This window comes from Taudactylus pleione, unplaced genomic scaffold (genome assembly GCF_031769625.1).
Source record: "Taudactylus pleione unplaced genomic scaffold, aTauple2 ptg000391l, whole genome shotgun sequence".
Lineage (NCBI taxonomy): Eukaryota > Metazoa > Chordata > Amphibia > Anura > Myobatrachidae > Taudactylus > Taudactylus pleione.
This window is the reverse complement of record NW_028284792.1, coordinates 7,875,012-7,947,100: the sequence shown is the minus strand read 5'-3', so window position 1 is coordinate 7,947,100 and position 72,089 is coordinate 7,875,012. Positions and strand designations below refer to the sequence as shown.

Below are 72,089 nucleotides of genomic sequence, written 5' to 3'. Positions count from 1 at the left end.
CTGCTGTATCTTATCTTATATAGTGTTTTGCCCCTGCTCCTCTACTAACCATTATTGTTTCTGTATCCTTTGTCCCATTTAGAGGATATTCAGTTAATGCCAGGTTTTTCCTGTTGCTGCTAGTTGGTTTTACCCAATGTAACAACAAGACACAACTGGTACCCGTAACTTGACCACAGGTGGCTTAATTAGTACCTTAGTCAATTTGATTTAGCCACCTGTGCTCAAACATGGACATCTCCAAAACCTGAACTGTTGGGGAGCCTTGAGGACTGCGTTTGGAAACCTCTTAATTAGGCAAACAGTTGGCAAAAAGCACATACTGTCTTTATTGTATAAAATGCACACACCAGATTGCTCTTCGAGAAAAAAGTACCAGAGTACTCACTACACACCCTACTGATAATCCTATCATAAAGGAGTTCATAGATGCCATTCTTCTGGATCCAGAATCCAGATGCTGAGCCACATCATTCACTAATCTACTAGCAAGGTAGGGAGTGAACTGTAATCCTAATTTTAGCAGGTGCACACAGTGACAAAGTCTTCAGTTGATTAAAGATCCCAAATGCTGGTGATAATTCATGCCTAGATCAACATGAAACGATCATCCCAAATCAGAGTAGAAAACTTTCTTTCTAGGACATGGCCCTCTTTTATCACTATTATGAATTATGTCGTAATAAGTATGTTATTTTAAGTTATTAAAATATGAAAGTAGAAATGTTCACTCCATCATGAGTGGGTCAATCTAGCTTTGCTGATCCTCTCCAATTTGCTCTCTTTTAGCTGTGATCTGCTGGGCATGTGCCCTATTATAGGATGTTTTCAGAAGCTGTGTTGACTCCAGCCTTAGCCCCAGCTCTCCGAGATAAGAGTTTCTATTGCCCTGTCTTTACAGTAAAGTGAAATGCATGCTCAATCGGATTCAGGTCAGGGCATTGACTTGGCCATTGCATAACATTCCACTTTTTAGCCTTAAAAACTCTGTGGTTGCTTTTGCAGTATGCTTTGGGTCATTGTCCATCTGCACTGTGAAGCGCTGTCCAATGAGTTCTGAAGCACTTGACTAGATATGAGCATATAATATTGCCCGAAACACTTCAGAATTAATTCTGCTGCTTTTGTCAGCAGTCACATCATCAATAAATACAAGGGAACCAGTTCCATTGGCAGCCATACATGCCCACGCCATGACACTACCACCACCATGCTTCACTGATGAGGTGGTATGTTTTGGATCATGAGCAGTTCCTTTCCTTCTCCATACTCTTCTCTTCCCATCACTCTGGTACAAGTTGATCTTTGTCTCATCTGTCCATAGGATGTTGTTCCAGAACTGTAATTGCTTTTTTAGATGTTGTTTGGCAAACTCTAATCTGGTCTTCCTGTTTTTGTGGCTCACCAATGGCTTACATCTATATTCACTCTTGTGAAGTCTTCTCTTGATTGTTGACTTTGACACATATACACCTACCTCCTGGAGAGTGTTCTTGATTTGGCCAACTGTTGTGAAGGGATTTTTCTTCACCAGGGAAATAATTCTTCTGTCATCCACCACAGTTGGTTTCTGTGATCTTCCGGGTCTTTTGGTGTTGCTGAGCTCTCCGTTGCGTTCTTTCTTTTTAAGAATGTTCCAAACAGTTGATTTGGCCACACCTAATGTTTTTGCTATCTCTCTGATGGGTTTGTGTTGATTTTTCAGCCTAACGATGGCTTGCTTCACTGATAGTGACAGCTCTTTGGATCATATTGAGAGTCGACAGCAACTGATTCCAAATGCAAATGTCACACCTAGAATCAACTCCAGACTTTTTACCTGCTTAATTGATAATGAAATAACGAGGGAATAGCCCACACATGTCCATGAAATAGCTTTTCAGTTGATAGTCCCATTACTTTTGGCCCATTAAAAAGTGGGAGGCACATATAGAAACCATTGTAATTCCTACACCGTTCACCTGATTTGGATGTAATTACCCTCAAATTAAATCTGGAAGTCTGCAGTTAAAGCACATCTTGTTTGTTTCATTTCAAAGCCATTGTGGTGGTGAATAGAGTCCAAAATATGAAACTTCTGTCAATGTCCCAATATTTATGCACCAGACTGTACATTACCTAAAACATAACTAAGCTCCAAAGAAAACCATAGTAACCTAATATTTCTGTAATAGATTTATGTTGTGATGAATCATATCTACACATAGGTAAAGTTTTTCTCTGATTTGAAGGTATAATTATTAATCTGTGATATTTATGAGATTTATAGCCCTATAGAATTATTTCTGGTTACTATTGATTTACAGGCAGGAGTCTGTTCCTATTACCACATACACTGCCTTTCTGAGTGACATCAGAAAGGGCAGGGGAAGATGATCATTTAAAACCACCATGAGAGCAAGACAACTTTGTTAATTTTACCTGGATGTCCTCCCGTAAATAAGCCATTTAGTAATTTTGTTGCTTCTATATTTTCTAATTTATTTCAAATATTTGCATAATATTGCTGTATGTCACATTGTCATCTTGTTTGTTTAAACATTAAGCATTATCAGTATAGCAGTATTGTCTCAAACCTCATATAAAAAGGTTCTGTCTATGTTCTTAGAAAATTAATGATGTGCTAGATAGCTTGCTTAGTATAAGCATTACATAACTATAACAGGTTATTATTTGACTGATAATATTGTTGACTAAAGTTTTTAATTGTATTGAAATAAGGCGGAGTTCAAAGGCTTCCTGTAAGAATCCAGCTTTTGAAGTACACCTGGTGATGTAATTTTAGAAGTAATAATAAGCTGTGATGCAAACAAGGAATATTAATCATTATTGACATACTAGGTAGGTTTGCTGTGATTAACCAACACGTTAAGCAGGCTCAGATGAGTGGTGATGTGATCACTCTTCCAGTTCCCATGGTCTAAAGCTGACCCCAAGGAGGGTGTTTGGTCTACATATTTTCTCTGGGTTGGATCCTGCTGTGTAGAGGGTCTCTCACTGGTTCACCCTCCATGATATGATCTTACGGCAGTACTTGCTTTCTGGATGTCTGCTTGGACCCAATGTCAAACAAAGGTATCCCACTTATCCACACAATCGATCATGATACCCAGGTATTTCAGCTACTAAGGACACCTCTCGTTTTAAACCTTTCCAATCTTCCTATGGATATAACTGACCTCTAGCCGGTGATGTCCTGCAAAAGTAGTGCCAGCGTTAACAGTCTGTGTGATGTTGGCTAGAGATCATCTGGATTTAAGCTGTTTGGAAAGAACACGCAACACCATGTGTGGAGAATAACAAGCATCAAAACCTCATCCCAACTATAAAGTATGGTGGAGGGAGCATCATGGTATGGAGCTTTGCTCCCTCAGGGCCAGGACAGCTTGCTCTCATTTACAGAAAAATGTATTCTAAAGTTTGCCAATACATTTTTCATTAGAATGTAAGGTTAGCTCTATGCCAATTGAAACACAAAAGGAAATAAACAACTGAATGACTTCAGAAGAAGAAAATTTGTCTTCTGGAGTGACCCAATCTTGACCCCAGCCCAAAAGAGATACTGTGACATGAACTGAGTAAAATGGTTCAAACCAGACATCCCAAGACTATTCCTAAACTAAATCAATTGTATAAGGAAAAATTGTCCAAAAGTTCTCCTGACCGCTGTGCAATTCTGATCTGCAGCTGCAGGAAACTTTTGATTGAGTTTATTGCTGCCAAGAGGATCAACCATTTATTAAATCCAAGGAGTCACATACTTTCTTACACCCTGCACAGTTTAAGAAGATTGCTTGTCTATTCTTGTGATTTAAATGAAGTTTAGATCGCATATTATGACCAATTTATGGGTAAGTCCATATGGTTCAATAATCCATATAGATGATGCAATTTTTAGAAACTATGAAAACAAAGATTTTACAAGTATTATATTAGGAAATCTGCAAGATATGGAGCAACTCTACATTTAATTCCTCTTTTATTTAAACTTTTCTTGTTCTTGTTCAAGATTATTTAGGAACACAATAAAAAAAGCTCACAAAGAAAGAATAATGCACAATGAAAGACTTTATATATATAAATTGTGGATTCTATCCAGATAATAAAAATCAATGATAGAAGTTAGGAAGGTGACTTCATTTACGGCTCAACTGATGTAGTTTATCTGCACATCATTTTTCCATGGAAAAGGTTGTGTATATTGATTAGCAAAATTAACTGGTGAGAAAAGGGTGCTGTGCAACTTGTAAATAAAGGCTAAACATGATTTACATCCCCTCTCACCAATAACTAATATTTGCGCTGTATATTTTATATGTGGATTATGGTTATAATTACACTGTTCCTAAATGTTGCCAGGTGGGTTGTTTAGACACTGCTAGGTTCTGCCGCTTGTTACCTAAAATAGCTAACACCACTGCTCCCCACTTAAGACAATATTAATGGGGCAATGCTAAAGATGCCTAAATATTAAGATGATAAAGCTGTCTGGCTAATTGGGAGCCCAATCTTTGACATCTAGGCCAGATAAACTTCCTGGAGCCTTCGTGTGTGTACCAGGCAGAAGCCAAGAAACAGCCATCTGATTAGCAGGTACCAATCTTGTGTGATTCAGCTAATTCATCATTGTGGACTAAAGACCAGGATTAAAAAAGCAGCAGTCTTATACCCCTTTTACACCAGAGCTAAAACCTGGGTTATTGCAGGGTAAACCTGGGTTGCTTTTAGGTGTAAAAGGGGCCAGGGTTGGATTCCCAGGTCAAGTGACCCAGTAATCCAACCCAGGTAACTTGCAAGGGTCTAACACGGGAACAACCCGTGAAACCCTGCAGTGTAAACTGAGCGATCCGGGTCACAATGATCTAGATTGTGCCACACGATTGGCCGGCTTCAGGGGCACTTGGAGATGTCATCTCCAAGCGTGCACTGCAATGGCAGAAGAGCTGGGTCACTGCAGACCCGGCTCCGGTGTGAACGGCACTGACTCGGGAATATCCTGGGTCGGTGCCTCAGTATGAAAGGGTTAAGTTCTGGGTCTGCTCCGGATTGGAACCCTGTTCCAACCCTTGGGTCAGACCCGGAACTTTGGTGTAAAAGAATTATTAGTTGGGAAAGTACTGACTTCAGGTTACAGATCCTGTCTCACTGATCGTGATTTGATGTTGGTAGTTTGGATTTCTAAGTCTCCATGGAGTTTGCAACATTATTCACCTGCTAAAACCAGGATGACATAGGACTTGGTGGTAGAAATTTAAACCTGTGGCTCACCATCTGGGTTGTGACATTGGATCCTGGCTGCTTTTTGTTAGGGTTGTTGAGTAGGATATTAGTGTGGTAAACAAGATGTTAATTAGTATTTTGAAAGTGCTGAATTCCCCCACCACCACCAACCCCCATAAAGGTAGTTGGTGTGCAAGTCTGGAAATATAATGCTGCATGCCAATAGGCAATCTAACCAATTGGACTAAAAGTACATGTTTTCCAGGTCTCTCACAGAATCACAAGTGAAATAATTGGCTCAGAGGTTCCTAAACTTGGTCCTCCAGGCACCCTAACAGTCCATGTTTTAAGGATATTCATGCTTGACCACAGATGACTTAATTAGTACGTCAGTCAATTTTATTTAACAACATATGCTTAACCATGGATATCTCTAAAACCTGGACTGTTGGAGAGCCTTGAGTTTGGGACCTCTGAATTAGCTCCACCTCTGGCTATTGTAAAATTCGTCAGTCAGTAATGAATACACCTGTAACCTGGGATGTAGTTTATATCCCGGCTTTCGGGATGCCGGTGCTGGAATCCTGAAGCTAAGTATTGGGGTTAGGAGGAGGGTTAGTGTTAGGGGTTAGGCTGCAGGGAGGGAGGGCTAGGTTTAGGGTAGAGTTAGGATACTTACTGACAGGTGTCGGTATCCTAACCCTGTCGGGATGCCAGCATTGGTATTTTGACCACCAGGATCCTGAGCGCCAGCATCCCATACCCAACCCTAGATACTATGCACTGTTAGTGCTCCCTGCGGAATGAGTTTGGGAAACACTGGCTTGTAGACATATGTATGGTAGTGTTTCCCAACTCCTGTCCTCAGGAACCCCCTAACAGTGCATGTTTTACAGATCTCCTAATTGGTACACGGGTGTATTAATTACTGGCTGACAAGATCCACAGGGGGAGCTAATTATTACATTTGTGATTCTAAGGAGATCTGTAAAATATGCACTGCTAGGGGTCCTTAAGCACTGGAGTTGGGAAACAGTTCTGCATGGTCAGAAATGGAGTGAGGACAAATAGGAAACTTGCATTGGCAATAGTACTTATGAAGTGGTGTCTTTAGAAATACTTGTTAAAACTGGTGCCCGGTATGGCATAGCCCAGCTGCCCTCATCCACAAGATCTCAAAAGAACCTGATCCCATTCTTTTACCAAGATCACTGAATGAAATGGGTCTCAGCCAGGAGGAATGTGGTATTGCCCCACAACAGGCAAACAGGGAGACTCTGGTGGGCCAACAGATAATAGGAGTGGATGTCATGGTAGCCTCTCCCACTTCTCTTGGTTAGTTTCCTGAAAACTGTGGTTATTAACTGTTAGAGGTTAGCCTCCAGACAAAATCTTCAAATCATTTGCAAAACGTAGCAAATTAATGAAAGTGAACTTGCACAAGGAAAATGCAATGTGATTAGGTGACGTTCTCTGAGAACAGCAAAATGTGACCCTGGGTGATATCCACTAGATATATTGACCACTAAGGCATAATGTGATGCTTTCATTTCAAATTATACTTAATAGCAAGAAGCTTTTGCTCTCTGTTAAAATCAAAAGTGACAGTGTGTAACTTAGCCTTCCACCACAATAGCCCATACATCACTAGAGGCACTGATACTTTCTGCAAAGGGTTCTATAAGCATAACAGATATATGTGAGGAGAGTGGACACCCCTGACTCCAACCTCTGAGGGGCAGCAATGCTCACAGTCCTATCCAACGGGCGAGCATAGAGAGAATGCAGATTCATTCCTATTCTAAATGATTGACGAATGAATAGCCAGGGCCGTAACTAGGGTAGTGCGACCTGTGCCATGGCACAGGGCACCGCAGGGCAGGTGGCGCTGTTTGGGCCTGTCAATTTTCCTGTCTATTATCTTTATCACTTGAAGCTTCCTCTTTTATCCCCAGCATCTCCTGGCCTCCCTATGTCTTCCATGGCCCTTTTTCAGGTGCACTATCTTATGTCCCTATTTAAAAATATGGGGGGCGGAGGGGCCAATGCTCTCTCTGGCACAGGGCACCAAAAAGTCTATGAACTTGCTTTTTAAATGTTAAAGTATGCACAAAGTTAATTTTATCAATAAGGTTCTGAACAGCTTAATATTGTTAGTAAGAGCAAAAATATAAACCTTTGCTTTAGAAATACAAACCCCATAACAACGTGTTGTAAATTATAATTAGGTATTAGGGAATTGATCCTAGAAATATCCAGGTTAGATGTCAACAATGTTTACAGTTTTGGGATATGATAAACAATGGACATAGGGGTCTATTCACTAAGCCTTGGAGAGAGGTAAAATGGAGATCCCAGCCAATCAACTCGTAACTGTCAGTGTACAGGCTGTGGGGGAGATGTATTAACCGCCATCAGCGTATGTTATGTGCACTGATACCGCTTCTCCGCCATGTATGATTGGGAGCTGGGTGCCCCTGTCATTATCGGTGGTGCTATATACAAGATAGCAGCACTGATAGGCAGGGCTATGTATGAACGGTCAGTTCGTCCGACCGTTCCGCCTGCTGCAGCTGTCGCTATTGACAGCTGCAGCCTTGCGATGCACTGTCCCTGCTGCAGTGGCTGCCAGCTCCACGCGGGATCTCGCAATACTTGCGAGATTCCATGCATGCTCATTGGAGCTGGTCGGGACTGAGACACAGCGCATCAGCACTAGGCTGATGCGTTGTGTACTCAGGCAGGGATCGCCGGAGGGGGGAATTATCACTCCCCGGCTCCAGCCGATAAGATTTGAATACAGCTCGTTAGTGCTTCCTGCTTCGCCTTGTAAAGAGGTGAAGCAAGAAGCAACATAGCGGCATGATAAGTGCTGCTATAATACATCTACCCCTGTGTTTGAAAAATGACAGTTAGGATCGAATTGGCTGGGACTTATCTTTGTCCTTTGACCACTGGCTAAATTGCTCATGGCAAAGCAACGTGAATTATCGATGTTTGAATGCAGCATGATAGTGGGTGCCTGACAGATGGGACATACCATTTCAAAAGTTGTGTGGACATTCAACATTCCTCAATCTATGATGTTACGTGTGTACTGGGAATACCTCATGGAAGGCATTACCACCAAACGTAGACAGCGCAGTGGCCGTTGGTCACGATCATTATCTATGGTAACAGACAAATCACATTCAATGCAGGAGGTACCAGATGCATATCCAGCAGGCCAGTGCAACATTCCTTAGCTTCTATGTGATAAGGGAGCATAGTGCCCCTGTTAACACTACAACACCGTACACAGCGCCTCACTTGGGCTCGGGACGTCGTTAATTGGACCTGGGAGGACTGGCAACATGTGGCATAGTCCGAGGAGCCACGGTTCCCGTTTCAGTCTGATGGTAGGGTTTTGGTGTGGCGCAGACTCCATGAGGACATGGATCCAAGTTGTCAACAAGGCACCATGCAGGCTTTTGATAGTTCCATATTGGTGTGGGGTGTGTTCACATGGCCTGGGTTGGGTCCACCTGAACAAGTCATTGACCATTAGCCGCTATGTTGCATTGCTTGATGACCATTTGCAGCCCTTCATGTACCCCCCACAACGATGGACTATTGCAGCAGTATAATGCACCATGTCATCGGTCCCAAGTTGTCCAGAATTGGTTCGAGAAGTATTCTGAAGCGTTCCGACAAACGGTGTGGCCACCACATTTGCCTGACATGAACCCAATCAAGCATTGGTGGAGAGGTCCATTTGCACCCAAGATCCTGCTGTCCACTTTTGGAATCAATGCCTCGTCTAGTTGCTGCACTTCACCAGGCTAGAGGGGGTCCTCCACAATCTAGGCATCTATGACTTTTGTCACTTCAGTGTATAAATGAATGCTTATTACATGCAAAGGGACAGGAAGTAAAAGTTTAATTTTTACACACATTGCTGCGGACAGGACAGACTTCAGAGCAGCTGGGTTGTATACATAATCTCAGAATATTTTCAATTTAAATAACATTTCTGAATCTCACTTTATAGGAAAAATTCTATATATAATTTCACAGTGTAACAGGTCAGTCTCCTACTGAAAAATATCTATAACAATTGTTTATATTTTAAAGTGATTGCAAGTGTTGCTGTATTTAAGATTTATCAAACCTCAATTGGTAAAGCATTTTTTTCCACACATTTTACTCCCACATAGTCTGACTACATTAACTTATAAAATTTCCATTTAAAACAGCTCTTCAGATACTATGTGGAGGAATCCCATCACTCAAGATACCTATTGTAGCAGACAAGACACACTGACTGCATCATATCTCCAAGATAATGACTACTGCTGAAAATATATATGGGTCGAACAGTATTTTATTAAACATGCATATGGTATGTACACATACACAGTTTTCCATAACAGTGTTTTATGTGTGGAAAGTGAAGCATGGCTGACTTCCATGCTGGACTAGTGTGGAACTGTTTAGAGAATAAATAAGTGCTTGTTTTACTGTAGCTCTTTCATAGGATGAACAAGGACAAGGATTGGGTGTGCCATAAGAATGTATTTAAAGAACATAAGCACTAAAATAAACAAAAAATCAGTCTACAGTATCTTGATGATCTACCCATCATACATGGAAAATGAATAATCAACACTCACTTTCTACCACTGTACAGCATATTACAAATAAAAATATTTTTTATTTTAAAGCATTTGTGTCATAAACTTAATAATTGAAAACTTTCACTGTAAGCAGAGGTAAACAGGATTTTTAGGGGAGAGGGGGTTCCGTACATGATAATATATATATATATTTAAAATGGGCACTCCAAAGACCAGATATAATAATTGAGGGTGCCAGGATATCTTAAATCCAGAAGATCATTGCAAACCACAAGTAAAGTCCAACACCAATGTATTGATGCATAAAGCACATGGATATAACAATGGTTCGGGCAGCTACATGTCATTTCTCAAGCAACTAGTAAAACTGACATAGAAGGTTTAAATAGGCATCGCCTCATTCAAAAATAACATCAAAATCAGCTGCCTGACATCATAATGATGTCACAGTATGCAAATAACCAACTCATTGAGAAACAGAAAATAAGAAAAAAATACATAGTGCATAAGAATTGCCCATATAAATATAAAATATAAGTAATCAGGGGCGTCAGAACAATTTTATGTTGGGGGGGCAACATCCAGCCCCAGCTCACCTGTTGCATCGGAGCTCCATGGGCATGAAATCCTGCAATGTCCATGGAACAGCAATGCCGCCCTCAAGTCACGTCCAGCCCGGTCCTGGAGGAACAGAGGCCGCGGACAGTCAGGGGCTGCACCGCACGGAGGAGGTGGTGGTGGTGTAGTGTGTGGTCTTTGAACTTAAACAGATAAAAGGCATTTCAATGTGTCGGGAATTTTAAAGTGGTGCCCGACTCAATACTGAACGTACATATGACAGGTCTAGCAACTAACTCACGGAGTCTGGCTATGTAATGTGGAGCATAGAATCGCTGTGTAATGCAATGGTGATCAGAGAAGACTGGCTTCGAATGTTATGGCAACCAGGGAGGAGAGCAGGCATTGCTGAACAAGCATTGCTGAACAGGCATTGTGCTGGGGGAGTCATCCGCCAGTGCAGAGTTCTCTGTGTCAAAGCTGAATAATTGGCTGAGACAAGTTCAGTTTAAAATTTAATCGCGGCATTGCCATCTTGCGAAAGGCCGCAAGACGCCATCTTGAAAATGAGATCGCAAGACGCCATTTTGCGATTGGCCACCTAAGCGCCATTTTAGATAAACTCACATTTTAGTAGATGTGGCGATAATACTAATAGCACCATGCGTTTGCATCTTTTACCATTTCTCATACACACATTAATACACACAATTGCGCTGTTAACTAGTCGCATATTAGCGAATGCATAGGACTTTGTATGAAACCGCTATTTTATTAGCTTTATGCGCACGCATCTGGCCCAATTTAACTAGCGTCCTTATATTAAACCCTGAATACCCACACAGTACATATTCACACATAAGGTTCAATAAGTTCTAAAGTGTATGATTTAAGTTGGTTCAGTTAGTTTAAATGCTGAGAAATAAAGATATTTGATAACTAAGGTATTATACATGCTAAACAAGTCGTGTTTGGAGTTGTACTGATGCGTACTCTTTTTACAGTATTCCGGTGTTATCGGTGGGGAGATCGCATCATGCAAACTCAAGTTATGGATCACAGAGCCTACAAAGAGCAAAATGTATATTTCATGAACAACTGTTAGAATGTTGCAGGAGGCATGAAGAGGAAGATCCCCAGCTGTTAGAGGCAGGGAGAGTCTATTTGAACCAGCCTGTTAAATGTGCTGTAACAGATGCTTCTCCCCTGGGAACCAATGAAATCAGCAACAAACCTCCCTATTGTCCTGATTATTCTGGGGGGGTATAAATATGTGTGCACGAACGCTGGTTCTCAGTCTTCGTGCTGAACGCTGTATGACTAGGGGTCTCTTGCTGATGCCTATCTCCGGGTCCGGAAGCGCCTGCGTATGTATACTGTACTTGGGTCTGTATAATTTCCTTTTGGGCCTAAATTGTGTCTTGATCAATTGCGTGTAACTGTCTGAACTTTTACCTGAATAACACTTGTGCTTTGGAACCACAGATTCCACGTCTAAGTCTTTATTTATGGTATGACTGCGTACGCAAATTGGCGTCATCCTTAGAGGTTTATAGGAAGGGTTTTAGAAGGTACAGGCAGGGGTATATAGAGGTTCTGATCCAGTATCGTTAGTTGGGGGCTCATAGTGAAGTCACTTACCTGCTCACACGGTACATACATCTATCGATATTTCAGCAAAGGGTGGAGTGGCCACATGCAGGGTTTGCCTGCAACCGCTTTGTGCTGAAAGATCGCTATCTGTCTCCGTGTGAATCAAGGAAGCTGACTAGAATCCAGGGACAAGAGAGGAAAAAGTTTGTTTTCCTCTGTTGATAGAACCTTACGTTTAAAGTGGTGTCGCAGTACTGAGTACGTGGCTAAGTCGCAGGTTTGCGCACGGCAAAGACGCACTTTTGCGTACGCAGTTAAAAAGCCATTATACGGTTGTGTGGTAGTCGCATAATAGCGTATACGTACTTCCGGTTGTGCTGCCATGGTGTTTAAACAAAGCCATTGAGGTTTTCATTTTTTTTCTATTACCAATATCTGGGTTAACGTGTATTTTTCTGCGCAGGAAAAAAGTGTGTAACAGTGAATATTTGTTGAACAAAGTTAAGGGTATCATATGATCCTTAAGGGCTAGGTGCAAGGGTTAGCCTAGCCGCTCGGTAAGCAGCTTTACCGTTCTATACACAGTAACAGGTGTACATGTTGTCTTTGTTGTAGAGAGGTGCGTGAGAGTAGCCGACATATAAACTCTCATAGGTGTGGAAGTTGCCTTACTAAATCTTATCCGGGTGTGGAAGTTGCCGTTTTCAAATCTTATCCAGGTGTGGAAGTTGCCTTACTAAATCTTATCCAGGTGTGTGGGCGCCGCCGACTTAAATCGTCCACAGGTAAGTGAAAGTGTCTTGATTGTCTTTCACCAGTTTAAATCTTTATTGAAAAGCGTAGGAGTTGTCTCGGAATGGGAGCCACACAAACAGTAGAGATGTTAGGCAATGATGTGCTGCTAATGGAGGCGCCGATCGGATTGGCCCATTGTATCATGCATACCAAGTACGGTACTTATGCAATAAGGTATTGTGATTTATGGTTTAATATGATGAGGAAGAGTGTTAGACCGTTTCCCAGAATTGGTAGTTTCGACAAAAATGTGTTAGACAATGTCCGGGATCACATCAGTTTGATGCGCTCCCGAGAGAAAAAGGTTAAATATTTTGAATGTTTAAAACTGTGGCAGCATGAAGGGGATGCGTGGCTTAACAATGTGCAAACGACGCAAACTAGCGTTGCGAGCGCATTGCCAGAAAATGCGTCCGCAGCGCTGAATTGCAATACGGGCAAGCCGCAAATTGGCTCACCTGTGCGGCAAGGTAGCGTTGTGGAGAGTATTGCCAGCAGTTCACGCTCACCTCCCCCACCTTATGTGGATGGAGGTGCAAGTACAGTAACCAAAAATACCCATAAAAATGTAACAAGCAACTTGCACCCTCTTTTAAGCAACTATAAAGAAAATGTTCATGATGCGGATGATGAGCCTATTGTAATGTCTGCCATTTCCCATGCTGTGCAGATGATAGATGCAGCATCACCACAATCACGAGTGGTGCCGCCATCTCCATCGGTAATAGCAAGGGAAGTGTTAATGCCCTCTGCACCCGTAGAGGAAGTTGTCCATACCATACGCAGCAGCAGCAGACTAAACCCCCAGCCAGGTAACCAGGTCAAAGGTAGCAGCGCTGCCGGTCTGCATCCCATTCGGACAATAACTGTTCCAAATGGAAAAGCAGACGCGAACGTATAGTGCCCACGAGGGAAGTAGTAACGCATTGTCCTTGGACAAGAGCAGAACTAAATTCCATCATAAATGATTTCCCCGATCCCAAAAAGGAATTAGCCAAATGTCAAAGATTTTTGAGAAATTTGGGTAGTTCACATGAGCCCACTAATAAAGATTGGCGTGTGGTGATAAGGGCCTGTCTGCCACGCAATACCGACGTGACAAAATTTATCACGGATTGTGTATTGGATGGTGACGTTCCCTTAACAGACCAAGTAAACCAAGGTAACATTTCCCGCATTGTAACTCAATTGGGTATATATTTTCCAGTAGTAGTTAACTGGAACAAAATTTTCACCATTAAACAAAAAGAGAGTGAGACTGCAGAAGATTACTGCGATCGGGCTCTGAAGGCTATCACCCAGTACACTGGGATAGAAGATATTAAAGATAGCACTCACCACAGGGGAATGATAGTTACGGTACTTGTGGACGGTCTGAAAGAGAGTTTAAAAACTCGGGTTCAGACCTCACAGCCTGGCTGGCGGAGAGTTACAATAGATACCCTCATAGAAACCGCCATTGAACATGATAAAAACATCTCCAAAAAGAGAGAAGTCCAGAGCAAAAAACTAATGGCTGTCAGTATACAAGCTCTGGAGGGAATGACGGTAACATCATAGCCAACAGACACACTTGCACTTGCACACACACTCACTTCTGAACAAGTATGTGCTCTCACTAACCCCACTCAACAACAAACACAACTCTATCCCACTAACCCGATGCAACCACAGGTCCCAGGCTATCCACCAACTTCTTATCCCCCACAATACCCTTATCCTCCCTATCCTTACCCATATCCACCACCTTTACCCTCTGCGCAAACCTCACAACACCATATGTCTTCACCCGAAACATGAACCTGTTTTAACTGTAAACAAACAGGACACTTAAGTAGAAACTGTACAGTAAAAGGAGTAGGGATCCCACATCAGGGAAGACCTAGATATCCCCATAAGGGATATGCACAGAGGCCAGCAAATGTTCAGCAGGCACCAGCTCCAATTGTAGCCGTAAATGCTTTATTGGACAATGGTAGCCAACCCTAGGGGTCAGGTCATACCTGTAGTCTACAGATGGTCAGGTTAACGGGAAGTACTAGGGAAGAACCGGTCATGATGGTTGATGTAGCTGGTACTGAATATCCTTTTCTTGTAGACACAGGGGCGACCAGGTCAGTGATAAAATCTCCCGTTACTTTGCAGGTGACCAACGAGACCGTACCAACAATGGGTGTAACAGGTAAAGTGGAACATTATCCTTTAACAAAGTCCACAGAGGTTACTATTGGGCCGTTGCATACCAGGCATTCTTTTCTTCTGGCTGCTGCGGCTCCTACTAACCTACTGGGCAGAGACTTGCTATGTAAGATGGGATGTGTTATATATTGCACCCCTGATGGTGTTTTTAGATATCCCAGAGAGAATGGTATACGTGGTGCGGGATATGTTAGACACTCCTCAAAGGATAATGTATCACTCTACAGTTTTAAATGAAACTCCATCACAGGTAGATGAAATGTTGTCCCGAATTCCAGATTCCCTTTGGACTAAAGATGGACAGGACACTGATTAATGGCAAACATAAACCCAGTAATGGTAAATTTAAGGCAAGCTCCAAAAATTCCCCAGTACCCACTAAAGCAGGAGGTAGAATTAGGGGTTTTTCCAATAATTGAGCGATTATTGCAACAGGGAATTTTAGTTCGTACAGCTAGTGTAGCCAACAGTCCCATCTTTCCAGTGAAGAAGAGTGGTGGGAGGGGTTATAGGCTGGTACAAGACCTTAGAGGTGTTAATAAGGTAGTAGAGAACCAATTCCCCGTAGTTCCGAATCCAGCTGTCATTTTGATGCAAATCCCACCAAATGCAACCCATTTCACTGTCATTGACCTCTGTTCAGCTTTCTTCTCTGTGCCTCTCCATCCTGTCAGTATCTATTCGCCTTTACATACAGAGGTTTACAATACACATGGACACGATTACCCCAAGGTTTCATAGACAGCCCCAGTATCTTCTCCCAGGCATTGCACGACTGTTTACAATCTTTTCAACCTGCCAATGGATCTGTTCTAATACAATATGTGGACGATTTATTGCTATGTTCTGACTCGTTTATGTCATGTTTGAATGATACTAAACTTTTGTTACTTCATCTCTCACAAACAGGATACAAGGTGGCTAAGGACAAACTACAGCCGTGCCAATCCAGAGTAAAATATTTGGGACACTGCCTAACCCAGGGGTTACGACACCTCACAACAGATAGAATCTAGGCCATACAAAACATGACACTGCCGCAGAATCAGCAGCAAATTCGTACCTTCTTGGGAATGTGTGGATATTGTAGAATGTGGATACCAGGTTTTTCTATTTTGGCCTTACCTTTACAGGAATTAGTCTCTTCCTCAAAGCCCGATCTTGTCATACACACAGAGGAATCAGAACAGGCTTTCCTTAATCTTAAGGATAGTCTGACAAGAGCTCCTGCATTGGGAATACCTGATTATGAAAAACCTTTTGATTTGTATTGTACGGAAGCCGATGGTTGTGCTGCAGGTGTCCTTACACAAAAACATGGTGATGCCAGTAGGCCCGTAGCATACTACAGTGCCCAATTGGACACGTTAGCAAGATCACTCCCCACCTGTTTGAGAAGTGTAGCAGCTACCGCTTTATTGGTGAGTAAAAGTGAGGACGTAGTATTTGGCCACGATATGATTGTCTACACTCCCCATGCTGTATCTGCTCTGTTGAACTCAGCTCAAACCAAACACGTCTCCTCGGCTAGGTTCACCAAATGGGAACTAGCTCTATTCGCTCCTGCAAATATTACTGTTAAACGTTGCAGTACACTGAATCCAGCAACATACCTACCATATGTACAACATGATGTACAAAGGGTGGAAGAAGAGGAGGTGCTGGCGGGAGGTGAGTTCGGCAGACATAATGATACGCACGATTGTATGACATATCTGAATCAGACCTTTACTGCTAGACCTGACATACATGACACACCTTTAGAGAATTATGGATGTAACTTTTTATACGGATGGGAGTTGTCATAGACAAACAGACACAGGTGAATTATGTACAGGTTATGCTGTTGTAAATGACACAGATATCATAGAAGCTAAACCTCTCGGTCTTCCTCACTCAGCCCAGGTGGCAGAGTTAGTAGCACTGACTAGAGCATGTGAACTGGTAGCAGGCAAATCTGCTAACATTTACACTGACTCGAGGTACGCGTTCGGGGTGGTGCACGATTTTCGGGCTCTATGGCGTCTGAGAAATTTTATGACAGCAGCAGGCACACCAGTTGCACATTCCCGACACATAAAACATCTTTTAGAAGCAATCCAACTGCCCAAAGCAGTGGCAGTAATTAAATGCAAAGCCCACACATGTGAGGAAGACCCGGTGTCACTGGGCAACAACAGAGCTGATGAAGCTGCAAAATGGGCAGCAGGGTTAAAAATGTTTCCTCCAACTGAAACAATTATGTCATTTCAAACTATTGATATGCTGAAATTAATTGAGATGCAAAATTTGTGTTCAATCCATTTGGAAGTCCAAGGGATGTGGGCAAGAGTCCTCTGGGCTCTGGAGGGACGGACATGGTAAGCCAGTAGCCCCCAGGGCATATTACTCCAGCCTGGCTGAGGCAGCACACGGCTTGACTCATCTGGGTAAACAGGGTATGTGCAAGTTGGTGAGGGCTTACTGGTGCGCACCAGGTTTTTCTTCACAAGCAGAGAAGATAGCAATGTCCTGTCTGACCTGCTTGAGAAAGAACATAGGGAAAGCGATCCCTACCGAACCGTCCCACATTCCACCGACTGATGGACCTTTCCAGGTGATACAAATTGATTTCATCCAATTACCACCCTGCAGGAACCTTAAGTATGTATTAGTGTGCACAGACGTATTTTCTAAGTGGGTTGAGGCTTACCCAGCGGCCACTAATACTGCTGCGATTACTGCTAAGAAAATAGTTCAGGAATTTGTATGCAGGTACGGTATCCCTAAAATCATCGAGAGTGATAGGGGTACCCATTTCACAGGTGATGTTTTTCAAAATACGTTTAAGCTGATGGGTATTAATAGCCGACTTCACACCCCCTACCGACCGCAAGCCAGTGCAAAGGTAGAGAGGATGAACGGGACTATTAAAAATAAGCTAAGTAAAATCATGACAGACTGGACTAGGATGGCCAGAAGCGTTACCTTTGGTCCTACATAGCATAAGGACCACTCCTAGACCTCTGAATCTGTCCCCATTTGAAATATTGTTCGGTAGACAACCTCATTTGATTATAAGTCCACAGGAAGATCTAAAGGGTAACAACGAAGTAACTGTGAAGTATCTTGTATCAATGAGTAAGCAGTTAAAGCAACAGCATCAGAAACTGAAATTGTTGTCTAATGATATGCCTGAAACGAACTGTCATGATGTTGAACCAGGAGAATATGTAATGATCAGAAATTTCTTGCGTTCAGGTTGTTTGACTGATTGGTGGGAAGGTCCGTACCAGGTGCTGCTGACGAGTACTACATCTTTGAAGGTGGCCGAGAGAGATACCTGGGTCCATTCCACTCACTGCAAAAAGGTCAATCAACCGGTGGAGAAACAAGTCGGATCTGTCGCTCGCGAGCTTGTTCCGGGTGGATTGAAAAGGTCGTAGTAAGATACCTGAACTGAGAGAAATTTGCAGGTTTTGTTGTGACAATGGACAGGCCTGCTGTGTTCATTTTCATATTCTCTTTTAGAGTGTTCATCATCCTGGTCAGTCCGGGGATATCCGGTGTCTGTGATGGGGGACCGATTGAGGAAACGGGAGCTGATGGCAGTGCTGATGGAGTGGAATCAGGAGGAGTGCAATGCCAATCAGGGGAATGTCTTTCCAATCTTAGTGCTGTCATTCCGGATACTTGGGGAAGGTGTGGAGGGTTATCGTCTGAAGATTCCTGTATTTGTGGGTCCCTAGTTGATGAGAACTGTATCCAACAATGCCAACCTAAATATAATCCGTACTGGGGTGGGTATCCTCTAGAGGATTATCATAGCATGGTTGGCAAAGTGTTAAATCAAACCGATTGCTGGGTGTGTTCACATGTGCCACAGAGACAGCATAATGTAGGGTTGGTGCCATTTCCGCTGAATATCACGGAAATTTTAGAATTGCATAAAGGGAAAACATTGGATGGAAAATTCCTCTCATCCAAACCACCTCATTTCAAACGCTATCAATTCCAAGTAGATAGATCACTTTTGTGTCTAAACATAACCAACCCCAATAAACCCGGGAGTTGGGAAGTGACGGGGAATAATCAGACGATGACCTTCTCACAAAGAGCTGATGAGTCCATAAACCATGACCTGCTGCGCTCCATTAAGTCTGGTGGGAAACATTTTAGGCATCAGTATACATTGAGTTCCACCAAGGAAATTATTGGTAAGGTGTCAAATGGTTATTGTGCTAAAATAATACAGCCAGAAACTTGCATGTACCAGATGGAAGAACCAGAAATAGGATTGTTTGCAAGGGAAATGTGCTTAATGATAATGATGCATACCATTCCGTATGTTCTCCCTGATAATGTATATTTCATCTGTGGAAGAAAAGCGTATAAATGGCTCTCCCCGAGTTCCGAAGGTTTGTGTTACCTGGGAGGAGTAGTCCCAGAAGTTATGATCCTCACACATGTTGAAATGCTGGGTATACATAAAAACACACCGTCGCCATATCTTCACACACACAATATGAACACAGAGGCAAAAGAAATATGGTACCTGGTGATATACATAGAGCCACTCAGTTAATCAGTGAGACAACTGGCTTTCAAGTTCTGGTCGTATTGGACCCCACCAGGATCGCTCTGGGCACATTAAATTTTAGATATATCCAGGAACTTGCTAAATTAATAGATAATATCACAGAGATGTACAATGACACATTCAGGTATACAGGGAGAGAATTGCAAGCGTACAAGAAAGAACTGGTGCAACACAGGCTAGTGTTGAATTATTTAACTGCTGTTACTGGAGGGTATTGCGTAACATTGGCCACCCAGTTTGGAGTAAAATGTTGCACCTATGTCACCAATGATACCAGCGACCCTAAGGAGATGATAGACCGGAAGATGGATAAAATTCTGCAGCTAAAGTGGGAATTTCGCAAGAAAAATAACGCTTCAGTGGCTGAAGTAGGGGAAAAGATAGAAGGATGGGTGTCATGGCTGAACCCAGTGAAATGGTTCTCAGGTCTAGGGGAATGGGTCCAGGAAGTGATCACCAGCATAGGCAAATTCTTAATCCTTATACTGATTGTCATCATAATAATTGGCATATGCGTCCGGTGTGTTCCTATTGTGTTGAAGTGTGGAAAATGTAAAAATAGAGTAAAACGAAAGAATGAAACTATGATGGTGGTCAGTAATGACAATATGTATACCGAGGTAAATATAGAACTGCATTACAACCCTGAACTAGGAAATACAATCGTTTGATGTATTATATTTAGACATGCATAGAATGTATTATTGAAATGTTAGATAATGTAAAGTCTCAATTCCCCTTCAAGACTGCTATTATAAGACTGGTGCATTCCCACACCTTTCACATGATCTTCCAAGATCCACGGTGTGTGTATAATAGTAGTTTTATGTCCCCACCCAGAGACACATTATTGATGGATAAAGAACCACCTTGTGCCATCCCATAATAACACCCAATAATATGTAAATGTAAGCCTAAATTAAATTCTAATAGCAGATTGTGATAGCATGTTGTTTGCTATCAAAGGGTGGACTGTCGAAGCTGAATAATTGGCTGAGACAAGTTCAGTTTAAAATTTAATCGCGGTGACGCCATCTTGTGAATGGCCGCAAGACGCCATGTTGAAAATGAGATCACAAGACGCCATTTTGCGAATGGCCGCCTAAGCACCATTTTAGATAAACTCACATTTTAGTAGATGTGGCGATAATACTAATAGCACCATGCGTTTGCATCTTTCACCATTTCTCATACACACATTAATAAACACAATTGCGCTGTTAAACTAGTCGCATATTAGCGAATGCATAGGACTTTGTAGGAAACCGCTGTTTTATTAGCTTTATGCGCACGCATCTGCCCCAAGTTAACTAGCGTCCTTATATCAAACCCTGAATACCCACACATTACATATTCACACATAAGGATCAATAAGCTCTAAAGTGTATGATTTAAGTTGGTTCATTTAGTTTAAATGCTGAGAAATAAAGATATTTGATAACTAAGGTATTATACATGCTAAACAAGTCGTGTTTGGAGTTGTACTGATGCGTACTCTTTTTACAGTATTCCGGTGTTATCGGTGGGGAGATCGCATCATGCAAACTCAAGTTATGGATCACAGAGCCTACAAACAACAAAATGTATATTTCATGAACAACTGTTAGAATGTTGCAGGGGGCATGAAGAGGAAGATCCCAAGCTGTTAGAGGCAGGGAGTCTATTTGAACCAGCCTGTTAAATGTGCTGTAACAGATGCTTCTCCCCTGGGAACCAGTGACATCAGCAACAAACTTCCCTATTGTCCTGTTTATTCTGGGGGGGTATAAATATGTGTGCCTATCTCTGGGTCCAGAAGCACCTGCGTATGTATACTGTACTTGGGTCTGTATAATTTCTTTTTGCACCTAAATTGTCTTGATCAATTGCGTGTAACTGTCTGAACTTTTACCTGAATAACACTTGTGCTTTGGAAGCACAGATTCCACGTCTAAGTCTTTATTTATGGTATGACTGCGTATGCAAATTAGCGTCATCCTTAGAGGTTTATAGGAAGGGTTTTAGAAGGTACAGGCAGGGGTATATAGAGGTTCTGATCCAGTATCATTATCTGCCAATAAGAGCGCTCTGTGGAGTTGCTGCTCATGTGCTGCAGCTCCGATCTCACCCATGGACGGCCCTTGGAGAGACAGAAACCAGGCTGTTTCCGTCTCTGACAAAGATGTGGTCAGTCAGGGTCTTTTGGGGTACTCCGAAACCCCCCTGCATGCACCACTGGTAAGGGGCAGTGAAAGGGGAGTAATCTCACCTCTTCCAAAAAAAAAACCCCAATGACTCAAAATCCCTGTCACGGACCAGATTCCAAGATACTCTAACCGCTCTGTAACTTTGCAGAGAGCAAACACTTGAGCCTGCATGACATGGGTCTGACAGTTAATTAAAGAAAAAACACCTGCTCGGTTTACAGAAATGATTACACTCGGTATCGTTCCCGCTCACTATTAAAGTTATCTGCCACCACTTAATGCTTCATATTTGGAGTAGCTGCTAAAAAAAAAAAATTATTATAATTGTATGGAGGAATTAAGGTTAAGTACCAGTTAACATTACTAATTCCAGGCTATGCCGTTTGGCCTTTCAACAGTCCCGCAGGTCTTTACCAAGTTCATGGCAGTTATGGCGGCCTCTCTTCGTCATCAAGGGATCAGACTGCTCCCATACTTAGACGATCTCTTGCTGTTGGCAAGCTCCCCAGAGACCACACAGCCATCTGTAAGCAACCATTGCCTTTCTACAAATGTACGGTTGGCTGATCAACTGGAAAGAGTCTTCCCTGACACACTCTCAAAATATGGTACATTTGGGAGCCCTCCTGGACTTTATATTATGCTCCGGTGGTCTAGTGGGCAAGCCAGCATTTACATCAGCGCCTCCGGTCCGTTTCCTCAGACCGGAGGAAAGACTGCACTAAGATGTGGGTCCCCGCAAACGGGCTTTTGTCTTACCTGTCCCCTGGATTCCGGGGAGCCTGGTAGCTAGTCTCCCTTGGAACCCCGCCGGGAGTACCTACCACAGGCTTGGTGTCACGGCGCCGCAAAGGGGTGATGGGGCAGCAGCACAGACATCCGGAGGACAGTCTGGTGCGGCTCGCCCCGTTAGGTTAAAAAAAAAAAAAAAAAGTAAATTATATCATAAAATTAAAGCTTGGTCTGCTTAATGTAGCTCTGTTATAATGGTGGTCCAGCTCCTGCCAGACACAAACAAAACTGAAGTGCCCTCAGGCTGTGGGCAGGGTATAGGGGGAAGGACAGGAGCATCCTGGGATAGAAAAGCTTTGCTGTTGGTGTCCAGTCCTCCAGGTCTCTCCTAAACACCAATGTCTCCCTGTGCCCTATGGATCCTGAAGAAACAGACTTACTTGTGGTATTCCCATGTGATATATTTTCCTAACAATCCTGATAAATTGAATGCTTCAAACACCACAGCTTGTACTTTCTAGGTAACAGACAGACAAACTGCAATGAGTTGACAAAAGTATTTATAGTTAAATTTGGTACAGCTTGCTAGTCAGTTTTGCCCATATGACTGTCTATTGTGGGTACAGCCATCCTGTTTATCAGTGGTGCACACATCTCTCCTGTCAAAACATCCCAAAGAAAGGTCAAATGAAAGATATAGCCCTAGTTCACGCAGAGTCTATATAGAAACTGAACTCTGGTGTGGCCTTACTTACAATTTTCCCACCAACTAGCACGTGTAGCCATGGTCATGATCTACATTTCCTCATCACCATTTTAGCACTCCTGAAGGGAGGGACTACATTAAACTAACTACCAAGCTTTTCAGTGTAGCAGTCACAATTAAGCAAGGAAATATTGATGGTACAATGTCAATAGAGGTTTAAGAAAAGTGTTTTTATGGCAGTAATCCTTTAGCGCTCAGTCCTCTAGTCCAGTGGTTCTCAAACTCGGTCCTCAGGACCCCACACAGGTCACGTTTTCCAGGTCACTCAGCAGGTGCACAGGTGTATTCATTACTCACTGACACATTTTAAAAGATCCACAGGTGAAGCTAATTATTTCATTTGTGATTGTGAGGAGACCTGGAAAACATGCACTGTGTGGGGTCCTGAGGACCGAGTTTGAGAACCTGTGCTCTAGTCACCTCAACAGTTCAGGTATTAAGAATATCCATGCTTGTGCACATATGGTATAATCAAACTGACAGGTACTAATTAGGTCACATATGCTTAAGCATGGATATCCTTAAAACCTGGACTGTTAAAAATGCCTTGAGGACAGAGTTTGGGAACCACTGGTTATGGTCACACCATGTTGGAAGTTTAATCCAACAAGTTTAACTGACAATTTTCTTTTACAAAAGGGCACTCAGTAATTAACGATCTATGACATTTCAATCAAAGTAAACATTTTTTATAGATCTAAATAGTTTATTGAAATAAAATATGCCTAGGGGATGTCACACACCCATACCCCCCTCCACAGGCCTCCATTGCAAAATTACTTCAAACACTCCAAATGGCAAATCGAGCCCTAGTAACATTACCCCCACTTCCCTAGTGGCAATAGATCCCCAGTGGTATATCCTCTCACACCCACCAGGGTCTAAGGCCTGTATTCAATTTGGAGCTAAAAGTCTGAGACCGGACTTTTCGCCGTCATCTGAGGTTTTGCCAGCGAAAAAGTAATGCGCGTATCCCCGTATTCAATTGCAAATGTGCGAAAATATGGGACCCGGCTAAATCAAAATCGCCACAAAGTTGTCAGTTTTAGGGAAATCAGCCTGAGACCACCCCATAAGATGCTGACAAGGGGGTTCACTATGTACCCCCAATTAGCGCTGCTGAAGGTATTTGGGGTCTTTGATGGTCTCAATAGGCACTATTTAGCGTCTTTGGTGACAGTGGTGAATAGCATTTAACCATTTTTTTTTTTTTTTAAATAAGTATTCTCAGCAAATTTGGGGTACATGAAAATAGGTGCAAGTATATTTTAAAAGTTGCTGAAGTAAAAGCATTAAAAAAGTGCCAAAAATGCACCTTCAACAAACACCCGCAATCCACAAAACACCTCCCCCATACCAATTTGTACCCCCACTTTGATTTTTTTCACCCATTTTTTCAAAGTGCTTTTTTGGGGGGGTTTTGCAATTTTTTATGCAATTAGCGTTAAGGGGGGTGTAAAAAGGGTTTAGGGGATGCCGCAATTTTGCACCCCCCAAAACCCCAATTCTGCACTTTTTTTCCGCCAGGTATTCATTAGCGAAACTTTTCCACTGGTTACAATGCGCAAACTTTTCGCAGCGACGAAGTGTCGGAGAAATTGAATACGGGGATAAATGGAATCTGCGAAAAGGTTTCGCCGAAAACTGCTTTTCGCTCCAAATTGAATACGACCCTAGGTCTCTATTGTAGCACTATCACCACCCCAGTGCCCTGTGTCACTATAAGCACTATCACACATCCCACAACCATGGCCAAAAAGACCTTTACTGGGCCAACAGTTTCCACTCTGGTATTTCCCACCCCCTTGGCACTTCCTCTTCCACTAATGCAGTGTGTTTCCAGGAGGACTGCCAGCCACCCTGCAGCGGTCCTTGCACTTTTAGTAGCTGCACATGCACTCCAGAATGCCATTTGCACAAATTCGGCAGATATTATGGACAACAGTCACAAACTGCTACATCAATACAGGTGTAAAGAGATTACTTTTAAAAGCGAGGAAACGGAGGTGGATGGCAAATGTCGCATGGGATGGGACAGTGTCAGAAATAGTCCAGTGGCTCTGGTCCAATACCATGCAACAGTGCCAGTTAAGTGGTTAAATGGGTGATGAGCATGTCTTGGTTCTAAAGGTGTACACACCTAGCAGATATATCTGCAGACTGAGTGATCTGCAGATATATTCATACACACTGAACGACCATTTTCCAGGCAGCCACGGGTCCTGCCCCACTTCCCTGCGGCTGCATGTATTCTTGCCGATGGACAGATATGTCTGCAGATATCTCTGTCCATCAGCAGTGCAGCACAGCCGATGCGATAGGTCTGTGAACGTCGTTCACAGACCTATTGCTGGTACACACTGACTGATGGGCACCAGATATATTGTCCAATCAATTGAGCGGCCAATATATCTGTCTGTGTACCTAGCTTAATACACAATTAAGCTGTACAGCAGCAAATTAAAGTTTATTTCACAGTTATTGATTGGACTACAATAAAGGTAAACAAAACTTTAGCACCACGCATAAGCTGGTGCTTATTCCTTTTTGCTTGAATTCTGTTGACAATTTCAATAGAATAGCCACAGGCATACATCCAATTGAACAGTTTAAAAAACAAACAATCCAGATAGTGTTTCTACATTTATTTTATACCAAAAATGATATGCAACAAAAAAAACTTACATATTTACATGACACTTTTTCAACAGAAATTAAAATAGCTCTGAATTTGTCTGACAGAGGGACGATTGTGGAACTTGAGACCAACTCGCAGGCGATTTTGCTTGAAGTGTTTACTCTGGATTTAAAAGCAGTAGTTCAAACATTCTGAGGGAACATTACCATATACATAAACACCTAATATTTGGCCATGCTCATAACAATTTTACAGTAAAAAAAAAACCCTTCAGGTTTAAGAATTCTTATATAAAAAATATTCTTGTCAACACAAGAAAAAAAGTTGTGTTGACAAGAATTTTTTGTATACATTGATCCAATATGGGTGGTGGTGCACCCAGGGGTAAAAAAATAGGTCAAAGATAGATCTTTTATCTAGGTAATTATATTACCGTTGGTTTTTCTTTACACCATCATACACTGAATTTAATCCTGTGCAGAATTTCCTCCCCACTTTCCCCCTTTTCCCTAACATTTTGAGGTTTAGGAATTCTAAATAATTACTGTCTCGTGGCCTAATGCTCTATTATAAAAGCATCAGTCTATCTGTAATGAATGTTACAACTGGTATATGCTGCATTTGCCAAATATATATATGGTCACTTTGATATAATACTGTTAGAAAAAGAAAACTTGAGATGACAAATGAAGGTCTTGTGCATGGCTCTTTCTGAATAAAAAGTGTTAGAATTGGAAATATAGATCGACATATACATAAAATGGCCAAAGAACTGTTTTAGCAACTAGCAGCTAATGTGATGTCCTCTGACAAAAAAGATGAAGCCTACTTCTACAAGCCAACACGCCATAGCAGCAAACAGTTGGGTATTCATTTACTCTTATTATGTGGAATTGCTAAAGTAATACTAATTGTACATGTTGTTTAGCATGGTCTACTCCATACCCATATTAAATCAATCACATGAATAGAGGGGAGTAGTAACCCGCACATGCTGTCATCAGGGCTGGTTCCAGACTTCAAGACATTTTTTACAGGAAGAATTAATTTGTTAAACAGTTCTTAAAAAAATAATTCTAAGCTTCTGAAGGATATGTTACTATTAGATTGTTTATTATTAAATTCACATTTACTAAAAAAAATGGAAGTAGACGATTTCTGTACTAATGTATAGTCAAGTATTTAGCAATTTCAAATATGGGAAATGTGACAAAGACAAGGTTTCTCCGATGCTTAAGCCTGTGTTTCATTACTGTTAAATGCTCATTTTTGAATATGAAGAACTGATAGGTATTTAGTAAAAGCAGTTTTAGGATCATTGAAAATGTACGGCATCGATACCAACTGGAAATTATGGTGCTCTGATTGACTCATTTTGGTCTATCAATATGCTGGCTACAAATAAAACGGGAGGAGACAAATCTGGACTTTTCCTCAATTTGGACACCTCAATCTGTTTTCAGGCAGTGTGGTGTGCACAGACCACAAGCTGCCAGAAGGAGCAGTGCTGGACACAAAGCATCAGGGGGACCTTCTGATTATATGTAAGCCTCAGATTAAGAAATATTTAGGGCAGAACTTTACTTCTGTGTCTCCCAAAATATAAATTTTCCACTTTTGGGCAAAATAATCACGATCGAAAAAAAAAAAAAAAAAAGGAATTTTTAAATCTATTAGAACTCAAATTAATCTTTTAATTTTAACCAAAAATCCTTAGACAAACATCTCCCAAAAAGCTACAACCCAACTATAGCTTTGTCTTCCACCCTCATACGGACATACAAATCCCCGTTCTGGAAGGAAGGCTTCCATCCTCTATAACTAACACTATTTTTTAGTATCCACCATATGAAGAAGGTGGAGAAAACTTTTCTAACCTCTTTATATCTCTTGGCGACCACTTTGCTAAAGAGAGTTGCATTGCTAGTGCCACCACTCACAATCATACAATCTTTAGGGCAATTAGGAACCATCATTAAATTGTGAAAAGGTTATACTAGACTATTTCTTGTTAATGTATTTCCAAATCTAGTAATTTTCAAGTAAATTACCAATCCATCTATTCTCATTTGTCCACACTACACTTCTAGTTTTGTCTTTTTCAAAATGATCTTTCCTCTCCAAGTTATTCCCAAGCTTCAGGTCTTCAGCTGGTTGTTGGGACATGCTGATAGAGGGGATGAAAAGTGCCCTCTGCCTACTTCTCAGCTATAAATAATTGGTAAACTGGACTCGACAAACAGCATAACTTACAAGAACAGGATACAACGCAGTGCAAATGGAGCAAAGCACGCTTGTATCTATTGCTTGGAATTTGTTTTGCAAACAAGCTTTAACTGTACTTTGAAATAAAATTGTGACTAGCTATAACAAACTCATGCTTCCATTGAAGCAAATCAATGACCATACAAAAAAAACATTCATCTTTGAATATTAGAAAGTAATGCTTTATGGTAGTTCATTTTTATTATCAATCTTAGACATACCACAATAAACGTTTAGTATCCAACATTTCATAGTGTTTAAATATGCTAAGTTACAGTACAGAGAAAAACATATACCTGGCAGAAGGAAAGGAACAGAGTTTTGTACCACCTGCAGCAATATAAAAATAGAGTGTGATTGGACTGGAATTTCCCCACAGTCTCGTATAAAGAAAACTTTATTGGTACTACATAAAATGTTTGGGGGAACTCAACACACATGCATAGCTAGATCATCTGATAAATCCATTGTAACTCGTGCTAGAGATGTAGCCTCCTAGTTTAGCAGGTGAACTGGACACCTGAACAATGAAATACTGTATTTGGCCCACAATAGTTTGTTTTTATCTTTACACAATAACTATACAATGGAATGTTTGATAGCTCAGGCTGTGCAAAACAAAGACAGTAGCTTTCACACGTAAACATCCTTAGATTAGAAAGACACCAGTCACTGATCAAGCTTACAACATTGGTACCTTGTATAATTTAAAGTAACCAGATTTAAAAAGTTGGCTTGGACATGCAACACTTGTTATAACACTTTACAGTAAGGATGTAATTCAGCAGTCCAGCCACAGCTCCCAAGATGCCCTGGCTGAAGTGAAGTTTGTTGTACCCCAGCTGCAGGCTTTGCGATATATACATTATTCTGTTGTCACAAAGAAACTAATTGCAATTAGACTGTGGGGCAACAGAACTATGTATATCACAAAGACCTTTTAAAAGGTGCATTACAAATGTGAAAAATACTTGTTACCCTGTGTTCGTAAGGGATTTTTTTTTACTTAAAATGACAACCACATACTTCAGTGCAATAAGAAAGTTGATGAGAAAAAAAAAAAAAAAAAAAGGAGGGACCAAAAATCTAGTATATCAAGTATATGAACAGACTACCTGTCAATCATGGCACTCTTGTTTTCCATGTGCACCGTTACCACTATAATATAGTGTGCAGTGATTGGAGACTCCACCATTTTTGCAGCTACAGTATGAGACATGATCTAAAGTACATTGGTGCTTAATAAATAATACATATCAATTACAGATAAGGGTACATGCACAGCTGGTTTATTTCTTGTGAGGGGCAGTTACCAATAAAAGCATATCATGCTATTAAACCAGCAATGCACATGGATAGCTTTTATTGCTTCTGTTTTATATCCCGTCTTTCTGGATGTAAATCACACAGTGACTGCAGTATGCTTTTTCGATTTGCACAATATATCTTTTCAACCAAAAGCATACAGCTAACATGGCAAAAATGCAGAGGCATTTAAAAGTGAGCAGCTTATAAAAACCCTATGCACAAAACCATACATAACCGTTTAACCTAATAAAAATGTAATTAACCCACACTGTGTTATCGTGTACGGTTTCTTGTGTAGGGAACAAACATCGCTCACTCCTCTCAAAGGACCCACCTGTGTACACACAACCCAACGTTTCAGCCATAACAGATTCCCATTTGTTAGACTTGTTCCTAATTGGATTACTATGAGGCTAAACTTATTAGGTGATAACATGTTCAGCTCTGCAGATAGAATTATACTAAATGTGGCCAGTAGACACCTGACAGAATTTTGAGAATTTCCCACAAATCTACTTTCAATGCAAATTGCTACAGAGCAAAATAATGGCAGCGCTACATGTAATTATGGTAGTAGGTACATTTTTATACATTAAGTAGCAGTAGTATTTTTACTACATTAAGTAGTGGCTGGGCCTAAACTAAAAATCCATTGTAATCCTATGCCATATTAAAGGCTGGAAGCAGAAGGCACTTTAACCTACTTTTTGACAACACTTTAAATGTTCCCAAGTTTTCTACATACTATTTCCACTGAGCTATCTAACAAGGTTAAGGGATTTATGTATCAAGCAGTGAAAAGTGTGGAGAAGTGGACCAGTGGAAAAGTTGCCCATAGCAACCAATCAGCTCCTACCTATTTTAGACTGTACTTGATAAATGCTAATTTAATGCTGATTGGTTGCTATGGGCAACTTCTCCACTGCTCCATGCTTTTTACTGCTTGATACATAAACCCAAGTGTGACAAGGCCTCTGGTCAGAAGATAAAGGAAAATCAACATGGCTATTTTACTATGTTCACTGAAGTACATGTTAATAGTATGTTAATAGTAGATGACGACGTCATGGTGTAATACTTCCAGCTGTCCAGATTACTAGTCAACTGCTAGAAGGGAAAACAAAAAATACACCCCTGTTGAATTCTGGAAAAACAGCGAAGTGCATTAATACACTGGATTCTAAATCAGTGTATACATGAAGGGGAAAAAAACTCCACAATAAGAAGCTGGTCACTCATGCTAATGCAAGTGGGGACAGATCTAAGGTTTTATGGTTTGAATTATGCAGATTTCCATCACATTATCACAAGCCACAGCTCACACAGGTGCAATGCTCCCATGGGGCAGGATCCTCAGGAAACAGAGCCATGCATACAAATGTTAGTGTAAATATCACTCATGTCACTCAGTATTTGGGGCAGACTCTGTTGGAAATATGAGCAAGTGTATAAAGCCAATGCCACATACAACAGGTGCAAACAGAAAATAAACTGTCAGTTTGAGGTTTCCAACCAGTGCGCAATGCCTGGAGAATAAAGCCTGGCTAGAACGGACATACCCTTGACATCAGTATCTGCTACATGCACATTGCCCCCATTCTGAAATCACACTATGCAGACTTGTTCCTCACAGTACTGTCTATTAAACATCTCAGACCAAAAACATTCCAGGATTTTGGCATTATCTTGTTGTGTTCCATATACTGCCAAGCACAGCTCTATGGGTCTGTTTAGTCCACAACATGAAAGCCAAGTTCCCATTGCCAGATTCTTCCCTACACAAGAGCAACACATCAATAAGTGGAAACACAATCAGCTACTTCATATAAAAACAATTTGTTTAAAACAAAGCCAGTTTTGCACCCCTTCCACCGTCATTCTATAAGATGGGCGGTAAAAATTATGCTTTTCCTATTTCATAAAGGAATCAGAAGCTTTCTACACTAAAGACAGTTACATGTTAATTAGACGAGCGTCACTAGAAACCAGAACCTCTGCTTACTTGTCATTGTGAGCAGGAATAAGACGCAGGCGTTGCTCACTTAATTCCTCCTCTGCATCATGGGTATATCTCCTCCCCTCACCACCGTTAACATGTACCCAGATGTATCCATGTAGCATCACCTAATTTTAATAAGCTCATTTAATGTATCAGTGGTTGGTCAATGTGATCTCTGAAGCCTTTGCCTTCCTATGTAACACCCCTGGATTTGTTCTCTGACATATAGGGAGTCTAACCAAATGTAATTCTATATTAGCAGCATTCTACACATTTAGCTAAAATACATAAAGATGAACATAACGGTTACCTACATGGCTTGTTATTGTATAAAATGTCAATAATATGGACAGAATGGGAGTCAACAGTGAGTCTCAGGATTAGTAATACAATGCTTTTCAATTCAGTATGAAGCAGTGGGAGATTTGAAAACCGCTGATGTGAGCTGAAAATGTGGAGGCGTAAGTGAGTGGTAGCCATATAATAGCACTAAGACTGTCTTGCACAAAATAGTCTGATATCTCCCATCAGTTACAGTATTTGTCTACCTTAAGCTACATCCCCGGTAACAGAAGCCTTCTTCTAGCCGACTAGACATCGTACAAAGAACCTTTTCTTCACCAATGATCATCTTTTTTATACACGACTATATATCACCTATGTTCTAGCAGGAATTGCAGCAAACATCTGACAAGCAATTCTGATGGCAACACATCAGTTCCCATCACTTAAAAACCTAAAAGCATTTTTAATTTTCGTTTAAATCTGTCCAGAGTGGTTGTACATTACACTTATTTAGCAAGCATTACCAGATTTAAGTTTTATTATTTGGAGTTTTTGGTCACTTTAAAAAATGGCATCAAAGAAAAAAAATAATACAAATAAATCCACAAGTATCCTTATTGTAAGATTGTTCACATAAACACACAAGTAGTTTTCACTGACAATTCCCAGGACAAATGTATAGAGACAGAGCTCAATTCCGGAGTGGAGAAGGGTGTTCCAGTGTGGGGGCTTCAGAGAGTTGGTTTATACTGGTGGATCAAGAAGAGACTCAAAATTCCAGAAGCTTGTCTTGAAATTTTCTGGGTTCTGTGTCCATAATCATTGAATAATCAGGAAAAATTTACTTCCATGCTTTTCGATCAGCTAAAATACTGGCTCTCACTAACATTACAGCTTTGCCTCCTTGTATGTTATTCTGTCTTAAATCTTGCACTATGGCTATCAGAGTTGATGTTGGTACCTGCAACCCCTTTCTAGAATAACTCTCTACAGCCCAGCTGCTACAGTGCTTACAAGATGTGAGGGATGTGTCAATCTAAAATTAGTGCAATAAAGCTGCTTTCATTTCCCCAACTTCAGTTGCTCTCTGTATAACATTACATAGTAGTAAAACAGCCTCCTTGTTGTAAGGTCCCCAAACATATGGCAAACATGATTAAGGTGATGTGGCAAGTAAAAGTTTTAACGCTGCTCAATCTGGATAGAAATCAAAAGCGGACAGTGTATTTGGCTGCCACATCTGTTCGAGTATATCTGAATTAGCAATGGCAGCCATAAAATACATGGCAACCTGAAATACCAATGGTAGCCACAAAATAACCATATCAGCCACATGATAAAAGCTTGAAATGAAAAAAACAAACATAATAAATTACCCGCATTGAAGGATTGACACACAAAACAAACAGAGAGAGGGAGGCACAAGAGGGTAAACATGTTGCCAGGAAAAGAAAATGTGCCACTTTAAACACGTTTGTAAGTACAGTTAAAGCTTGTCACTCATTTCATTTAGAATCACTCCTTCATCCATTTCAAATGGGAGGCGGCATTGCAGAATTATACACACATCCAGGGCCCTTTCAGTCAAAAGTGATAAAAAAAAAAAAAAAAAAAGATAATTGGTTAAGATTGTTCTTAATCTCGCAAACTGTCTGTCCCCCAACCAATAAAAGTGTACTGCAAAATAAACTGTAAGGAAGCAGTGTCCTTCAGACAGGAGTTCAAGAGGCCTCTCATTCTTGTTTATCCTGCAGCTGCAGTTTCCAGGCTTCATTCAAGTAAACTAGTCGTTTGTAGTTGATGATAAGGAGAATGAAGTTCAGCAAATAAGTGGTGATGCAGATAATACAGCAGTCCGTCAGCACAAAGTACAGAATGTATGCCAGGTAGAGTGACCCTACAACTGACACTATAGATGTGGTCATTAGCACTAATGCTGCTACAGCACTTACTGTCATACCTGCAAAAGAGGAAACAAGTGTTAAAGAGTACAGAATGACATGTTAAATGTACATGTAACCCTAATACATTGTTAGAGCTAGCAATGTAACATAAAAGCACATCAATCCTATCCCTTCAGCACTACAGAACCATGCTTTGATGAAGGAAATACTGTCCACCATCATATTGCATTACAGTTTCTACAAGAAACTACTCTACTACGGGCACAGTGATGGTAAATAGGGGGATGATGGGATGAAGGCTGCACTGCAGAGAACGGGAAGAACAGCTCAACTTATATACTTACCCTGAACTCTTGGTCCCCTATTCACTTGAAGCCAGTAAAGCTAGAGCGGGAGGGAGGCATACGCCAACATACACAGAGAGGAAACTTCATTTGTATCTTGTAGCAACCATAAGGCCGAAAAATGCAGATTTTACATAAAAAGCACAATCTGAGATACATATCATACTGGCTCAAAGGGAATATGGGAAGTCAGCATTTTATTTCTATATCCCCTTAAACAATTATTTCATTGTAGGGTTTAAACACATTTACATGCCCAACTGCCCCAGTTACAATCTAATTCCCTGCAATAGATACCTATCACCTACCAGTATATGTTAGAACTGCACTCTGGTTGTAATACAAATCTGCCGTTCCATAACATTAACAAAATGGCAAGACCTGCATCATAGTATATATAAAGTATATATGACACACTGAAGAACCAGAAAAATGTTACCAAATACAGGGAATTACTTTTTAACATTTATTTTTAAGACACTACAAAGTGTAAGCAACACGGTAGAAGGTATACATAGAAAACAGTAACAGGGTATCATAGCTAAAGTACAATATGCAAAATAGCAACAGCAGATCAGAGCAGAAGTGCATAGCAAAAATACCAAACGCCTCCCCACCTACTAGCAAGACAATGGAGCAGAGTATAATCCTGGTGACATGGATGGAGGGGCCGTACCCGTAAGAGCTTAAATACTAACCAAACAGAATTAAGGTGCAACAAATATCCATCTCATATGCACAGTGCCACTTCATGATCCAGTCCTAAACATTAGCTTGCCATCAGTTAGTTCTAGCTACTGACATGCCCCCAACAAGATCAATAAAAGACTGAAATGCCCATAGGGGGAATAAAAATGACTGAGAAGTGCACTCTATAAAAACACAAGCGGTCTAACAGTATTTGGTCCCATCAGGAGGGGAATGGAGTAAAGCCAGTATACATAGGTCAGGTAGTTTATTAACCCTCTATGCAAGTTATAAGTAAACTTAAGATATTCTAAACCTGTGCAACAAATAAAACGTACAGATATTTGGATTGGCATAAGTACTATTTACAGTATATGTTTAGTCTAAGAATATTTGCCCTCTTTCTAGACACCTGCTGCCTCAGTTCTTCTTTATATTAGGGGTCACTTGTGCTAAGAGCAATATTTTCTGTGCTGTGACTGCAAACTCTGCGCCTGCTCTGAGTCATTTCCCTAATCTATTGTGTGGATACTTGTCAGGCCAGGACTGTGTGTAACTCTGGGAGAAAAAAAATATTCTGAGAAAAGAAAGCAAACAATAGAAGTGTACTCATAGAGGTGTACTAAGTGGTAGACTTCATAGCAGCATAAAGGTGAATAAAACATTATCCATGTAATGTACTAAAGATCCACTTATGGAGAAAAAGCCGCTCCTGCATCACCTGTTATCGTTGTGAAGGAGGAGGCAGCTGCCATGATGTTCAGTAAAAACAGCCGCATCGAGGAGAGTGAATGTAAAATCACCCCCTTTGCGGTGACCGCAGAAATGCACAGCACAGCTTGAATGAGTTGTGCGCATGCGCAACACTGGGATTTTTTTTTTTTTAACAAATTTCATTGACAATCAAACAGCTAGAGAAGACTTCCAGGCTGCCTCTCTTCAGCTGGTGGCAGATAATGGGACCTTCAAGTGATGATATGAGTGCTGGAGTAAAATGACAACAAGTGTCTACTCTCCTTCGTTACACCCGAGTCACTTAGCGCTGCCATAGCCACCTATGGCAGTGCTAATATTCGAGCCTGCGAGTATCGCTACCTCACTGTGGATCAAAATCGGAAATTAATATATTATAGAAACTCAAGTCATAACTTTAATATTGATAAATCGTACTAAAACAGACTAATCTGTGCGCTCAAAATGCATATCAGACTAGTGCTTTGGAGTTTCATCCTTAGAATAGTAACCCACTGCAATAAGAAAACATTAGTGACACTGCATGACAAACCTTACTGCATTTCACATACAATAGTAACAGCGCTTTCATTTGCTGTTGGGGAGGGTTTGTATTAACAGAGAAATAAAGAAAATACAAATTTTAGCTACATGTCAGACATCAGACAGATGGAGCACTGCTCAAATAGATATCAGATAAAAAGGGGAAATTCAATTTTTATTTTTTTTGGCGGCTAAACCCTTGCACCCAAAATCCTGGCTTTGGGCGGATTTCTGCCAGTCACTTTAGGAGGGTGTGAGCAGAAATAATGGGTGCCCACAGCAAGCAATTAAATAGCTCCCGTCACTTTAGATAGGAGCTGCAGATGCAGAAAAACAATTAAGTTCCTCCCATAGTGTCATAAAGATATCAGGAAATGAAAACCCGAGTATATCCTAAGGCAGTGGTTCCCAATGTTTTTCTGTTCACAGTACCCCTAGAGGGCGATTGAATTCAACACATTAGGCGCTACATGCTGTTACAGAAACATTGAGGGGTATTCAATATGGGTGTTTTTTGTGTTAATATCGCACTTTTTATCGTTTTTTCGCTAATATCACTTGTTTTAGTTTTACACTGTATTCAATATCAAAGACTTATCGCAGTTTTGAAAAGTCTTTGATAAAAAACAGTGATAACTTTTCACCATTGAATAGGTGTTGAAAAAAAGTGCAGAATTGGGGTTTAGGGGTGCAGGCTTAAAAAAAATAGCCTGCACCCCTGAGATTGACATTTAAAAAAGAACTGTCAAAAAAAGTTTTTTAAAAAAATAGGAGACACCCCAAAAAATTAATTTATAAATTGGGGCGCAAAAAAAAAAAAAATGGGAAAAAATTGTTAAACAATAGGGAAATAGGTTCAGGGCTATTCTGCAAGTATGCGGCAGGTGTTTTCTAGAATAGATTTATAGCGGCAGGTGCACAATTGCAGAATTTTAAAAAAATTACTTTAGGAACACCAAAATATGGTAGTACCCATTTTCCTGTACCCCAAATTTGATGGGACCACTTAAAAAAAACGAAAAAAATAACCTAAGTGCTCTTCTGCATCACTTCTTCAATGTCGGGAAAAAAGCACCTGCTGCGGCTATTTAAATCCCCGACTTTCAATTAAAGGCTAAAACGGGGGTACCCATAGTGATCCCCCATATTTTTACATCTGTAGGGGGGTCTTATAATTATTTTAAGGAAAAATTCGTAACTTTACGCAAATCCAACTTCGGAGTTTCCCGTTTTCGTTAACTTTATATTGAATACGGGGATAAGCGGGAGCGCGCACCAGACTTAACGCAGAAAAAAAACTCCGATATGAAACGTTAACTTCGGCAGTGAAGTTAACGTTTCATATTGAATACCCCTCTTAGTGTTTAAGAACATTATCATTTATAATTGCTGTAATAAAAGAAACCACCAGACTCCATTGCCTTGCATCATAGGCATACTTACACACACAACCAATAAGAAGTAGAAAATGGAAGAAAAGTCTCCAATATTTTCTTCAGCTACTCCTCCATCCAAAGGCTGGTTATGTCTCTTATCCATATTTTTTCAGGGTTATTTTCTGGTGGGATACTCCTGGGGTCCCCTCCTGTGACTTGCTTCTGTTATGAACTTATAAAGACATTTTGGAATACATATACTCTCACACACCCCAAGACTGTTATATACAATACACTTGCAGCCGTGATTGGTGAAATATAACACAGTCTGCGGTTGTTAGAGGTTAATATTTACTGGTTAAATTGTAAATTACCTGCCAGCATGCCTATCCCACATCCAGTCACTTCTTGGCTGGGGCATCCTGCTGTGAATCAGCAAAGTAACTGGCAATGGCTTATATTGAGCAGTGGAGGATACTGTGTAAATGGAGACCCATACAGGCTGTATATAAAAGCTGCCGCCCAAAAAGTATGTTTCTTGGATGCATCAGTTTTATACAGAGGTTACAAAAAAAATAAATGATTTGGGACTGGACCATCTACGGCTGTAAGTGGACTTCAGTGAGTAGTCTTGCACGGTTTGTGAACCTCTGTCCTAAGGTATACTTCAATGGATTCCAAAACATCCTCACAAAATATAGGACATGCATTTTTAGTGGTGCACCATGCGTATGCAATCGCTCAGTTCATTTGCACTTTTAGACCAGCAAACATTGGAAAGGTCTAAAAGCAAATCGTGGAGCAATGAAAAATTCAGGAAGAAGTCTTTCCCCCATACTACATAAGATATAAATGGGAGATTAGACGAGGAGTGTTTTACCGAAGAACGCAGGATCCCAACTAGCTGAAAATCCAGTATATTGCCCATCTGATGGTTGAGGCGTTCTTCAGCGCTTACTGGTGAAAAATACGTACAAGGTACAGTTGCTGCAGTATGTTAGATTTCCAGGAGAATTTCCCCTTACTGTCAGCATAAAACAAACCCTCTCATAAATCTAGTGCGCAATGACTGTGGGAAAAGTTATGTAGGTTAAAAATATATTACACCAGGAAGTGCAATCATACACATTATAATTGCTTAATTAATCAAAACCTGACTTATTTAATTTAATTTAGATATCCACAGACGAAAGTTCCACTGATTTTACGGCCATCATTTTATGTACAACCTACCTGGCTTCATAGACTAACATTACACAGAAGGTTACCTGATATTTATAATAGAAAATGCCATGTGATTTCATGGTCTTATGACCAAGGCTTCTAATTCAGCCTTTCGCGCCTTCTATTATTATAGTATGATCACTATGGGTGGGAATTTAATTGAAAGCGATGCTGTTTAGCTTCGGGAATAAGTGCCTGGTGCTATACAATTGTCCACATCACACCCGGCATTAAAGTCCAAAGATACAGGGTTTAGTTGCAGTAAACAGCATTTTCCAACTGCAGTGCTGGGCGCGGTGCTTTTAGCGGATGCTGTAAGCCCCAACAACAACGTGGCACTAGTTAAGTCGAAATTTTGGTCGCACTTCAGGAGGGTGTAGACAGAAATTCTGTAGTTGCAGGTTTACAACTAGGCTAATTGAATAGCTCCGGGCACTCAATCCCGGAGCTAAACATCACATTTAAATGAATTCCCCCCATGAGTATGCAAATTGCTTACATTTCTATACACATAGCAAGGATGGTGTATATGTACTGTACTCTATACCTTGAATCTAAAATCTGTCTGGTCAGGCCAACACTCCTAATACACTGTAAATACCTAGACTACATGGCTACATTGTAACTGTACTCACCCAGAAGCATCTGTAGTAAATAAAAAATAAGTCCAAAGACACTGTTTGGTTGATTCATTACACTATCATTTCCAAAGACGGAACCCAAAAGACCAAATCCACGACCCCATCTGCAGAACAGAAAACAAAGTCATAAGTTCAGCTGCCCCCAAACACTTCTTACATATATGCATATTTACATAGACATTCAAGAATTGCATTTAACCTTTTAGAATAAAATTGCTGCATAGAGAAAACCTTCACATTCTCCAAAAGGAAAAAAACAAATAACCTGTTCGCCCAGATGCACAAGTTAAGAGAGAAGTAACTTAGTATTAGAGAGCCCAAATTGTCCTACAAAAGTACAAACACAAAAGGTAAAAAGCAACTAGACACGGCTTCATATGATCGTTTTGCAAAAAACAATTCATAAAGTCAACAAAATGATTTAGTTGAAGCTGAATGACTGAGACAAAGAGTTGCAGCAGCAGAACAAATTCCAAAGTAAAATTAGGGAGAATATCATGAGCAGGGATGGTAAATCTAGAGGCGATGTCCAATTAATCAAAACACAGGTTCATAGCATAGCAGCACACATGTAAGCCTAACTGAATGCTAGCCTGCATAAGCAATATACTAGCCAGCATAAATTAGAAATATACTAAATAGCACTCAAATATAACCACATGATTATTACAAGACAAGAATGGTTACAGAACTCCTATGGTAATACTTATACAAATAGCGAATCCATATCAAAAGCATTTGTTCACATGGGCATTGCCAAATCTGACATTTTTTTATCATTACAAAAAAAACTAAAAAGAAAAACGAAAACAGGTACATGGAAGAGAGGTATAAACTCCCATAGAGATCACTGATCTCTTCAAAGATATGCAAGTACAGTGACCAAAGCCTAAAACTGGGTACACACTAGGACAACGAATCGGCAATCCAGCGGTTCTGCCATCCTGACTATTGGCAAGTGCATACACACTTATCAATCAGCGGTCCAATGTGTTATGCCTGATGTCACAACTAAGTGGGCATTTACATGTGCCCGCCCAATTGTGATGTCAGGCACTGGCAGCCCCTGCAGTACAGGTGGTCGGCTGACAGCCATACACACAGCATAATGTGCTGATATATCTGCAGATATATCGTCCATCTGCTGTGCTGCACAGCTGATACCATATGTCTGAATAACGTAATTCACAGACATATTGCTGGTAAACACCGACCCACATGCTCACGATATATCGGTTGTTCAATTGAACGGCCGATATATCATCTAATGTGCACTCGGCATTAAAGAGGGGAAGATGCAGAATGATGTTCTTAGCTAGGAATAGTAACCATACAATTATCCGGTTTCACACAGACTAATAGTACATCACATGGCTACCTGATACATAGCAGTGCACATATGCAGACTGATTAGGCCACTCAGTCTTGCATCAGATTTGACCAAATAATTGTGTAACCAAATCGGAAAGAGCCAGCTATTCATAGCTCAGACCAAACATGTAGAAACAGGGCAACATTATACGGTAAAAAGCAGTCATATCAATTAAATTACCATGCATCCCAACAGGCAATAGTGGTCTTTTACATACATTCCGTGATTTGAGGACTCTTCTGTAGGCTCTTACAATGTACAATTTGTATTCTCCATGATTCGTTTATTATTTCCTAACAATGCCTAGCTTTTTGTCACTTTATTACAAGTGATCAGTTGAATGTGTTAACATTTACTTAGTAAATATTTGATTATTAACACATTCTAGAGGTATGCACAACAATGAGAATCCCGACTGGGATTTAAAACGGTATTAAAAATGGAAACGGGATGTCCAACCTTATCAAGTGGTGGCATTCTTTTGCTGTGCTGGATATCAGTTATAAGGGTCAGAGAATGGCTGTCAGAACATTTCAAATCTACAATCGATACAAGCCGTCAGACTGACACCAAAGTGTTAGTGAACCATTAGAGTGGAAATTAGCTTGTTTTATCAGCAAACTTCCCAAAGTAATTTACCAATGGGCAATGATTTGATTCTAGAGGAGGAATATATGACTGCTTTATATAGGAAACTATAATAATGTAAAGGCAATATTAATTGCACCACTGAATTAGAATTTATCTTACATACCAACCTGCATATGATCAAACAGACAACCTTTTTAGAAAATGACTGGTCTAGTAAGATTTAAGAGGGACTATGGAAAATGCATAAACAGCATATATTCTTTACAAACTAATTTAGAGTAAACATTGTCCACAACATCTGTACCATTTTATTCCTCTGTTCTTTTACATTAATAAAACAACGTGGTTAAATTGTGAGCTCCTCTTTATTAAGAATTGATCATTATTCTGTTTTTTTATATGCATTTTCCATGTGATCATCCTTAGAAAGGTATAAATCTATTTGTCCAACTAATTGGAAGAGCGTAAGAACTATTGATCACTCAGAAAGGCAGTCAGACTTAATTACCCCTCCCATTCAGGTGCCAAAAGTCCTAGCCAGAAACATTACGGGAGGAATACAATTGGTTCTTACATCCACGGCTGGCGGTGCCAGGTGCCCGACAGAGCAATTCAATTGTTGCTCTGTTTGGGCACCTACAGCCGCTGGACCACACATTTCTGCTCACAGCCCCACAGGCAGACAAGCACAAATGTGTGATAAGTTGGCATTTTGGGCACCCAAAGCAGGACTTTAGATGGGTTTAGCCAGTTTACGAGGCTTAACCCTGTCTATTTAGGCACAACATGCGTGATATGCATGGGTGCCCTAAAACAAATGCATAATGGGTGCTCTAAAACAAATGCATATCGCACCCCAATATCTCGTCACTCAAGTAGTAATAGAACTGTTTTTTGAAAAAGTAATGCTGCCCATCCACTCGGCAATTAAACCTAGCGAAGGAGCAATAACGACGGTCGTTATCGCTCCATCGCTTGGTAATCGCCAGCAAAAGGTTAAAAACGACCAGCGATGTGCACGCCCGCTGATCATTTTAAACATCAATCATCGCCCGAACATGACGGTCAACCTGACGACCGCCGTCAGGTTGCCATGTTCGGGGATGGTTGATCTGCACACACTGAACATCTGAACGTTCAGTGTATGCAGTTCACCTCGCGGGAGACGACGGCGTCGTAATCATGCCGTCGTCTCCCGCATCACTAAGTGACGGCGACATTGTGGAGCCTAGTCAATCTCATTTATGTTGGCCACATATATTGAAATTTCAGACACTTGGCCAACTAACGCCTTAATGCATAAGGAGGGGCTCTAGACTGCACACCCTAATAGTAATGAAAGGTGCCATCATGCTGAGATTTCAAAGTGACATGTACAAAAAACAGAGTTGCAGATGCACTATGCGATCATTACTGTATACGTTTAAATTTATAATATACAATTTCAGAGGTAGTTTGCATATCAATGGCCACTGATACGGGCCTGCCCACCAGCATCAAGGTCACCTCATTGAGCAGGTCCCTAACACTCTGGGGTTCACATCTGGGACACAGGGCACGCCAAAAGTCAGCTCAGCCAAAGACCTCCCCAGGGCATCACACGAAACAAAGGGTGACAGTGAAGTGTTAAAGTATCAGGTGTGTAAAGTAATTAACAAGTGTTATAATAATGATAAGGGTAGAATATGTGTGAAAAAATACATAAATAATAAACAAACATGAAAGTGATATACAAAGTGACTATATGTATTAAATGGTGATGCCCTGGAGAGGTCCAGCCAGAACAGCTCAGGGGGCCCCATGCCCAAACGCTCACCCCAAATAAACTGATACTAACAAACTACCTCTGAAATTGTATATTATAAATTTAAACGTATATAGTAATGATCGCATAGTGCATCTGCAACTCTGTTTTTTGTACATGTCACTTTGAAATCTCAGCATGATGGCACCTTTCATTACTATTAGGGTGTGCAATCTAGAACCCCTCCTTATACTCCATATTGTGTATTTATACACACATCTGAAGCCTGAGATTGCTCCAGTCTAGATTTGCACCCCTCCCCCACCCCCTCATGTGTTTTTAAGCAGGGACCTAGCATTTGACTGCACAAGGCAACAGGCATAATTACAAGTAAGTCCTATTTATATTGTTAGTATCAGTTTATTTGGGGTGAGCGTTTGGGTGTGGGGCCCCCTGAGCTGTTCTGGCTGGACCTCTCCAGGGCATCACCATCTAATACATATAGTCACTTTGTATATCACCCTCATGTTTGTTTATTATTTATGTATTTTTTCACACATATTCTACCCTTATCATTATTATAACACTTGTTAATCACTTTACACACCTGATACTTTAGCACTTCACTGTCACCCTTTGTTTCGTGTGATGCCCTGGGGTGGTCTTTGGCTGTGCTGACTTTTGAGGTGCCCTGCGTCCCAGATGTGAACCCCAGAGTGTTAGGGACCTGCTCAATGAGGTGACCTTGACGCTGGTGGGCAGGTCCGTATCAGTGGCCATTGATATGCAAACTACCTCTGAAATTGTATATTATAAATTTAAACGTATACAGTAATGATCGCATAGTGCATCTGCAGCTCTGTTTTTTGTACATAACACCTTAATGCCCAATAATGATCCTATCAAAATCATTTTGGGGGCGATTCAATTCAACGCAAATTGAATAGCGCTGGAAGTGAGCTCCCGGAGCTATTCAATTCAGTGTGCTGTTTGGTTGGAGAATGCCGGTTATCGTGCCTTAACAAGGGTGTTAAGGCGCGTTAACCGGCATTCTCTGACCAAAGAGCCGGGCGCGTGGCTGTTAGCGCCACGCTAAGCAGAAAAACAGCTGTGCGCCCGGCACTTTGGTCGGATTTCTCCTCGCATCCCCAGGTGGGTGCGAGAAGTTGTACTCAGCAGCCGATGAGAGTCTGTTAGACTCATCGGCTGCTGCTGCTCCCACTGCAGGAGCCATCTTCTGGCTCCCGCAGTGGGAGGAGCTGTTAGCGGCGGGACCAGGAGCGGGGGTTTCAGGTAAGTGATTTTTTATTTATTTTTATTAAGTCTCTCTACTGGGGGGGGGGGGGGGGGTTTAGTGGGGGCACTACCATGGGGGGGGGGGGGATTACTACAGAGGGGGGATTACCACAGGGTGTACTACCAGGAGGGGATTACTACAGGGGGCACAACCAGGGAGAGTTACTACTGGGGGCACTACCACATTTCCCACAATAGGCTTATACTCGAGTCAATAAGTTTTCCCAGTTTTTTGTGGTAAAAGTAGGTACCTCGGCTTATATTCGGGTCGCCTTATACTCGAGTATATACAGTAAATTGACAATTTAATCTTAAGTGTTTTTTTTCTGTTATTGAAGTGTTATTGATCTGGAAAACCTGCAATTAGTGACAGGTTAATAGTTATCTATAGTCCTCAAAAAAGTAAAAACATTTTTAGTGGCAATGATTTAAAGTGGATCAAAAACCTTAATAAATATTACTGCCTATATTCATAAATTACTACATTTTATAAGGACACTAATATTTCAACAAATACATGGCCTCTGACGCAGTACAGGGAGTTGCTAACTTTATCATATTTTCTTTTTCTTAAACAGACACCAAGCCCAACAAAGATTAACACTCATATATATGTTCAATACAACTTCATAGTCTGTAAAACAAAAACAAAAAAGGGACTTATCCATTAAACACCATTTGCTCTGTACAATAAGCCAAACAGATAGCACCTACAATTATTTAATATGTAAAAAACCTGTACTGAAGGCAGAGAGGCTCTACCTGTTTTTGGAGGACTCCACTAATAACACACACACACACATTTATTTTCTCTATAGGCACACGTACTCCATCATAGAGCAACTTGTGGGGTGCTACAGCAAAGGTCCACCATAATAAATATAGCGACCAAGCACAAACAGTCCAAAGACGGGCACTCTCCAAAATATTCACGTCAATTTGATGCATCAATATACATTTATTTGTGGAAATAGCAATCCACCCAGTGAATCTGCAGTGATTTAAAACACTAACATTTCATAAGTTTGATCAGCATATAATTTCTCAAGTATGTGTCCTTGGTTACCTAAATCGCCATTAGCCAAACAATTATGCTGGTTATATCCTTATGGCAGAAAAATTATGTCCAGACCAATAATAGCCTCACTTAAAAATCATCAAAATCATTCACATAAATCTCATAGTGGTAATGCATCTCCATGCACTTCAAATGCTTCTAGCAAACCACTCTTACTATCAGTCACTGTATTGCTGGGATACCTCCATAGTTAGTCCAGTCACTCTAATGCCTCTGTGACAGTCTAAGCAATCCACTGTTATGCTTGTTGTTCCAGCAGTGTAACTAGTAATGGGTCACTTAACATCCATCAGACACATAAATAATACTTATGCCGTCGTCAGTCGACCTCGGTCCCATTCTGGACCGTTCAAGACTCACTAGTTCTTAATCAAAAGATCTGTCAGCAAATAACATCCAGCTTATCTTTCAAAGTGTTTGGTAGAGTTCATATAGGTAACGATCATGGTCCCAACGTGTTTCGTCCTCTTATCTGCACTTCCCTTGATGAAGTCCAGCTAAGAGGACGAAACGCTTAAAGATAAGCTGATACCCATTTTTAAAAAAAAATATTGCTATACATTGTCTTTTATATTATTGTCGTTTATCCCTTTCTAACTATTTACAGTCAGATGGGTTTGTTTTGATTTTTCAGCCTAATGATGGCTTGCTTCACTGATAGTGACAGCTCTTTGAATCTCATATTGAGAGTTGACAGCAACTAATTCCAAATGCAAATGTCACACCTAGAATCAACTCCAGACCTTTTACCTGCTTAATTGATAATGAAATAACGAGGGAATAGCCCACACCTGTCCATGAAATAGCTTTTGAGTTGATAGTCCCATTACTTTTGGCCCCTTAAAAAGTGGGAGGCACATATAGAAACCGTTGTATTTCCTACACTGTTCACCTGATTTGGATGTAATTACCCTCAAATTAAATCTGAAAGTCTGCAGTTAAAGCACATCTTGTTTGTTTCATTCCAAAGCCATTGTGGTGGTGAATAGATGCCAAAATATGAAAATTCTGTCAATGTCCCAATATTTATGCACCTGACTGTAAATATGTTCTGAGTATTTTGCATTAATTGTGATTATCTTAAACTCTTATGAAAAATAATTTTTTAGATGAAGTTTTAAGCCAGTTTTAACTTACTATATATCTAATTGGTTTTTCATAGTTATGAATTACTCATAGATCTTACGTTATTTATATTGCACTGAGTCACTTTAACTATCAGAGATAGGTCTACCTGCACAGGTTGCATAAGTTCACTTTACAAACACACCAGTAGGCGCCTATTGTCAACTTTCCTGTTAGAGATATATACACACACATAATTATATATATAAATATATATATATATATTTATTTTGAACCCTTATATCGTGCGTACACTGGTTTAGCTGCACCTCTACTAGTAGAGGACCTAGAAATAGAAATGAAAGAGAGGGGGTACCTTTGGTGCACTACAACTTTGAATATTAATTGAATAGGAGAAATTTCCACCACTTAGGGGAATTTACTAAAATATTAGCTGTTGGTCAAACACAACTTTCTAGTTACTCTTCAAATCACCCTTGTTTATGTTTTGGATATTATTCATAAAATAAAAGCCCTATGGTAGCCCATAATTCTTGTACCATATATAAAACAATTTACAATACAAATCAATACATAAATGGCATAAAACAACTTTTAGTAAACCTGCCCCAGTACAGAAGGATAGAGGTTATCTGCCACCTACACCCTTACAGGTGTGAGCTCTTAGGTGTACCTCTTATGTGGTAGGTGCAAGTGTTTCAACTATATCCTATGAGCCAAGCAGCACACACACCTATGTTAGTAAAACAGAGTGCACAGCACTATGTTACTGCAGAGAGAGCCGGCACATCCTTTCAGTAAACGCAAAAAAGGGTAAAGTTTAAATCCATCACAATAAGGATCCAAACAAAGCATCCATCAGTAAAATGAATATTCATTAAAAAAAAAAAAAAAAAGGTAAGGGCATAGGGGTGACTGGAAACTTAACGCATGTGAAGCAGCATCAGGTAAAAAGCAGTATATTCATGTAACAAGTCAGATACTTATTGCAAGTCAAACCCCAGCATGCAATGCCCAACAGCTGTTTCGGTGTTTACTGTGACACCATCATGGGCAGCAAAATACATCCCCCAACATACACAATAAATACCTGTATAATAATCAACCAAGCATACACACCTGTATCAAGAAAAACCCGCCAAATACCGGTAAAGGTATCCGGAGTTACCAGGGCCAGAAATGGGGCAAAGTGGGGTTGTATGAACCTCATTCAGGCCAACGGTGTATAGACAAGAGGAAGTGACGCTCCGAAAACCGGAACTCATCACCAGTTGCCACAGCAAGCTAAGGAACAATGGTAGTGGCACTCCGGGACCACAGTCAGCCACCCGTTGTCAAAACAGCCCAAAACAATCAAACAAAGCCAAAGCAACTAAGCAAATGGCAAAAAGTAACACTCACGGCCAAATGGTGAAACAGTGACAAGTCACAGAATCGTTACTGGTCACCAAGGCAACCACTGACATAACGGAAGTGACATTCCAAAATCGGAACTAATCACCTGTTGTTATGTCAACCCATATACAACTAGATGACCATTACACTAGTATACATAAGGTGTAGATAGAAGGTCGATATATATAGGTAATAACATTATATACATTACTACAAATTATACATACAAAAAAAAGTTACATAAATGGAAGAGATAATTAGCATAGGATTCAAAAAGTGAAAAAAGCAAAAAAATATCCCATTACAGATTAAGATAATCTTGTCTACAAAAAGCAACCCAGTGTCAATGCTTCATTGAGTCCATTTGGTGCTATGGAAGTCAAACGAACGATCTACATACACTCACGCTGTAATAATAGTCTATCACGGTCTCCACCTCTTCTCAGATGGGGAACATGGTCAATAGGAAGAAAACAACACTCTCTCATAGTATGTTTAAAAAGGGCAAAGTGTCTAGCGACCGGAGACGTATTGGAATCTACCAATGACATGGCTTTTTTGATAGATGAACGGTGAAGGGCAATTTTCTCTTTAAGATGCCTAATAGTTTGCCCATATAGAGTAATTGACAAGGTAACATAATGAGGTAAATCACGTAACAAATGTCACAATCCAAATTAAATCTAATATCATACTTAATATTTTTAGTAGGGTTCACAAAATGTGTCCCAACATTAAGGAACTGACAGTTAATACAGCCCTGACATCTGAAGACCCCATTTTTAGGCCGCAGCCATGTGTTCTTATTCTTTAAATTAGGACCAAGGTCGGACTTGGCAACAATGTCCTTAATATTGCTGCTCTGCTTGTAACAAAAAAGTGGCGGTTTCTGACAAATTAATCCAATATTCTCATCAGACCAAAGGATGTGCCAGTGTCTATTAACAGCTTCACGAATATGCTTGGATGCAATAGCAAAAAGTGGACGTAAACACCATACGGTCTAATTCTTGGCAGCGATCTTGATTCACAAGGGCCTGTGGCCCTGATTCAGAGCCGGACGCTCTTACAGAGCGCTCGCTCTGAATCAGGGCCCGTCCTTCATAATATTTAGAGCTGCCTCCTAGCCGCTTGTATAGCTGTAGGTGACCACCAACATCTATAGCGAGCGGCCAGGAAGACGGTCGCGATGGTCAAGACCATCGCGACCATCGGGCTTGCGACGAGACCCTTGTGGTAGCGTCTCGTTGCAGCAAGCCCTGGAGTGCTTTCAGCTCTATCAGAGCTGAAAGCACTCCCACTGACATCACTTGTGATGTCAGTGGGGCCGGCCGCAGACGGTAGGCGTTCCCATGGGAACATCTCCATCTGGGCAGCCACGCCCCCAGCACGCCCACCCAAGGTGGCGTGCTGTCACTCAACATCGACAGCAAGCCCCCTTTGGTACGAGACCCGGAGCGACGGCTTGCCCGTCGCTATCCGGGTCTCGCGCATGCGCACGACGTAGCCGGCTCCGTTGTGCGCATGCGCACTGGGCCAACATCGACCCACTTGCGAGCGCTCAGCGCTTGCGAGCGGGTCTGAATCAGGCCCAGTGTCTGAGTCAAATTGAGACTGTTATTGCCTCCTGGATTCTGTAGGATAGCCTCTGTTAATAAATTTATTGCCCATGTCTTGTAATGCTTCTGGTAGTTCTGAACCTTCAGACGTGATTCGCACAACCCGTAATAGATGTGATAGAGGAAGTCCTCTTTTGAGGGGCATTGGGTGAAATCTATTAGCTTCCAACAGCATGTTTTTATCAGTGGATTTCCTAAATAATTTGGTAGTTAGCATTGCACCATGTTTACATATACAAACATCTAAACAGTTAATGGTAGTTTCACTTTACGACAAAGTGAATCTAATGGCAGTATCCAAAAATTTAAGTTCATCAATAAACTGAGTGAGTGCACCCACCCCCCCAGTCCACACCATAAAAAGGTAGTCTATGTAGCTTACATAAAAGTGTATAAACTGGCAAAAATTTAAATTCCCCATAATGTGTTGATTCTCATACATGTACATAATAGGTTAGTATAATAATGGGCCATATTCGACCCCATCGCTGTACCTCTTAACTGTAAAAAGAAGGAATTTTCAAAAAGGAAACAATTTTTCCGTAACACTATTTCAATTAGTAACAATAAGTACTCGACATTATGACCTTTATAGTGTGGACTGCAGGAGAGAAGGCTCCGTATAGCACTCAAACCATCAGTATGACTAATGTTCGTATAGAGACTAGTGATGTCAAGGGTAACAAGACGACTGGATTCAGGGAACAGTCTAATGGTTTTCAATTTGTTGAAAAAAATCAGTTGTATCTTTTAAATAATAACAACATGTGTTCTGAACAACAGGCTGTAACCAAATATCTATGTATTGTGAAATAGGTTAACACAATAAGCTACATGAAGATATAATAGGCCTACCAGGAGGCTTATGTAGAGTTTGGTGAATTTTGGGGAAAATATAAATCAAAAGGAAAGGGACCCCTTGGATGTGTCTGTCAATAATTGTGAAGTTGATTCATCTATATCACACCATCAAACTCTTTCTTATAAGCATAGGTCGGATCATATGTTAGTGTTTATAATACATCGTCAGAGAGCTGTCTTTCTAAAAAAAAATATATATATATATATACACACACATATATATATATATATATACATACACACACACACACATACATACATATATATATACATACACACACACACACACACATATACACACACACACACACACATACCAGTGGATAATGGCGGCACTGGGAGACTTTTGTAGGTTTAAAAGAATGCCTTGGAAATAAACCTACAAAAGTCTCCCAGTGCCGCCATTATTCACTGGTATTATTGGGTTGCCATATGACCCTTGGAAGGCACGGGAGCGCAAAGATTTTTGTATACTTATACTAGTGCCAGATGACTGACATATAAATATATATCTCTATCTATATCTTATTCAGACCTATTTAATAGTACAATGCCACCCCTTTAACGGAGGGGCGAATCACATTTTCAGAGTTATCTCTCAAAGCACTGACTGCAAGATTTTCTTCTTTAGATAAGTTAGAATATGAAATTCTCTGTCTTCCCTGTGTGGAAAAGTATCACACTTAACCAGTTTAATAAATGTCTATAGAAGACTTAAGACCCGGAGGATCAAAAGTATTTTTAGGTTTAAATTTGTCACATCTGGTAGAAACCGGTGGATGTCTAACAAAAAATCTTAACTTCAGTAAGCGATGAAAACGATACAATTCCACTCCAAAATCAAAAGTAGTCTGCTTAAAGGTCCTAACAAATGAAAACCCTTTGGAGAGGACAGACAATTCATGCTCAGTAGGTAAATAAGAGGACAGGTTGAATATCACTACCACCTCCTGCCTCGTTGGGTCTGATTTTTGTTTGCGATATCTGCCCCTCCCCTTCTACACAGTCTTTGTATTTGGGCCTTGTACTGCTCTCTTTTAATAAAAAAAGAAGACGGCATTGATTGAGAGGTTGTCTCTGTTCTGAATCACTAGTGTATGTGTGTGTCCATTTCAGAACAAAATAAATATATATATATATATATATATATATATACACACACACACACACACACACACAAGATTTAGGACCACTACAGTAAAATATACCACTCAGCCTATGACTGGGAACACACACACACACACACACACACACACACACACCTCTATCATTAAAAAAACATGAATGCAGCAGGCAAATAAATACGGCCAGCATGATTTATTAAAGGCCCCCGTAGTGCCCCCAGTAGTGGTCCACCAATACAGTGCCCCCAGTAGTGGTCCCCCTATACAGTGCCCCCAGTAGTGGTCCCCCCTATGCAATGCTTCCAGTAGTGCCCCTTATACAGTGCCTCCAGTGGTGGTCCTCCCTATTCAGTGCCCCAGTAGTAGTCCCCCATATGCAGTGCCTCCAGTAGTGGTCCCTCCTATGCAGTGCCCCCAGCAGTGGCCCTTACATATATAAACACAAGACACACACAATATACTTACCCGAATCCCTGCGTCTACCACTGGTTGCTACTCTGTCCTCCCGCTCGGCACTATGGGAGAGACGTCAAGATGTCATTCCTATCACCCACTTCGGGAGCCGGAAGGCGGAGCTCATGAGTGAGCTCCAGCCCGACTCCCTCAGTGGATGCAGCAGCCAATGAGAGTCTGTCTGACTCATTAGCTGGTAAAAGAAACACACGCCAATGGGTAGTATGAGTGTACTACACGGCGGCGGTGTGTTTGTTATTGTGTAGTGCGGCGCTACGCCACTGATCGGTGGGCAGGGGGGGTGTTTCTGGGTACTCAGGAACCCACCCTGCATGCGTGTATGGTGCTGGTCACATCATAGTGTGTCAGACTTTAATGTTACACCTCACAGGCACTATGAAAGCCACAACTAAGTATGAACACAGAATTGTAAAAACACGTCAAAAAATAGAGTGAATGCATTACAATTATAAAACACTATGCAAGTGCAGTGTGAAGAGAAATCCAATATCAAAATATATTAGTTTTATTATGTAAAATAATAGAAACCCTTAAATGGAAAAAAAAAAAAAAAAAGACAGAACAGGAGTATGTGCCCCTTCTCAATCAACTTTACTATGTGACTGGGACATTCAGTGGAGGGACATCTACAGTGGAACTATTCCAACCAGTGGTGGCTCTAGAGGTGGGGCTTCAATCCGGTCCAAAATTCAAATAGAGGAGCCACACCAATTACAGGGAGTCCAGACGGCGATATTTGGCAGCATTTGGAAGGGCAGTTGGTGTGGCTCCCCTATTTGAATTTTGGACTGTGCTGCAGCCCCGCCTCTGGAGCCACAACTGGTTCGAACCATTTCTAAATGAGCTTGAATACGTAAATGTGCACATTGTGTAAGAGCAGCCCCAATTTATTTAATTGTATGCATGATGACTTCTCCCTAACTCATTGATTCCAAAGCCTTATGTTTCAGAACAATTTGACATTACAATACCAGGCTGATCAACCTATGGTAAAAAAACTCAATAAGCTGAAGATATGTAATGGTGGCTATGGGGCATATCTAAATAGGCGCAGGGCTTACCGCCCGGGGATGTGCTCCGGGATACAGGCCTGTAGCTATTCAAATATTTGCCAATTTTCATGCGTTGTAATACAGATTCCACATAAAATGCAGAATCTGTATTTTCCTGTGTGTTAAACCCAAAAGATTGCTTTTTAAAGTGGACTTTTCCTCATAGCTCCTTAACCTGCAAGGAAAACTGCACCCTCAGAGCTTAACATGAGGGGAATACAGGACCTGATAGAATAGGTCCAAGCTGACAATTAGCCACAGGGTTGGATATGCCCCTTTATGTGAATTCTATTTTAAATTGGCAAACAAATATGTAAATAACTTGAAGTGGTGAAAATAAAAAAAAATTGTTCAACTGATACGGCTGACAATTTCCTCATCACAAGAAAGGAAGCAAATCAGTTTCTCGTTACAATGCAAATTAAGAAAAATATTTTAAAAAGCCACTATACACAAAAACTAGAAATACCATAGACGCAGTTCTAGTAAAGCTGCATACACACGTAAGATTTTCTGTCCAACCATCCAACTAGTTGATTTGTTGGAATGAAAATCTGGTAAGGTATGGGAGTAACTGATGATCAGCAATTTGCTCCTAAATGCCAGAAAACAGATGAAAATAGTCGTCAGACAAGTTTGTTAAATGTTTGAACTAAACATTTTGTTCAAACAGTTTCTGTCCATTTTCCGGCGTTTGGGAGTAAATTGCTGATTGTCAGTTGCTTTCATACCTTACCAGATTTTCATTCCAACCAATCAACTAGTTGGACAGAAAATCTTTACGTGTGTACGCACCTTTAGAAAGAAGCTGAGAGCAGAAGCAGACACTGAAGTTAGACTGAGTCTAAAGTCTTGTCCATGTGAATATGACTCAGTTGAAGCAAAGTGTGTGTACAGCTGATAAACCACCCTATTTCTGGCTGCCACGTTCACATAGAAGCTGTACACAAGAACAGGACTAAGATATGTGCTTCAAATATTACAACCCATTGGCATTTGGTTTGCATAATTACAAAAAAAAAGGGCAAAAAACAAAACTGCATGAAAGATTAAAAAAGCAACCATTTGGTGCAAGCAGCATTCAGAACACATACTACCGCAATGCTTCAGTGAGTGACAACATGAACACATGAGTAGAGTTCCCACTAGGCTGTTTTAGCGGGGTGTCGCACACTGCCAGATTTTAAAGTAGCAAAATGTGCCCTGCCCTTATAGTGGCGCCACCGCTAAAGCAGCCTGCCCTGCGCTATCACCACCTGCAGGCCACAGTGTCCCACGGACAAGAAAAGTTGCAGTTTCTGATCACCACCAGATGCTTAAATGCCATCTATTTACAGAGGGGAGAGATTGGGGGGGAAGCCCAGCACCTCTAAGTGCTGGGCACGCCCCCAAACATGACAAACTGGGGACGTGTCACGAGGACACACCCACTTGTTGGGAAGGCACATTCAGGGATGTTAGGCCCTTACCATGGCACCCTGCCCCCAGTCTGGCATGAACACTACATGAGGGTTACTGCAGATAAAGTCTTCATTTTTAGACCTGTTTTCATGCATTATATTAGTGTTAAAAAGGCTAGTAAAGAGCACACAATTTTATGCCAGTGGGTATAAGAGACCTTACTCATGTACCTGCCCTAATTTTGTCATCTTATTTCCGTAGAGATTGGACAAAGGGTACTTACTGGGCAAACACTTATTCAGGCAGTTCCCAGGCTCTAACCAATCAGCGTGGTACCATTCATTCCTATATGGAATCACAACGAGTGACCAGTCATTAGCGTACAGGCTGCCGAAGGAGGCATGTACCCACGGAAGCCTACTGGGATCGAAGAGGAGCCAACCCTAAGGATTAAATGAGTAATAAATGGGTAAACGGGGAATGCGAAATTGCAATCATGCCCTGGCAGCCTTGCTGGGACAAGTAAATAATAACAACAATAATAATACTTTTAACTCAGTACCCACCGGCATCAGGGGTGCAGAGAAAAGCCATGGGCTTTTAGACCAGGGCTGGTAGCCAATTTTATGGGGGATCCCAAATTCCCAATGGAGTTCAGCACCAGGATGACCAGTCTGGGGCTGGAAAACATTTTGGCAGCGGGAATCAACTGTGCATGTCTCCCTGCTGTATAAAACATGACCAATAGAAATCTCTTGCAAGCACTATATTCTTCTGGAACACACATTGGGGGTATTCAATTAGGCTGCGAAAAGTCGGAATCAGCGATAATTTGTCGCCGATGACGTCATTTTCGACTATTTCAAATATCCCCGTATTCAATTTCAAAGACTTTTGCAGGTTTGAAAAGTCTTTGAAAAAAAAAAAACGGGGATAACTATTCACCATGTTTTCCATGGCGAAAAAAAGTGCAGAATTTGGGTTTAGTGGTGCAGGCTTTAAAAAGAAATAGCCTGCACCCCTGGGAGTAGCCCCTAAAAAAGAACGGTGTCAAAAAAAAAAAAAAATTAAAAAAAAGTAAAATAAAAAAAAAAAATTGGGGAAACCCCCCAAAAATGTTATATTTTGGGTTAAAAATAAAAATAAAAATGGGGAACAGTGTTTAAAAATAGCGAAATAGGTTCAGGGGTAGTCCGTAAGTATGTGGCAGGTGTTTTCTAGAATAGGCTATTAGCGGCAGGTGCATTTTTGCCGAATTTTTTAAAAATTAGTTTAGGGACTTAAAGATATGCTAGTACCTATTTTCATGTACCCTAAATTTGATGGGAACACTTTTAAAAACGAAAAAAAAAACCTAAGTGCTCTTCAGCATCACTTCAATGTCGGGAAAAAACACCTTCTGCGGCTATTTAAAAATGCAGAACACATTCTGCAGGGCTAAACGGGGGTACCCACAGTGATCCTCCATGTCTGAACATCATTAGGGGTGGGTCCCAGGATGAATTCCCGAAAATTCCCCTATTTTTCCCCGATACTTGCCTTTCCGCAGGCTTTTGTTTTCGCCGGCTCCAAATAGAATACGGGGATAAAGCGGGCACACCCTATACTTTATCCACAGAAAAGCTCTGATGTGGAGCGAAAAGTCCAGCACAGACTTTTCGCTCCAATATTGAATTGTGGTTAACTGAAACTGTATATTAGGAGAACGAGACATCAGCAAAAATACAAAGTGACAAATGACAGTGTAACAAATCCAAGAAAAAGGATAACACTCAGCAATGACACAAGAAATTTGTTTTCTGAGTGAACTGGTACATAATAAACGGCATGCATTATTTAATAGCTAGTTTATTGGCCCCGCGGTATGACAGATCACCTCAGTCTCCGTCCTATATTGCCCACCACTGTCTGAGACCACCCCAACTGTGCTGTTTCACCTTCACTTCTTCCAACACCGTCCCAGTCCTTCCCCATCCGCTCAAAGAAACTGAATTTTAAAGATAAAATGAAAAGATTTAAGCAACAGAGGTAGAAATTAAATGTTTTAAAATACATAAGTATGACTGTATAAGGGTAATTACCTAAATAGATTTTTTACATTTTTCAAATATATTCAAAACCTGTACATCTAGTAGTGTCAGCCTTCATTTTCTAATCACTAGTTGATCAAGTAGTCATTTCAAAACATATGGCATGGTGGTAATAGGAAACAATCAAGGTAAGGCCCACACCTATACTCTACTCAAATCAATATCAATGCCAGACTAATTTACATTCTCAGCAGTATTGCCCAGTCATCAACCATTGAGAATTACCAAGCTACCAGGAGAAATATTCAAGTCACTTTTTGGTCAGACAGAAGTTTGTATAGGAAATGTATGCTGAATAAGAAACAAAACCTAAAAACCTTCGGTTCGGTCCGACATATCAAAATCTGCTAGTGTGTGCTCTATTTCTAGCCATGTGCACTCTTGTTTGGTCAGTGTTCTCCCCAGGCTGTTTTCTGCGGGGACATCAAGCGGCAGGAACAGCCTGCCGCCCGGCACTTTCCCCCGCCGACTCCCCGACCCCAGCTGTGGAATGCTGGCCTCTGAAGTGACCGGAGGCTAAAGAAGCCTCAGATCGCTTCAGAGGCAAGCGTTTCCAGTGATGCACTGCGCGGGCGACGTCATGACCTCACGTCGCGGGTGACGAGTCTGCCCCACGCGCCTGCTGGATCTAGTTAGATCCAGTCAGCACAAGGCAAAGGGAGTGGGAGCGCGAGCGGCCAGCAAGTAAAGGTAAGTTCTGGGCTGGGGCTGGGATCAGGGCCAGGAAGGGTCTGGGGACACTGCCTAAGGGGCACTATTTAAGTCTGGGGGCACTGCATAATGGACCAGCCTGGGGACACTGCATAAGGAACACTATTTAAGCTTGGGGGCACTACTTCAGCCTGGGGGCACTGCATAAGGGCAAAGCTAAACTACAGGGAGCAATGCATAAAGGGGAAAACTACAGGGGGCATTGTATAAAGGGCACAAATACAGGAGGCACTGCATAATGGGCACTTTTGACAGAGCCAGTGGGGGAGCAGCCTGAGACCTGTTGGGCTGGATTGGTAAGGGAGTTACCCCTTTTCCCGGCGCGCGCATAATTGCGAAGGCCCCCACCCGGCTACTTTTTGATGCCACCCGGCTGGAAAACATTTCTGGGGAGAACACTGTTGGTCGTCAGTCGCATCGTCAGGTCGGCCCTACATGTATATCAATCTAACAATGCGACTGATGACCCCATGCATTTGGATGCAGCTGGTGAACGACATATCTGTGCAATCGTTTACCAGATCGTGCTGTGTGTACGGACCGCACAATATGTCGTCCGGCGCATCACGTGTCGGCTGGATCGTCCGTATCATCGCAAGCCATCTGATGTGTACCCACCTTAAGACCTTCATCAGCATTGCCAGCACTACAAATGATATTCTGATATAACCAATTTGTCTGAATGACTGTTTTAATCTGTTTTCCAGTGTTTGGAAGCAAATAGCAGATTGTCATTTGCTTCCATAACCAGAAAGATAATCTTTAGGTCTGTGGCCATTTTAAAGGATACTATTTGGGCTCAATTCAATGCGAATTGAATAGCATCGGGAAGGAGCTCCCAGAGCTATTCAATTCAGCGCACTGTTAAACCAACTGAAGCATTTCTTCTCGCACCACTCCTGGTGTGCAGGCAGAAATCCGACAAAACTGCTGGCGTGATGCAGTTTTCTGCCCTTACTGCGGCAGAAACAGCATCACGTCAGGCACTTAAGTCGCGAGAAGCGGCATTCTCCAACTTAACACTATGTTTAAGGCGCAAGAAAGCGCATACGGCAGCACAGACGGTGTAATGGTTAGCATTACTGCCTCACAGCACTGAGGTCGTGGGTTTGATTCTCACCACGGCCCTGTGTGGAGTTTGTATATTCTCCCTGCGCTTGCGTGGGTTTCCTCTAGGTACTCCGGTTTCCTCCCACCCCAAAAAATATACGGGTAGGTTAATTGGCTCCTATCAAAATTAACCCTAGTGTGTATGTGGGCATGTGATATGGAATATAGATTGTAAGCTCCACTGGGGCAGGGACGGATGTGAATGGCCGAATATTCTCTGTAAAGCGCTGCTGAATATGTGTGCGCTATATAAATAACCTGGTAATAAATAAAAAAAACAATTTGTGCGATGATTGATGTTGTAAACGACCAGCGGGAGAGCGCATCACTGGTCATTTCAGACATAAAAGTGCACGATTACGATATCGTAATTGTGCAATCGCTCAGTATTATCGCTAAGTGGATGTATGCCTTTACAGTACAAAACATTGCAGAACATGGACAAGGTTTATAAACATTGTTGAATCAGCAGTCATAAGATCCAAATAAGCAGTGGGGTGGTTGAACCCAAATAAGTGAGGGAAATAAAAGCACATCAGGGAAGAGGGGCCCTGCTCGTGAGAGCTGTTCAGTTATGAATAGGTTGTTGCACATCTCTAGATGAAAAAGAGAGACGGAATGAAAAAGAGAATAAAAAGATTGAGTATGCACTTTCCATGCATTTAACCCAATACAATACAGCGTACCGCTCGTCTCAACACAAACCTGAGAAAATCACCAGTGTTAACTTTTTATTGTACTTTTGAGCATTTATCAAATATGAAAAAAAAAAAAGGTAGGGAGCAACGGAATTGGTATGGGTGACCGATCCAGACGCCGGAAGACCGGCAACATCAGATCCCGACAGGTACATTTTTTTACTATCCCTAACCCTCTCCCTCCTCCCCCTAACCCTCCGGGGGTTTGGGAGGGGGGGTGCCTAACCCTAACCCCCCCTTCCCCTAGCCTGATCCTAAGTCCCCCCGGGTGCCCCTAACCCTCCCCCTCCCACAGCTGTCCGCACCCACCGCCCAGCTTACCTTCGTTCGGTATGCCGGGCGGATAATGATAGGAGTCGGGATTTCGGCACCTATCATTAATATATTAATGACAAAGCTCTGACACCAATTTGGTCTGTCTAAAAAAAACAATGTTTATTCTTAGAGCAACACCAATTGTAACATGAAAACTGGCATCAATGCACAAAAGAACCTAGATATGAAAAAATTAAATGTAAAAATAATAAATTCCATGGTGGAGGAAAGATTTCTAGGAACAAACATAAGCATATCTACATAAACAGAATTAACAGACAAACATATACACATAAAACAAGTAAAAGATTAAAATCATGCAGGGATATTGAACTGGAAACAGAAGGGTTGGGACCCGCACTAGAAAAAAAACAATCTAAGTTGACCAATCCCAAAAAGTGGTAAGTACTACATACTCAATATGAAAAATATTACAGTAGAGCATATTATATTATTATGTGTAAAAGACCAACTTAAGATTCAAAGCAATAGTGGTTGCTTCCCAATTCTTGGTTGGTGGTGGCTCCCCTGAGTCAGAACAGTATCACTTAGGACAGGGGTGGGGAACCTTTTTTCTGCAGAGAGCCATTTTGATATGTATAACATTATTCGCAGGCCCAGTGCAGACCGTGCCCCCTCTCCATATGATGTCACTAGAGGCGGGGCCACAATCACCAGTGATAACAGCAATGCCTGGAGAATCCTGAGGATGCTCGGGGGATCTGTAAGGGCAGCGGTGTGTCAATCTGAAGCGTCCCAAGGGCTCTCCAGGCAGCACTGCTGCATAGATTCTGGCTGCAGGATACCATTCTGAGCACCCTGCTAGCCAGATGAGGCTAGTAGAAGAGAGCTCAGAGGGCCAGACCAAATGATTCCGAGGGCCTTAGGTTCCCCATCCCTGACTTAGGAAAAGAAAGAGAAAAGAAGTCTCTTTGTTGGAGGCACTTCTCTTCCTTCTCCTAAGGGATACTGAACTGACAAGTGATGGCCTGAGGGTTAGAATGGTTGCTTGGATAGACAAGGGGACACATAATTACAACTTCATTATGTCACAGTGCGAGGAGGGTTGCCTTCCATATAAGGAGAGGTGAAAAAAAAAAAAAACAGTTATACGGCAACTACTGTACACTTGAAAGAAAAGAGAAAACCAGATCCAAGGAGTGTGGACCCATAGTGGAAACAAACCATAAGACCTCCCAATCTTTACATGTCGTTAACCTTCCACTTTCATGTACGTAGCTCATACAAGGGGAGACCTATAAACCGAAGAATCCCTATACATTTTGTTTTATAAAAAACAAATACAAGTGAATAAGCTTTCTGTGCACCTTGTTTTTATGCGTAAATAAAATATATATTTGTTGTCCGTCATGAATAATTGTACCATACATTTCCTGAACAGTTGTTTCTCTCCAGCAGGTCTCAAAACACAGATATATTCATATAACCCTGGCTTTTACACACTTTGTATAAAGTCACAGTTACATCAGCTCAGGTGTATATACACTGTTATATAGCAGAGCTGCATAACAAACCTATGCACGATGACTTCCTGCACTGTGTCAGAGGAAAGTACAGTCCCTACAAAGAGTACAGGCAGCCATCACCCTGTGTCTGTAGGTGTGGCACTGTCAGATAGACCTTACAGCACACCTATGGGCTGCCACCACTGACTGAGAGCTGATGTGTGGAATGTAGCTGACAGTGAGGGCCTGGGAGCTGTCACACAGCAGCAGTGCTCATACTAGGTGTACACATCGGGGCTCCCGCAGCACATGACTCCACATCTACACTACAGGCAACCTTTGCCCCAGCATGTAGCATACAGTCACCACCTAGCCGGGTGCAGAGGTCACACATGCCTGTACCCTACTGATGACACACGCTGCACATCACATGGACAGCAATCAGTGACTGGCGACGTGGCCCTGCTCCCGGAGCTGACACCTCATAGCGACATGTGTGTGTGTGTGTACAGCCTCAGTTTGTGTCACAGGCGCCTCCCAGCCTCCAATCTGCAAACATAGGAAGTGTATACCGCCGGGCACCACGACAGGCACCCTATGTGCCAGCCGGATACACCTGCATCACTGTGACAGGGGCAATGAATGAATCACATCTCCCAGCCTCCCCCGGTTACTGTGCGTGTCCACAACACACAGCCCCCTGTACGGCCTGCCCTCTCCCTGCACACGTACACCCGCTGAATGGAGACCCCTGGAGCGGTACCTGGAGGCGAAGAATGTGGAGCAACGAACCCAATGACTGAGGTCGCACATGGCCTTGTATCCGGGGTCCTTTTCCTTCTCTCTCTCCACGTGGAAGGCGTAGAGCGACAGAACGATGCCAATGACGCAGACCGCGTACCGGGCCCCTCTTTCCCACCGCGGCACAGACACTCTCAGCACGGGCGCCGCCATCTTACCCCCGGCCTGCTCTAATCTCGCGCGGGAGTGAGCGAGACACACACAGGCAGCGCGCGCCCGGCTGCAGCAGTGACGTCTACGTCGGTTGGTGATGGGCCGAGGGGCGGGGCCGAGAAGCGAGACGGAGGAAGGGTCACTAGGCTACAGGGAGCCAATGAGGAGAGGCTGTCCCTCTGACATCACTGGTAGCCGGTAACTGTGTCGTGTGTCCGTCTGTCACGTCACGGTCACAAACTGAGTGAGTGCCAGGCTGGCTGCAGTGATGGTGAAGTGTTGGCCGGGCTGCTGCTGGTAGATGCTACTCTTTTTTCCTGGATGAAAATACATGTTCAGCCATGTGTACATGTCTCTAAGGGACACCAGCTATTATGCTGTACTATAGGATCTTATTCATCAATATGCTCATCAAGAGGACCGATGCTTTAGTATCTGACTGTGGCATTACCATATTACCGGAGCAATTTAAGGGGGCAATCCAATTAGGTGCGAGTAGCGAGTTTGTTTCATGAAACTAGCAGACTTCGCACTCGAGAATTATCCAATCCAATTAAAAATGCCTATTCGCGGTACTCGCAGCAGAGATTTGCAAATTGACTGCCAAATGAGATGTGAGAGAAGTGCATGATAAAGTGGGGAGACCATCCTGGACCCCCCAAAATTTATAATTTTGTTAGACCGTATAGAAGGCTGTTTGTGGGCATTAGGAAAGTACTGAAGGTTTTTAATTGGTATGAAATGGCTGATTTGTGCTTTTTTTTTAAAAATGCAAAAACATGATAATAAGCAAACATTTTCATTTAATCTCAAGCAAATTAAAACGAAAAATGCAAAAAAAAGTAGGAACAAAGGTGATTAAGGGGTACTTTGAGAGCACTTTGGAAAATTTAAAAAAGTTATAAAAACATTTTTTCAATAAAACAAAATATTCTAATTAAACTTGGGTTGCCTACCTAACAAAAAATGGTGGTAATTTGAGGACTATTATTTTTTTACCCCCAAAAAATGACATGTAGTTATAGGACTGCTTAAGCTAATTGAAAACTTCCATTGCCTAATTAGTCATTAGGGCACAGTGGGCCTGATTCAGACACGCTCGCGAGTACTATGCCCTCGCGAGTGGGTCAATGTTTGGCCACTGCGCATGCACACGCCGGAGCCGGCTCCGACGTGTGCATGCGCGAAACCCGGCTAGCAACGGGCACTCCGTCACTACGGGTCTCGCACCAAAGCGGGACAGCTGTCGATTTTGATTGACAACTTGCCCCATTTTGGAGGCGGGCAGGGGTGGTGGCTGGCCAAACGGAGGCGTTCCCGAAGGAACGCCTGCCGTTTGGGGGCGGCTCCACGGACATCACGAGTGATGTCAGTGGGTGAGCTTCCGGCTCTACTAGAGCCAAAAGCTCACTGGAGCTTGCGGGAACGAGACCCTACCACAAGGGTCTTGTCGCAAGCCGCGATGGTCGAGACCATCACCTGGCCGTTCGCAATAGATGTGGGTGGTCACCCACAGCTAAGCGAGCATCCAGGAGGCCGCACAAAAAAAAAATGCCCTGATTCAGAGCGTCCGACTCTGAATCAGGCCCAGTGTCCTGAAATTTTAACCTTAAAATAAAAATTTTCCTTTCCATCCCCCAGGAAGGTGTGAATGAAAAAATGTGAATTCAGTCTGACTGGTTCAGTGCAAGTTGCTAATTCGCAATGCGAATTTGAAGAGAAAATAGCAACTCGCACCTCATAATTCGCACCAAATTGGATTGACCCCTAAGTTTGCCTTGTAGCACAGACAGCAAAAAGCAGCCATCCCCGCAATCCCTAAAGCTAGGTACACACTGTCCGATTTTTATCGGGATGACAAATGGAACGCTTTTTCAACAGATTGAGAGCCCCAATTTGCCCTTCATCTACTATGGGACACTGGAGCTTAAGACCCTGGGGAATAGACGTGGTAGAGTGGAGTCTGGCACTTTAAATGTATTTTGAAGTGTGACTGGCTCCTCCCCTTCTATGCCCCATCAGCCCCAGTTTTAGAAATGTGACCGAGGGAGCCTGTGACACATTGGGCCGCTCTACAGCCTTTGTGAAAAAAATTTTATTTTGTTATTACAACTATCATTGAGTACAGGCAGGCCGCAGCAGTCTAGAAATTAAGAAGATATCTTCAAAAAACAGGTCCTCCAATGAGTAATCTTTCCACAGCAGCTTGGGTATATTGGGTATAGTCAACCCCAAATAAATGACAAGAAAAAAATGGTAGGGAAACAGCGCTAATATGAGAAGCTTAAGTGTAAACAACCAGATGAAGTGTATCAAAATTGAATAAAAAATGTAATTTAATAATACATAAATACAAATATAGTGTAAGCATCTTTGATACATATAAAAAACAATATAGCCAATTGGCATAATGCACCTGATCTCAGGGTACTACTAATCAATGTGGTGGATGGAAAATGGCAGTGTCCTGTTCCTATGTGACTCCTTACGGTGGGCAACAATTGCAAGCAGTATGGTGGTAAGTCCGAAAGCAAATAGTCTCAAACCAACTCATGATGTACAGGGGTCCTGAATTGAATGCGGAACACAATCTCGCTTGGTATCATCCCATGGAGTGGTGAGAATTAAGTGGAATATTCCTTGATGATGAATGGAAAGAGTCAGTTTCACCAAAGTCTGCTGTCCAATGATAGCGGAGTCCAAGGAGTCTGGTTCAGGTCACAGTGCATCCGTTGCACAATTGTGTTAAATCCAAAAGTTCCAACAGAGTACAGGTGCTCCACCACTAACTCCCAGCTTTATCACCGTGGGAGCCGCCGGGAGGGACCCTCCATGGCTTGCTGTAGCTGGTGTCCGGGTCCCTGGCATTTTAACAAGAGAGTCAGCAGACTCTGGGAACCCGCCACAGCTTACTGCGGCTTATGTCCGGGTCCCCATGCAACAGCAGCCACCGCCGGGGGAGGAAGGAGCTTTGTGGTGCTGCAGCTCTACCCAGCTTCTGGGGCACGATGCAGATTATCTGTGACCTGATAAGCCGGGAGAAACTGCTATGTCCCGGATGATGCCTTTCAGCGCAGCAGCTCTTCGGGCCGGAGAAGGACTTACCTACAAGTGAGTGACCCTGAGCCCTCTGCTCCATGTAATGCGGGGAGACTGTCTTCTGTCTGTCTGCTAAGAAGAGGTTCAGTCAGATTTCTGGGAGGGCTACCATTCGGGAGTTGTGGTACCATAAGTCCCAGCATGATGTGCCAGGGGGTGCGAGGGGAACATAAGTCCCAGCATGATGTGAAAGGGGGTATTAGGGGACTATAAGTCCTAGCATGATGTACCAGGGGGTGTGAGGGGAACATAAGTGCCAGCATGATGTGAAAGGGGGTATGAGGGGACTATAAGTCCCAGTATGATATGCCAGGGGACCATAAGTCCCAGCTTGACATGCTGGCTCTGTGATAATACAATACATGTCAGCCAGTTCATGGATAGCCTATAATGCTGTTCAATACTTCACCTTCCAAGTTAGTGTATCACATATATATTTACATATATATGACTGGGGTCAACCAAGGGGTGCTAAAATCTACGTTCGCTTACCAAAAAAAATAGGCTCGGGCCGGCCATGGATGTATGCAAACCCAATGGTTTGTGTACATTTCTGAAGGCAGGGAAACTGCGATAGCACAGTTCTGCCTGTGGGTCGCCTGTACAAGCAGCCAGATGCTCCGAAATATATCAGCATCAGCTGTGCTGCAGGGAAAATGTGATATATCTGTGATTGACGTTGTTTACAGACATACAGGGCTAAATGTAATAGCCTGCGGACTGTAGGCATTGAGTTCCGTGCGAGACTACCTGATGTTTTAAAGTAGCAGTCATTTACTAGGCAAAATAACCTGGTTGTGCGATTTAAATGACTGCTACTTTAAAATATTGGGCAGTCTTGCATGGAAATCGCTGGTGCCTATTATATTTACCCCATAGTCTATACACATCTGCCGGTGCACTATGCAATATGTTGTTCGTCGGCTGACTGAAAAGCATATCAAGCAGGAATGCAGTACACCCTCCCCTATCATACTGCCTGTCACGCTCCACAGTTTGATATAAATACTGTGTTTTTATTAGGGATGAGCGGGTTCGGATTTCTGAAATCCGAACCCCCCCGATCCGAGTCGTATCCGAGTCAGGCTCGACTTTTCCCACCTGACTCGGATCTGAAATCGAGGCAAAACGTCATCATCCCGCCTTCCAGATCTCGCGGGTTTTGGATTCTATAAAAGGTCCCCGCGTCGGCACCATTTCTCACTCCCGCTGTGGACAGTGAAGAGGGAGGGTGGGAGCTACGGCTGGCTGGGCTGTGTTGTGCTGCTGTTGTCCATAGGGGCTGTGACCACTCAGGGCCTGATTCAGAGCCGCTCATAAGCGGCCGCTCGTTCGCAATGAGCGATGTTCGCACAACTGCGCATGCGTATGGGTCGTAATGCGCATGCGCAAACCAGTCATTGCGGTGGGAGATCGAGCACTGGCAAAACAGCGAGGGGCTGCTAATTTGATTGACAGAATGTACCATTTGTGGGTGGTAACAGGGGAAGGTGCTTGAAAACGGGGGAGTGGAGATCCGAACGCAGGCGTGCCTAACGGTAAAAAGGGCGTTTAATGGGAGTGCATAATTAGTAAAGGAGCGTCATCGACCATGTCACTTGGTTGTCTTTTAGCCTGAACTGCTCGCAGTGATTGCGGTCAGAAAATCCTACCACAAGCACTGCGAGCAGTTCAGATGCTTTTCGATGTACCCGATTAATCAAATAAATACCGGAGATGACGTGTGATGCGTACAGCAAAGGGGCGTCTTTATAAAATAGCGAGCGCATTTTTCATCCGCTTGCTCAGACATAGAGGCATCAACAAACCGCAATGAGCGAGTGCTCAATTTAAATAGCCGGCCCCTTTTTAGGAACGACCGTCCGCAAATAGCGTCCGGCTCTGTAGCCGCACCTGCATCCTCAAAGCAGTAGCGACAAGCGTGCGTCTGTCTGTTAAAGGGTGGTGTAACCCCCAAAGTGCGCTTGTCAGCGAAGTGGGAATCTTGTCAGCGAAAGGCGTAGGAGGTTGCTTCGACAAAATGTGGAGAAGGTGATGTTCATAAAAATGAATTATCAACTCTTCCAGGGAGACCAGCCTCCAGAACGTACAGAGGGACCTGTGGTGGTGGATTCCAGCTGGGACGAATTAATACTCTGTGAGGATGAGGATGTACACAACACTGAAGAGGGTGAGGAATCGGTGGATGAGGAGGATGAGGACGACATCTTTCCTCCGTAGAGCCAGTTTGTGCAGGGACAGATTAATTGCCAGCTTGTTTTGTGGGGGCCCAAACGAACCAATCATTTCAGCCACAGTTGTGTGGCAGACCCTGGTGCTGAAATGATTGGTTTGTTAAAGTGTGCATGTCCTGTTTATACAACATAAGGGAGGGCCGAAGGACAATTCCATCTTGCACCTCTTTTTTTTCTTTGCATTATGTACTGTTTGGGGCCTAGTTTTTCAAACTGCCATCCTGTCTGCCACTGCAGTGTCACTCCTAGATGGGCCACGTGTTTGTGCCGCCCACTTGTGTCGCTTAGCATAGTAATCCAGCTACCTCGGTGCAACCTTTTGGACATAAAAACACTATTGTGAGGTGTTCAGATTAGACTGGAAATTAAGGTTATTGAGGTTAATAATAGCATAGGAGCAGAAAACCCCACAAATTCTGTGATTTTAGCTGTTTTTATGCTTTTTTTTAAAAAAAAAATACAGATTCAAAACCCAGAACCCAAAACACGGAAGGGTGGTTTTGGCAAAACCAATCCAAATCCAAAACACGAAGAAAGATCCAGATCCAAAACCAAAACACAAAACACGAAAAGTGGCCGGTGCACACCCCTAGTTATTGTACATGTGTGTTTTCCCAGCTGTTGACCTCACCACACGTCACTGATATTGCATGGTGTGAAGCCAGCATAAAGGAGTGCAGACAGCCTGTCAGAATAGAGAGCTTGATCAAAGATCAGATGAGCAGTGCAGTGATCAGCGCAGGGCTGATTGATATACAACCATGTAAATCAGTGGTGTTATAAACAAGCCAGTTCTGTAACAGGGGCAATAGATCACAGGGTAGCTTGGGCATGGGTCAAAAGGAATTAATCATGAGCTAGGAAACAGTAGTATCCACAAAAGCAAAACACCTGTTTTTTGGCAGTAAGAGGACCCATGATGATTGATATATTTTATCTAAAGGGATTGAGCCACATAGCTAAACCTTTGCTGTCATGAGAAAGGAGGGAAGGGGAACAAATTTAACTCTTTCCTGAAAGTTATTAATATTCAGCTAGAGGAGACTGCAAATTGCTGGCGTATCAGATCTAGCTGAGAGCCTACCTGGACCCCAGGATCACAGCCTCAGCTGCCCCTATTATACTCTGCAACTGCCTGGCACTAATGCTATGAACCTATGCACTTGTGGGGCATGAAGATAATCCAATTAGCTGTGGTATATCAAAAGCACTTATAAGAGACTAGGGGTCCATTTTTTTAAAAAAATTCACTGTTTGCTTTGTAATTTTCACTGTATTTACATTTTTTAAGTGCTAGAACAGCCCTTGCGGTAAAGGGCTGTCCCAGCGAGGACAAGGACATTATACTCATCTTCTGCATTTGCCAAAGATGTTTGAATGCTCTGCGCATGTGCTGATAAACGTCGTTGACGTTAGACTGATGCTGTTCAGGAAGCTGGCTGGAGAGACAAGAGAAGAGAGCAAACCGGGGGAGCTGGAGCTGATGGGGAGTGGTTAAGATGAAGCCGGGTGGGGCAGTAGAGAAAAGCAAGAAGAGAAGGCTTCTTCCCTGACTATTTCTACAGGTAAGAAGACTCATAATGCCCTCTAGAGATGGCATTATGCTTCTCAGAATAAGATAAGAGAAGCTTTGCTTCTCCCGTCTATATAAATACTGTTCCTGAACAGCCCCCATTCAATCCAATGAGGGCTGCAGGAAAAGAGAGGAGAAATAAAAAGGAAGAGAAATCTGTATTTTTCATGTAACTAAATAGAAAACATAAATATTCTCTAGATAAAATTCTGGAGAAAAGCCATATTTTTGTTATTAAATAGACCTCTAAAGACTAATTGCTGTTAAGTACTGACAAACTTTCATGTTTAGAATCTCTGGGCTCTGAGCCCCTCTGGCTAGACTCTCTGGGTGCTGGATGTAGTTATGAGACCGGGGGCCGCGAGGCCGCCGTTCTCAATACCAATGCTGGAGTCCTGACATGAGAGTTAAGATAGGTGTCGAAATTACAATGCCTATCATAATCCCGATGCTGGAATCCAGGAGGCCCACAGCTCAATTGGAGCACAATCATGGGCACAGTACTGTTAAAGTTAAATAAATAAAACTGAATGAAGTACAGTACATTATTAAACAACTTTCTGTAGGTTTATATCATATTTTATTTTTAAATCATATATTTATTTTCCACATACTTAAATACTCATTTTCAATATCATGCATTCTTGTATATTAGTATTTCTATTCTTTATAAACGTTGTACAATTTCCCACATAACGCTAGGTAAATATTGCACTGCAATTTCATGTATGAAAATATATTCAATTTTGTAAGTGATCACAGATGTGTGAACATTTGTTTATTCAAGGCTGCATGTAGTTACGGCTTGTTTGTTAAATGCCTATGCTTCTAATAAGAACCTGTTTTTACATGTAAACTGATGTACCTACCACTTTGCCACTCTGAGTGTCAATCGCCTGAGGACATAAGCTCACATGGATACAACAATGACAAGCAATAGGTTACCATGACTCAGGCACACAGTTGAAAGCTTTACCAAATACATTGTTTTTATCTCTAACCTATTGTGTAATGACCTGTTTATCTAAACTGTACTATGTGTTTCTTAAGGTGGGTACACACTGGAAAGATATATCTCCAGATATATTAGCAGATGGTTGTTCATGCATACTGAACAACCATCTCTGCCCCTGGCCGCGGGTTCCGCTTGCTGGGGGTCGCGTCCCAACCCCCTCCCCAGCAGCCTGTTCAGCAAGTGTTTGGGCAAACACGATATGTCCGTCGTTCACAAACATATCATCTGTATACACTGGCCAACGGACACACAATATATCTGCCGTTCAATTGAATCTTTGTGTATGGTTTTGACTCTGAGAATATATATAATGCTATGTCCATGTTTATCTTCTGTATCTGAAATTCTCAGTGTTGTATTTTAAATGACCTTTCATCTATTGTATGCTTCATGGCATTTCATGACACTTCTAGTCTTCATGAAGATTACAAACTGACGGACATTCTGTTGATTTGATTGCTTTTTATTGTAACACTCATTGCTTTAATGAAAACAATTTAAAAAAATTGATCTCCACATACGCCTCACCCCCTGGAGCAGTTTAGTTTGAAATCCCAATATGTTACATGGGATTACAATCCTTCTGGATACCTGTTCAGCCTTGCATTCTGATGACACATCCAGTCCTTAATTTTCTCTGCTGATTGCAGTGGATGCTACCTCTTACTGGGATTTTTATGTTGACATCTAGTGGAAAAATTAAGAAACTACTTGTTCAAATGTGATTTATGCTCAGCAATACTACCTTAACGTCCAGGACCTTGATACTGACAAACTTAAATTGTTTTATGTTTTAGATTTGGCTGCTGCTTGTAAAAAGAAAACTCCAAACTTTTATCACTGCTCCTGATAACACCTGATGTGTCTGATATCACATTGGTTCACAGAAGCCTTCCCATCAGCATACCTCCCAACATTTTATCTTTGTGAGGAGGGAGAGGGTGTGCGCTGTAGGAGCGCGTGACCGAAAAGGGGTTGGGGCTTAACACAAAGGGGGCGGAGCATCAGGTAAATGTTTACATCACTGTAGGGGCGTGCCCAGCACTCTCTGGGATGCTGGGCAGACCATAATCTCTCCCTACACTAGAGAACAGATGTTGTGCACATGCGCACGGCATCTATTCTGCTATGCAGAGCAGCGGTGTATGCTTCCCCCAACTACCCCACCCACTGCGGGACACTGCGGCCAGGTGGGACTGCGGGACAGTCCCAGAAAAACGAGACTGTCCTGCTGAATGCGGGACAGTTGGAAGGTATGCATCAGCTTTCACAGGGATGCAGAGAATGTTTATCTCTTGTCTCCTCTTATATTCACCTTAATAATAGATACACTTGCAGAGAAAATATGTGTGGTTAACGGTTCAGTGATTGGTGGACAATATATTGCTATTTGCATCCAGCCATAAGACATCTCTTCTGTCACGATTACCAAGGATTTCCTGTGTGTGTGTGTGTGCATGGAGTACTCAAAATTAGCTTTATACAGCTGTCAGATGTAATAAAATAATGATTTATTTAGCATCGGAATACTAAGGAATACGGAAATGGTCAGGTTTGAATAGAACAGTACTGAAATAATTCAGATTGACAATCACTGGAAATGGACAGAGTTCTGTTTGCTGATGCAGATAAACAGTAACAGAGTTATGAATGTAGATAATAACAGGCAGTCTCTAAAGAAGGTATACTGGCTGTATCGGATGGAACTGGACTGGAAACACACAGCAGAATTAAACACAAAAAGTCCAAGGTAGCAATGCACCACATAAATAGGTACTGATGATGTGAGGCAGTTGTGGTAAATGCTGATAATAACCAAGTCCAGAGTAACTGATATGCAGAGATACCCAAGTTCAGAAAAGCTGGTGAAATGCAAATAATACTGATGAAGTAATGATAATGTCCCAGATAATGTACACAGGGAAGCACAAGGGGAAACTTGGTTGCAGTGAGCCAGGATCCAAAGCAGCAAACAGGCAGAGAATATCTGGGAACTGTTAACCTGGCACTGATTACAAACTGAGCAGAGATAAATAGCCAGTTCCCCAGGTGCAGCCCAAAGCTGCCTAATTAGGTAATCAGGCTGCAAATTATAGAATACCCAGGGTAGAATGTGCTAGACAGGCCTCAGGCAGAGAGCGACACCAGAGGCAAGGAGAAGGAACTGCACAGATTGTGACATTATCCCCTCCCCAAGAACCTTTAGACCCCTTTATGGATGCCGGGATCTTTTCAGAGGAGAAGATGTGACTCGGAAATATGGGATCACTAATTGTGAGACCATGATCATGCAAAAATTCAGAGTCAGAATCCAAATCAATCGTTAGCATCGACCACTTGCTTTCTCGGATGACATCAGGACCAGCTGGCATATTTGTGGAATCTGAAAACACCAAGAGGTCAGAAGAAGAACCTAGTGAGGCATACCTGATTTTCATAGGAAGTTGTGAATGCTGTACAGGCTCTGCAGGCTTAGAACTGTAGCATATGGGAGATGTTGTAGAATCAGATGGACACTTGGAAGATTAGACTGCCAATGGA

The 72,089-nt window shown here is 41.9% G+C and overlaps 1 protein-coding gene across 1 annotated transcript; it reads right to left on the bottom strand.

Moving 5' to 3' along the window:
- Window positions 1–25,943: 25,943 nt before the first annotated feature.
- VKORC1L1 (vitamin K epoxide reductase complex subunit 1L1) lies at window positions 25,944–61,726 on the bottom strand. Its single transcript, XM_088445941.1, has 3 exons — window positions 61,437–61,726; window positions 39,185–39,294; window positions 25,944–33,699 (listed from the first exon to the last, which is right to left on the bottom strand). The coding sequence occupies exons 1-3, from the start codon at window positions 61,625–61,627 to the stop codon at window positions 33,473–33,475; spliced, it is 528 nt and encodes a 175-aa protein (XP_088302067.1). The 5' UTR covers window positions 61,628–61,726; the 3' UTR covers window positions 25,944–33,472.
- Between the last annotated feature and the right edge of the window lie 10,363 nt (window positions 61,727–72,089).

Excerpts from the sequence above, each read along its gene's own strand:
- VKORC1L1 (XM_088445941.1), bottom strand. The coding sequence starts at position 61,627 with ATGGCGGCGCCCGTGCTGAGAGTGTCTGTGCCGCGGTGGGAAAGAGGG. Across the intron at positions 39,295-61,436 it reads TCCACATTCTTCGCCTCCAG|ATGGGGTCGTGGATTTGGTC; the intron begins GTACCGCTCCAG and ends TCTGTTCTGCAG. Across the intron at positions 33,700-39,184 it reads TTTACTACAGATGCTTCTGG|GTATGACAGTAAGTGCTGTA; the intron begins GTGAGTACAGTT and ends CCTCTTTTGCAG.